General features: G+C 47.9%; 5 protein-coding genes across 16 annotated transcripts; 3 read left to right on the top strand and 2 right to left on the bottom strand.

Annotated features, from left to right (window-relative positions):
• Nucleotides 1–4,405: 4,405 nt before the first annotated feature.
• LOC118277195 (gamma-aminobutyric acid receptor subunit beta-like) lies at nucleotides 4,406–11,859 on the bottom strand. 11 transcript variants are annotated; one of them, XM_050696167.1, is made up of 9 exons: nucleotides 11,701–11,859; nucleotides 11,511–11,614; nucleotides 9,617–9,684; nucleotides 7,487–7,713; nucleotides 7,320–7,402; nucleotides 6,392–6,529; nucleotides 5,722–6,006; nucleotides 5,281–5,648; nucleotides 4,406–5,172 (listed from the first exon to the last, which is right to left on the bottom strand). In XM_050696167.1, exons 1-9 carry the CDS (start codon nucleotides 11,784–11,786, stop codon nucleotides 5,008–5,010), a joined length of 1,524 nt encoding a protein of 507 aa, XP_050552124.1. In that variant the 5' UTR covers nucleotides 11,787–11,859; the 3' UTR covers nucleotides 4,406–5,007. The 11 variants fall into 11 exon arrangements, with proteins under 11 accessions (XP_050552124.1, XP_050552122.1, XP_050552120.1 ...); XM_050696165.1 differs by lacking the exon at nucleotides 6,392–6,529 and adding an exon at nucleotides 6,123–6,260; XM_050696163.1 differs by lacking the exon at nucleotides 9,617–9,684 and adding an exon at nucleotides 9,333–9,475.
• Nucleotides 11,860–13,970: 2,111 nt separating this feature from the next.
• On the top strand, nucleotides 13,971–18,159 carry LOC118277738 (influenza virus NS1A-binding protein homolog B). Of its 2 annotated transcripts, none has more exons than XM_050696161.1 (6): nucleotides 13,971–14,211; nucleotides 14,338–14,397; nucleotides 15,295–15,812; nucleotides 15,884–16,042; nucleotides 16,180–17,026; nucleotides 17,281–18,159. In XM_050696161.1, the coding sequence occupies exons 2-6, from the start codon at nucleotides 14,364–14,366 to the stop codon at nucleotides 17,817–17,819; spliced, it is 2,097 nt and encodes a 698-aa protein (XP_050552118.1). In that variant the 5' UTR covers nucleotides 13,971–14,211; nucleotides 14,338–14,363; the 3' UTR covers nucleotides 17,820–18,159. The 2 variants fall into 2 exon arrangements, with proteins under 2 accessions (XP_050552118.1, XP_035452543.2); XM_035596650.2 differs by having other exon boundaries at nucleotides 13,980–14,211; nucleotides 14,332–14,397.
• Nucleotides 18,160–23,614: 5,455 nt separating this feature from the next.
• LOC118277356 (chondroitin sulfate synthase 2) lies at nucleotides 23,615–29,951 on the bottom strand. The gene is given in 8 exon segments (XM_050696160.1): nucleotides 23,615–24,095; nucleotides 24,890–25,198; nucleotides 25,347–25,571; nucleotides 25,574–25,705; nucleotides 26,696–26,801; nucleotides 26,888–27,329; nucleotides 28,977–29,342; nucleotides 29,412–29,951. Coding segments are annotated over 8 exon segments (2,277 nt in total). The 5' UTR covers nucleotides 29,671–29,951; the 3' UTR covers nucleotides 23,615–23,657.
• Nucleotides 29,952–30,877: 926 nt separating this feature from the next.
• On the top strand, nucleotides 30,878–35,296 carry LOC126911092 (uncharacterized). Its single transcript, XM_050696158.1, has 2 exons — nucleotides 30,878–32,669; nucleotides 34,810–35,296. The coding sequence occupies exons 1-2, from the start codon at nucleotides 32,579–32,581 to the stop codon at nucleotides 35,067–35,069; spliced, it is 351 nt and encodes a 116-aa protein (XP_050552115.1). The 5' UTR covers nucleotides 30,878–32,578; the 3' UTR covers nucleotides 35,070–35,296.
• Nucleotides 35,297–35,518: 222 nt separating this feature from the next.
• Nucleotides 35,519–41,679, top strand: LOC118277739 (uncharacterized). Its single transcript, XM_050696183.1, has 9 exons — nucleotides 35,519–35,617; nucleotides 35,686–35,815; nucleotides 36,114–36,331; nucleotides 36,412–36,857; nucleotides 38,503–38,688; nucleotides 39,007–39,197; nucleotides 39,278–39,406; nucleotides 40,550–40,678; nucleotides 40,754–41,679. The coding sequence occupies exons 1-9, from the start codon at nucleotides 35,519–35,521 to the stop codon at nucleotides 40,891–40,893; spliced, it is 1,668 nt and encodes a 555-aa protein (XP_050552140.1). The 3' UTR covers nucleotides 40,894–41,679.
• Nucleotides 41,680–64,955: the final 23,276 nt, after the last annotated feature.

The raw sequence follows: 64,955 nt of genomic DNA, 5'->3' as shown, positions 1-64,955 counted from the left end.
GATCCCCAACCTAACCTAACCTAACCTAACCTAACCTAACCTAACCTAACCTAACCTAACCTAACCTAACCTAACCTAACCTAACCTAACCTAACCTAACCTAACCTAACCTAACCTAACCTAACCTAACCTAACCTAACCTAACCTAACCTAACCTAACCTAACCTAACCTAACCTAACCTAACCTAACCTAACCTAACCTAACCTAACCTAACCTAACCTAACCTAACCTAACCTAACCTAACCTAACCTAACCTAACCTAACCTAACCTAACCTAACCTAACCTAACCTAACCTAACCTAACCTAACCTAACCTAACCTAACCTAACCTAACCTAACCTAACCTAACCTAACCTAACCTAACCTAACCTAACCTAACCTAACCTAACCTAACCTAACCTAACCTAACCTAACCTAACCTAACCTAACCTAACCTAACCTAACCTAACCTAACCTTACCGGTTAACTGTGGACGAGGCTCTCATGAACCACTTCGGGTCTATAGTGATGGCGGCCAAGTTGTCCGGAGCAAGCGAACTTGTCCTCATTGGAGACATTAACCAGCTTCCGTTTTTGGACAGGGAGAACCTATTTCAGCTACGGTATACTCGTCCGGATCCAGTGGCTGGCATCACCCAGGAACTGCTCTGCACTCATCGCAACCCTATGGATGTAGCATACACCTTGAGCGACATATACAGCGGAATCTACGCCTCCAAATCATCGCTGTCGCAGGTCCACTCCCTGAGCGTGAGAGGCTACACGGGGGCGCAAATCCAGGCTACTGCCAAAAACACCCTGTTTTTGGTTCATACGCAGGAGGAGAAAACTTCTCTTGTGAACAAGGGATATGGGTCTGGAGAGGGATCGCGCCTCATGACTATACATGAGGCCCAGGGTTTGACCTGCGACAGTGTGATTATCATTAACACCAAGTCGAGGAGGCTCCAGGTTCACAATAGCGTATCACACGCTGTGGTGGCGGTGTCAAGACACACGAACAGCTGTGTGTATTATTCTGATGATGCCGAAGACGCCATAGGCCGTTTCGCAAAGAAAGCGATGGATGCGCCGACGAAAACGGTCGTCGATTACAACTTAAAAACGGCCATGCAACATCGGGACGCCAGCGTCATAGAACCTCTGCTGAAGCTGGCTGAGTCCCTGGCAAAAAGACAAACAACTTGACATCCTTTCTCCTCCTCTTTAGTATAAAATCAAATTGTAACTGCGCCGCAGAGTTTGTCGATCACACTCATTCGAGGATGTGAACGACACTCTCTGCCACGCAGACATTGTCCTCTAGAATTAAGAAGTGGTATTTTTAGTGGTAGTATAAGCATGAAATAAAATTTTAAAAAATAAAAAAAAAAAAAAAAAAAAAAAAAAAAAAAAAAAAATTGGACTCACGTAGATTAATAAGTTTAATTTTAAGAAAAAGAGCCGAACACAATAGTTTTGTAACCAACGCAATTATAATTCTAATAAATGCATGAAAAAGGGCGCGGACGACATGTCTGCGGATTGTTTGTTATTTAAAAAAAAAAAAAAAAAAAACCTAACCTAACCTAACCTAACCTAACCTAACCTAACCTAACCTAACCTAACCTAACCTAACATAACCTGAAATGACCTAACCTAATCCGAAATGACCTAACCTAACCTAACCTGAAATGACCTAACCTAGCCTGAAATGACCTAACCTAGCCTGAAATGACCTAACCTAGCCTGAAATGACCTAACCTAGCCTGAAATGACCTAACCTAGCCTGAAATGACCTAACCTAGCCTGAAATGACCTAACCTAGCCTGAAATGACCTGACCTGAAATGATCTAACCTATCCTGAAATTACCTCACCTGAAATTATCTAACCTATCCTGAAATTACCTGACCTGAAATGACTTGACCTAACCTGACCTGACGTAACCTGACCACCTGGCAGAACACGAACAACGTTGTTTTGAGAACTAATAAATACTCAATATCGCCGTGAACCTTTGTAGCCTAGTTTAATACTTATATTAAAAAAAAATTTTGCAATTCCTGGTCCCTGATATAGCTTAGGCAATTACGTGGCTTCGGGAGCGTAATAAGGAGACGTTTGATGCTATGAATACCTTTAATTAACTCTCCTTAAACGACTAACTTACTCTACTTATAGGCGCAAGGTGTCACACACACTACAACAGCTAAGGAGAATATTATATTCAATTTTATGTAATAATCAGCATTCGGATTAATCCGTCACTTGGATATAATTTAAAATATTAGAAACGTGTTTTTTCCATAACGATATTTCAGATCAATGTATCGGCGAAAGTATTTAATTCTCCAAGTTTCCAACATGACACGTTCACCAGCACCGCCCAACTCAACCATATTGCAGGGAATCGAGCGATCCAATGCCCGTGCCACAACCAATGAGACCTTTGAGTGAGCATGACAACTCCAAGTTGACACAAATGCATTCTACTAGTCTAATACAGTTTCTAGCTAATTAATTGATTCTCCTTAAACGACTAACTTACTCTGCTTAAGGGCGCGAGGTGTCACACTCACTACAACAGCTAAGGAGTATATTATATTCAATTATATGTAATAATCAGCATTCGGATTAATCCGTCACTTGGATATAATTTAAAATATAGAGACGTGTTTTTTCCATAACGATATTTCAGATCCAAAAGCGAAAGTATTTAATTCTCCAAGTTTCCAAAACAATCGACCACACCACTGCAGCAGACGGACATCTACACTAATATTATAAAGAGGATAAACTTTGTTTGTTTGTTTGGTTGTAACGAATAGGCTCAAAAAGTACTGGACCGATTTTAAAAATTCTTTCACCATTCGAAAGCTACATTTATCCACGAGTAACATAGGCTATATTTCATTTTGAAAAAAAAACAGGGTTCCGTAAGATATTTGGATTTTTCGGACACAAACTGAGTAGCCGCATGTTCATTCATCTAAGTAAAAAAAAGTTTAAAATCCAAAGTTCCCTCGACTGTCCTTCAGCTAATCAGCTCCATCATCAGATCGGCTCCAGGAGTCCAGGCCCTCGTCAAGTTGTAGAGCTTTACATACTTACACTCTGCGTGACGCACATTGAGGTGTTTAGATCTATGAGTACAGGTGAAACTTTGTATTTAGACACTGTATGGTTAACTAAAGAACATAGGCTACTTTTTATTTCAAAATAGACGGGAGAGTGGGTAAAAATAGGGGATGAATAATGAATGAATCATATGGAAATTCGTCATTTTTAAAGTTGTACCAGTAAAACTTTGTATTTAGATACTTAATGGGGAACAAAAGAACAGAGGCTACTTTTTATAGCGACTAAAAAGGGTAGAAGGCGTTTTGATTTTGACCACCAACCACGCGGACGAAGTCGCGAGCGAAGCTAGTCCAGAATAATTTGATACTGCCTTGTTATTGTTTCTTTTCGCCATGTTTTTGTTTATATTTCTGAATAAAACTCTGCTCGTTACCTATAATAAACTAATAGTTTCAGGATGTGTATTCTATTTCAATGTAATTATAACTAGTAGGTACAACTCACTTAACAAATGTCATATAATTTCTAGTGCCACATAATAAAGTCTCAGTTGTTTCATTAGGTAGGGCGACAGTTCAGTAGCTGACACACATTTATATTTTCACTCGTAGAAAACGTTAATGAGTAGCCGCATGTTCACAGCGGGCATCGTTCCCCACATCAACAGCTCCTGTGATGCGTAATATTACACTACACATAACATAACATTTTAAGTGTGGGAGAGCCATGCTTCGGCACTATTGGGCCGGCTCGACCGGCGATACCAAGGCACTCACAGAAAACCGACGTGAAACAACGCTTGCGTTGTGTTTCGTTGTGTGAGTGAAGTTACCGGAGGCCCAAATCCCCCGCCCATGGACACTCCCAATCTTCCCCATCACCGATTCCCAAACAACAACCCTAAATTCCTAACTCCCAAAAAGCCGGCAACGCACTTGTAACGCCTCTGGTGTTTCAAGTGTCCATGGGCTGCGGCGATTGCTTACCATCAGATAATACGTCTGCTCGATTTCCGGCTTGTTTCATACAAAATACTTTGTTGTATGTATGTAGATTATATTCAAAGGTGTTCGGTCCTGAGGTACGTTTACACTGCGACCAGCGACCTATTGCTCCGACTCCGACACTACACGGTCCGCTTTGTGTGCGCGTGTACATGGACCGACACACTCGCGTGGCACCAGCCGCCATCATATAGTCCTCGGTATAAGTGTATACAGGAGACATTAATGTCTGACACTTGTGTCAGATTTGTGTCCACGTGCAAATGTATGCGCCATTACAGTTGCACAGATAGCAAGCTGACATAGTAAGGTAAGTGGGAGAAATGAAACGAGGGTCATTAGTATATATTAGTCTTTATTACAAGACGAACGAATTGCATGTGAATGCAAAATAGTCTCGTGTGCCTTACCGTGCTTACCTAGTTAGTATTATCTGTACCTTTACAATACTTAACAGTTGCGATCTAGACCATAAACTCTATGACGAATTAACTTAACATTACCATGCTCTGAATACGACGACGCGGCCGGCGCCGGCGCCCCGCGCGCTGCGTCCGTCGCGTGGAGCTCGATACAGTCGGTCGGGCTCACACAGCGGACCGCTCCTGGCTCCGTGCGACCACTCACTTGGCAGTAAACCCAAGTTTGGTGAGTCGGAGCCAGTCGGGCGTCGTGGTGTTGAAGGTTGAAGGAGAAGCATTTAACGACTAGCCAGTGCAGTGTACTGCTGTGCGGGAGGAGGACGTGGGGCGAGGGGGACGTGGGGCGAGGGGGTAGGGGGGCGCGGGCACCGGCACAGTGTTAGGGTGTTATTATTTACAAACTGTACAAGTCGTTCGAGTTCCTAAGTGTATGTGAAGTACGAGGTTCAGACCGTCGGTTGAGTGTAGGAGTGACACTAGCGTTCTATAATACATGAGGTATGTACAGTGGCGAGGCTTCACTTGTTCTCCTCCAGCAGCACCAGGTCGTCGGCCACCACGTCGGACACGTGCAGGTACACGATCCAGTACATCAGGTTGAAGCACACGAAGCACACCGGGAACACGATGCGCGAGTACTTGTCGATGTCGGAAGGCGTCATGCCCAAGAACTTGCCGTAGTCCTGCAACACGCAGACCGCACGCTCACTCAACTCGCACCGACACAACGCTAGCAACACAAGTAGATCACGTTTGGAACCGAAGAGTTCCTTCATAAACAGAGGCCTCACCTTGGTGGGGTGCAGCGTGTGCAGCGAGGGCGCCGGGTTGTCCTCGAGCGAGCTCTCGAGCGTGGCGCCCTTGGAGTGCGCCTTGGGGTCGCGCGCCTTGTAGCGCACCTCCTGCAGGTGCCGGCAGCGGTCCACGGAGTGCAGCGAGCCGTGGTGGCGCGGCGGGGGCGGGGGCGCGCCGCCCAGCGAGTGGCGCGGGGGCGGGGGCGCGCCGCGGCTGAGGCTGCCCGCCTTGCTGAGCGAGTGCGCGTCCCACGGCGGCGCGCACTCCGCCGGCATCTTCTTCTCCGACATTATCTTCTGTATGGCAACGAACCGCTGCTTCCTCATCTGTATCCGCTTGGACATGTACCCCACCGTGGCGTACTCTGAAACGTTACCGCCGCGGTTAGCAATCAATTATTGTTACCAAGTTCATATTGATCTAGTAGCGAGTCTCACCCAGCAGACTGGTGAACACCATCACGAAACAAGTGCCCAGGTACACGTCGATGGACTTGACGTAGGAGATCTTGGGCAGCGCCGCGTTAGTGGAAGACATGAGCGTGGTCATGGTGAGCACGGTGGTGACGCCGAGCTGCACGCGCGCCGGCGTCGCGTTGCGGTTCAGCCAGAACGAGACCCACGATATGATAACTATCAGGCCGGACGGGATGTAGATCTGGATCAGGTAGTAGCCCATCGACCGCACGAACTGGATCTCGCACGCCAGCCGCGAGTAGTTTCCTGAGATAGTCCACGGTAGAGTATAGAACTAGATCAGCGCGACACACAGCGACTGAAAACCCTTTGGATAGGCACGGAGACGTCAATGGGTGTAAAGTTAAGAAAATGGTTCGCACCTGTCGTTAGAGATATTTCCATGGCGCGTTGGCGGTGGCCCAACACCTTGAACTGCGGGAGCGACACCTCGTTAGACACGCCCACCGAGTTGGGCCCCTCGTTCCATTTGTACCGGATATCCCGCATGGTGTAGCCGACTGCGGCGCAATAGGATAGTAAGGCGCGGGCAGGTCGAGTCGGTCGCGTGTCGCATCGCGGACGGGCCGGAGTCGTGTCGCGTGGCGGGCGCGGGCGCGGCGGGGCGTGGCGACTACTACTGAGCGGTTACCTGTACTGAGCGTGATGACGGTGGCGCGCTGCCGGTGGCCGAGCACTCGGAACTGCGGCAGCTGCACTTCGCTGCTCATGCCGACACTCGACGCGCCGTCTTTCCAAACGTACAGAATGTCGGTCATCGTGTATCCGACTCCGGGGACATGCCAAACACAAAACGCTATCACTCGCGCCACGAAGCGTCGCGCCGAGGCGACCGAGCGACAGTCGACCCGACGGGATGATAGAAAAATACCGTCGTAACTACCGTGCGGACTACGGAGATGGCGGATGGAGGGATGCGTGGTGCATGCGGGGGTAGCGGGGTAGCGGGGGCAGCGGGGGTAGCGAGGGCAGCGGGGAGCGGCGGCAAGCGCATGCAGTGCGGCATGGGGCGCGTGCGGTGAGCGCCGTGCCCCGTCGCGCCGGTGTCGGGCCGGTGTCGGGCCGGTGTCGGGCCGGTGCGGCCGGTGCGGGCCGTGCGGCCGGTGCGGCCCGCGAGGGCAGTAGGGCCCGCGGGCGTGCGAGCAGCGCGACACGACTAAGCCGGTGCGTCGTGCGGCACGCGGCCGGTCGAGGGTTGCTCCGTGATCACAACACACACACGAACATCGGTGTTATCGTATTAGTACGTTACTATTTTTCTATCATCTGTGAGACGGTAGCTTCTGACGGGTGTTTAAATCTGTCAAATTTCATAATTCGTACATTTTAGTATTTAATGTTATTCCGATTAGTCTGGTCGCCGTCGTCTCACCCTACACGAAGAGATTACAGACAAAGTGGTTAATACAATGCAGAACACAAGTAAGTAGTTGCGCAGTACACTCGCTGGCGGTCGGTAGTCAACAACTGCCAACGTGCAGCGGACGGCAGTAGTAACAAACGGTTCAGACACAGTGAAGTAAGTCGGCGCTGAACGCTGAACTAGCGAGCACACTTACAGCTCTCGATCTCGATGTGGCACAGCTGCCGGTCCATGGGGAAGTACTGCAGGTTCATGGGGCACGACGCGGTGATGGTGAGCCTGCAACACACGCAAGCGGGGAGTGTAGTGCCTGGAGTCTAGTGTCTAGTGTGGGACAGGGGGCGCCACCTCACACCGACTCACCTGATGCTGCGCGTGATGGAGCCCGAGTGATGAATCCGGATAAACTCGTTGCTGGTGGTGGCGGTGTGGAAGTACGACTGCTTCTCGTTCACGAAGAACGTGTCGGGCACCCAGATGTTGCGGATGAACTCGGAGCCGACCGAAAGCGTCTCGACCCCGGCCCGCTTTTTATACGCGAGCCGGGGGTCCGTCCAAAATTGTCTGAAGTAAAAATCCAACGTGAAGTCCTGAGGGAGAGAGGGCACGTTGTAGTGGCGCCGGCGGAGCGAGCAAACAAACATACAGAGACAGTCGGTGCAACATCAAGTACTTGTACAAACTAGACTAGTATACCACTGCACAACATCGAGGACACAGAACAGAGCGACAAGCTTCAGTACACTAAGAGTGAAAGGTGCACGCGGAGTGTTCTACGACTCTGGTGGAGTGTGGCGGCGCCTACAGTCCGCTGCAGTGGGCGCGGACGGACCCACGCAGCACACAGCTTACTTGCTCGTCCCCCATTAGGCTGGACACGGCACTTAATCAGCCAAATTCACTGTGTCATATACATTGATCATGATAAACCAGGTGTGACCCGTTTTCCACGACGCTCACGATTAGATGATCAAGTAACATTGAAATGTATTTATTATGAAAAGTAATGTTGGAGCACAACGGATAAATGTTTAAAATGATACCGTTCACTTCCCTCTGACTTGAGTCACAGTACTTTGTAACAATGAAACATTATGATAATAGAGTGCCAATGTAATGTACAACATGTAATGTGTAGCGGTGAACTAGTTCACTTCGGAACCGATAGGTCACGAAACTCACGAAGAGCTATTAAAGTAGGCGTCACGCAGAGCGGCGCTCGGCAGCCCGCGGCGCAGGCAGCCCCGGCGGGCGAGGCTAGCTAGTGGTGTGTGTGTAGGGAGTACCTAGTGCGTAGGTACGGGCCCTGTGTGTGTGTGAGTGTACGAGGTGCAGCTGCAGTGCTAGCGTGCGCGCGTCGTCTCGAGGACGCGTGGGGCGCCGCGCTCGCTGCGGCCGCGCCGCTGTCCTTGGCGGTTGGAGTAGCACGTGTCGCTTACGTTACACAAACGATACACCACAGTTACATACTTAGCAAAGACAGAGATAGAGAGGGAAACTAGTACAAGTTGAGAGTAAGTTCTATGTTTCATCGGTGCTAACGTAATACGGTAGACAACTAGTAGGGGCGCGCGCTGACGGCTGCCACTTCGGCGACTGCTCGAACAAACTCAGTGTTAGTGTTACGTCGGAGCGCATCCATCGCAGACATGCTTCCAGCGGCGAGCGCGGCCAGAGCTCGCAGTGACAAGGCCGGAGTGAAATGGAATAATAAACCGAGCGTCGCGGTGCACGCTAGATATTGATCGCAGAATGGCAAAAATAAACTATTCCGTGAGTAGGCAGCGCGCCTCGCATCAGTCACGGGGCGCCGCGACGACGTGTACCACGCCGAGCCACCAGCCCGGGCCCGCGGCTGCACCCGCGGCAGGCAACCAGGTGCCGCTCTATTGCAGCAATGCACCTTACACTAATGACAGCTCGGTTTCTTTGTTAGAAAGGTACACAATTTTGGTTTTTCCCCGGTTTATTACAGAGTTTCAACTGCCAACTATTGGCGAGTACACCAGTCCATAAAGAGTAATTAATATTAGAAGTTGAGTGCAGCGCTGGCCGCTGGCCGCTGGGAGCCGAGCAGTGGCGCGTGGAAGGGGCAGCCGGGCGCGGCGCGCGGTGCGTCCGTATCAGTTCGGTCACAACAGTAATGCCACAGTCAGACGAGCGTTACCAGTCATCGACAAGATCACTAGGAAACAATACGAAAGCGAACAGATCCATGAAACGCGACATGCTCGCAGCCTCGCGTCTGGGGCTGCTCGGCGCGTGCGAGTACTGGGGCGAGTACCATGAGCACTTCCGACACGGAGCTGATAGAGAGCACATACATGGTGACGCCCACCTCCACCGGCGGACCTGCAAGCAAGCCCACATGTAGTACTAGTTCAGTCCGGGGCGCGGCGGCTCGCGCGTGCGGTGCGGCGTGCGCACGTGCTGACGCATGCCCGCGTGTCCTCGTGACCTCTTACTACTTAAATAGTACTGCTAGCTAGGTACCATTTGCACTTCCGACAGAGAGCTGATGGACAGCACGTACATGGTAACCCCCACTTCCACTGGTGGTCCTGGAAACGACATCACATACATAACACGACTACAACAAGCGATGGTATCCGGCGGCCGGCGCGGGCGCTACTGGCGGCCAGCTCCCTACCCAGGACCCGGCGACCTGGCTCCCACGCTACCTGGCCGCGCGATCGACACACAGTCGGAGCCTCTCCCGTCAATTTACATTCTTGTCATATTAAAGCCGCTTTTTTGGCTCGACAGATTATGTAGTACTAGTACCTAGGTAAACACTGAGCTGTATTGCAGTAAATGCAGACTTATTAGATATACCTGTGTGTTCTGAATAAACTAGGAGTGACATTGCTACGGAAAGTTGCAGTCATTTGTAATCATGAAACTAGCAACATATTTCATGTAGTCCAATGGCTTGAACAAGGACAAAAAGTTTAAGAAACACAAAGAAAGCGGGACGTCAGGCGGAGATGCGCCGCGTGTGGACACACAGAGCCGGATGAACCCTATCACGGGCCTGTAGGCAGTACAATATTCGGGCCCCTTTTCTTTACCTACTTTTACTGACTACATGTATGAAATAATGTGACTCTCGTCAAGTTTTTATAAAAAGAACTAATCAACAGTCTAGTCTACTTCTATTCAGAGTTAAAACACACACAAAGCACATTAGTCTTCTTTCAATTCGCTGTCGTTGCACGCTACTGCCTGACAGCATCCAACGAGATTATGTTACTTCTGATATTACACACTAAATGGTTCTATATGTATAAAGTGATACATGCGTTGGGAACAAAGTTAATAAAGTATTTATCATTATCGTTCGATCCTTAAAACTTTTATTGCGGACAGCAGTGCAGTGGGCCCCTGTCGATACTGGGCCCCTAGGCAGTTGCCAACTCTGCCTTAAGGTTAATCCGGCTCTGTGAACACATCACAGCTGGTGTTCCGGTGGCGCTGGGTAACATGTTAGTATGTACAGTGTACAGGTTGCACAGCACTGCCGGCGAGGAGCCAGCACCTGCAGCAGAGGCTGCAGCGCTGTGGCACGAGACTCGTGCATGTGCACCGGTCCCCAAGTAACTGACGTCCAGCCAGTAGAAATGTAAGTCTAGGCACTATGACCTTAACACTATGCACATATTATGTACTATGCGTTATTTATATTGACGCGCTCTGGTCAGCTAATGTGCGGTCGCTTAAATGTGGCTATTCTAAGATGATTCAGCGAGCCTACTAACTAACTACCACCAGACATTCATAATTCAATGTAGTGAGGAAGAGGCCACACGCCGTGATCAATTCATTTCAAGCTACGGAACCTGAACTGAGCACGAACAATACAAATATTCATTATTTACTGCTGAATACTCGACACACGCTCGCGAAAGCCACCAACTAGGAGCTCCTACTAGTCTACCAGGTTCCTTGGATCGCTAGTTATTCGAGTGTTGCCAGTTAATTCTTGAAATTTGGTTTACGCAAAATTTAGACCAGCAAGTCGTAGGTAAGTGAGAGAATGTTTAAATACTGCAGATATTGTACCCAGCCAGCACCAGCGCGCGTCCGGGGTGCGATACTACCTCGGCAGCGTGTGATTGGCACTGAACTCATTCCATTTACATAATAAACTAGTGGATAGAGGTACCTGTGAAGTAATAAATTATGGACACACTTTATGCATTCGACCCCACATCTAGGTGTCAATATAGGTAGGATGGTTAGAGCAATGCAATGTTAGTATTGGTACACTACAGTCTTTATTGGCGTCAGGACAGGGGCGATCAGTCGAAGAGGACATTTGGACAACGCGCTTCTTATTCCCTAAGAATGTAAAGGTACTTTCGTATCTAAGCAGGTAACTACTAACCTCCATAGTTTGGCCGAACCCTCTTATCGTAACTTATGCTGAAGGAGTCCAGAATGGAGGATATATTGACGTCCCCGAACATGCTCCCGCCGCCGCCGCCGCCGCTGCCACAGAAGGAAACCACACATTGTGACACATGCAGACAGACAGGCAGCAGACAGCAGGCAGCAGCCAGCAGCGCTATACTCACGCGACTCGGTCGGCGTGCGGCAACAGAGCGGCGGCCAGCGCGAGCAGCAGCGGCGCGCGGCGGGCGCGCGGCCGGAGCGCGCTCATAGCGCGTGGAGTGCGGGCGGGGTCGCGCGGCGCACTGGCCCGCCACGGCGCGCGCCCCCGCCCGCCCGCCGCGCCCCCGCCCGCCCAGTATCGACCGCGGCCCTGCGACCCCGACCGGGAGCTCACTGCCGGCTGCACCGTCACGCCGATGCGACGCGGCGCCCTGCCACGCACCAGCTTACACCTACTCCCGTCAACTTAATATTTCACACCGCCTAGCGCTTATCGAACACTTCTTTACATGTACCTACCATAATATGAGTGACTATCGAATATAATATACGTACCTAAAATATTTTTTTTATTAGAGACGTACCAATGTTGGAATGAGTAATGTATGGTCAACATTATCGGATGCCTAATTATTAGGTACGCTATAAAGAAAATTAATAGTTTTCTTTAATGGCCTAATCTAGTTATTTTAGAGATTGAGGCGTAAAAGTGTCGCCTTGTAACCTATTTGTAGAGATAAATATCATTAATTTATCGGTTAAAGGCACCCAAAATGCTGAAAAACTGTTAAATGCCGGTCAATAATTTATTTCATCATCCCCGTTCCCGTGTAGGTAGGTAGATAGGAGTGATGTGTGAATATTCACATTCGCATTTGCGATTATTCGCACATTTTCTGACATTCGCATTCACAATATTTAATGCGAATATTGCGAATATTAACGCCATAAAAATAAATAAAATTTTACACTACAGAAAGGTAAATTCGAGTTGACTACCTTGGTCGCAAGTGCGAATGCCGTACAAGGGGTCTCGGGTTTGATTCCCGGGTCGGGTAAAGTATTACTATGTTTTTTTCAGTTTTTCGAAAATTTCTCAGTACCTAGTAGCACGGAGTCTGGAATTGTGTTCAGTATATGGCAATAGGCTCACCCCCTATTACATGGGACTTATAACACAAATGGTGAAAAGTGGGTGTGCATTACGTGTCGTAATGAGCATCTCTGCCTACCCCTTCGGGGATAAAAGGCGTGACGTTGCGTTTATTAAATTTGTTAAAGTGAATAATCAACTTTTCATTACAACTTACTATCCCGTGGTCGTCGCCACTCGCTCGCTCGTAAAATATACACATAATTAGAAAAATGTGGTATTTGAGATAATCCAAAAAATTTAATATAGGTAAAATGTAATTTGATTCAAATTACTTTCCGTGACTTATATAATATAGGATGTATGGGGACTTTTGACACTAATGGTGAACTAAGGTTCTATTAAAATTTTACTCTTTCCTTATGTGATTATTATTAATTGACTACTGTTTTTCTTCGACCTGACTAGTCAATATCGTTTTCATTCGTGAATGTCTAAAATACGACTCACTCTAGTGAGTACCATAGTACTTGCTTACCTATTTCATATTCTGTGATATTATTACAGAACTAGCTTTTGAGAGCGGTTTCGATGAAATGTGTAGATTGAGTAAAAACATACACAACTTATACGTGAAGTGTCACAAGTTTTGTAAGTACCAAAGTATCATCTGTGTGGCTGGACCGACTCCATAATGGTGTTAGCATGGTTCAAAGCAGGCTGAACTCGCTGGGCAACATTAGTTAGCAACAGTGTGTGGCTATCACCAATGGGGTCATGTCTCATCAGAGACAAACACTAAGGACAGCGCTTCGCGTGGTCCGCAGCCCAACAAATTGAGAGAGCATACATTGTGATGGACGCGCCGTTTCAGTGATCGTCGAGGTCATTGTCAAGATTTATTGGTGCTGCTAACCAAATGAGAGAAACTTTTAATAGTCTCTAATCTTCTCTTCCTGGAGAAGTTGAATAGGCGAGTAATTTTTTTTAGAAAGTACCACTTGACATTTTACCCCTCCCCACGCGCTTAACTTTGGTAGGAACCCTCGGTGCTTGGTACCAAGACTCATTAAAAAAAAGTAGTAGGAAATACAACACTTACATACGAATAATGGCGCCATCCTTCAACGAACGGACGGACTTTAATAATTAATGTAGTCTATGGATTCTTGCTAGTACAGTTTCCCTCGTCCTCCATGTTAAATTATTATTAATTATTATAAATAAATGTTGTAGAAACAAATCTACAGAGTCGATTATAATAGTAATATATTAAAGGACAACATCTTATAGCATAGTGCGAATCGTGCGGCAATGAAAACAAATGGCAATTTATTGTTCTCTATGGTTAGACGAAGAGACACAAAAAAACTATTGAACAATGCGCAACTGTCAAGTGTGACGTTTAGATGTCAAACAATTACAAAATAAAAACAGTGTGCGGGCGGTGGCAGGAGAGTGTGTCGTTTCGTTCGTATTAATTGCGTGGCATCGCGACTAGTACAGCGTCCCCGTGCCGGCACGGCATGTCACAGCTCTGAGGACGGCGCCCGGCCACAACACAGCGAGCGTGCAGCGAGCCAGCCCCGCGACGCATCAGGTGGGTTTGTTTACGTCGCGCCATGTGACCCGTGCTAACTGCGCCGCGGCCTTCGCTCGGGGCCACGTGCTCGCAGTAATCCGGTTAGCAGCAGCACTAACGCTCGCTCCCTCGCCGCAGGTGCAGGTGTGCCCCCCAGCCGCGGCCGCGACATGAAGCCGCACGACGACTACAGGAACGGCGACGGTAAGTACTGCTCGCTCCGCGCTGTACGCCGCGTCGCGATCGTTTACATCTCATGCAGCTTGACCTTGAGCGCCGAGGCGCTACATTTTATTGACTTCACTAATCCGATATCGCGTTCGAAACATCAGCACACTATTGACGGGACCAAGCTACTGATGACGCCTTGTAATGCCACATCAGTTATAATATATGTAGCAGTTGCCAGCTTCGCTCTGCTCAGTGGGCATGGTATGCACCGCGGTGCTCAGTACCTGTGGCACACAATGAGATTCTATTCAACAGCCATGTTCATTGATCTGGTGTTGGTGGTAGGGCACAGCATCAGTTATCATTTCAGCTAGATAGCTGTGTAATAGGTAGCTAGTAGGTAAAAAATAAATCATTGTTGTAAAGTAACGGATGCCTAAGTGTAGGTGACATTAATATTGGGAGATTGTGGGCTCTGTCGTCTAGTGTGAGTCGGTTTGTACCCGGCAGCAATTGATTCAATTGACAATGACACATCGGTTTATTGTAAGTAGTTGTAATCAATGTGATTACGTTCTCACAGTCACTACGCAGTCTACCGGCTAGAAGTAGCACAGTCATCATGATCACTTGCTGACATTTTTTTTTCTGTAATATAGTATTTATAATAATTGCTCGTCTTACATATTTAAAACAGTTTATTAACATTCTGCAGTCCTGATAAACTCGACAGATAGTAGCCTTGTGTGGTTTGATATCGAGATTATTATCAGAAGATTTCTTTTTAATTGTGATATTATTTGCTCTTCAAACATTTGTAGTCAAAGCATTTTCTTATCTCAATAACACTAAGCCGAGGTAGATTCGATACGACGCCGGTCGTCCGTCAATAACTAGCCGTGGCCAGTAGTACAAGCGAGATGTGCGCAGGCGGGTCGGACAGCTCGGACTCGTCGGGCGACGCGCTGGAGGACGCGCTGTCGCTGCGGGACGACGCCGCGCCCGCGCGCGTGCTGCGGGCGCTCAACGCGCTGCGCAAGTCGCGCCAGCACTACGACGCCGTGCTGCTGGCCGGCGGCGCCGAGCTGCCCGTGCACCGCGCCGTGCTGGCCGCCGCCTCGCCCTACCTGCTGCAGGCGCTGGCGGCGCTGCCCGCGCTGCCCGCGCCCGCCGCCGCGCCGCCCGCCTGCCGCGTGGACGACGTGGACGCGGACGCGCTGGCCGCGCTCGTGGACTACGCCTACACGGGCCGCCTGCGCGTGCGGGACGCGGCGGCCGCGCGGCGCCTGTACCGCGCCGCCTGGCGCCTGCGCCTGGAGCCCGTGCGCGCGCACCTGGCGGCCGCGCTGCTGCGCCGCCTCACGCCGCACGACTGCCTCGAGCTGCGCGCGCTGCCCGACCTGGGCGAGGACCACCTGGCCACGCTGGACGCCTACATCGCGCAGAACGTGAGTGTCTGCCTCGCCCGCCGGACCCCGCCTGCCTCGACATGAGTACGACTCCTCGTTTACTGTTTCAGTTCGATGAAGTGTGCAAGAGTGGCGCGCTGGCGACGTTGCCGCTGATACGCATTGAGTTGTTGCGGGAGACGAGTGCGGAGGGCGGCGAGGAGACTGCCTTCGCAGTGGCCGACGCCGCGCTCGTGTGGCTGCGAGATAGACAGGCAGTCGACGCAGATGTAAGCATCAGTGTTTACTACACAATTATAATTCCCTTCCTACAGTGTTGGATGAAAATGAGTTTTTATGCTTAAACTGTTGCTATGATTTTATCTTTAAATAGTGATCATACTCATACTTCTGATACTGTGTACAGCTGGACGAGCTGTGCTCGCGCACACATTTACTGTATGTGGACGGCGACGGAGCCCTGCGGGACTGTGGCGAGCTGCCCGCCGCGCGGGGCGACGCGCCCGAGCTGCAGGAGTACCGGCGCGAGGCCGCCGAGCGGGGGCGCCAGGCGCGGCGCGCGGCCGACGCCGCCTCGCCCGGCGCCAGTACTGCGCCCGCGCCACCGCTGCAGCTGCAGCTGGGCGCCCGCACGGCGCGCGCCGCGGCCGCCGTGCTGGCCGCCACGCGCGTGGCGGGCGCGCGCACCACCCGCGCGCTGCTGGCGCTGCGCGGGCGGCTGGCGGCGGCGCGCGTGGCGTGGCGCGACGTGCCGGGCGGCGGCGGCGTGGCGCGCGGCGGCGTGCTGGGCGGCGCGCGCGAGGAGGGCGGCGGGCGGCGCGCGCGGCTGGCGGCGGGGCGCGCGGCGCACGGCGCGGCCGTGCTGGGCCAGCGCCTGCTGGTGCTGGGCGGGTACGACCGCGCGCGCGTGCTGCGGGCCGCCGAGGCGTACGACCCGGCGCAGAACGAGTGGAGCGCGCTGCCGGACATGCGCGGGCCGCGCGCGCGGTTCCCGGCGGCCGTGCTGGGCGACACGCTGTACGCGCTGGGCGGGTCGGACGGGCACGCGGAGCTGGACTCGGTGCTGGCGCTGGCGGGCGGGCGCTGGGCGGGGCGCGCGCGGCTGCCGGCGGCGGTGTCGCACGCGGGCGCGGCGGCGGCGGGCGGCGCGCTGTACGTGGTGGGCGGCTGGGCCGCGGGGGCCAACCTCAAGCGGGTGCTGCGGTACGACCCCGACGCCGACGCTTGGGACGAGGCGCCGCCGCTCAATGCAGGTCAGTCGACTGGCGGTGTAATGCGATTAAATGTGCCATACAATAATACATTGAATACCAATTGATTATTCATAGATAAATTTATTTTATTTTATTATTTTTGCTCAAATCATATCGTCTGTGTCTTCCATATGTTGTAAGGAGTAAACCTACAGTTATATTATATTATCTTGTGTATTTTAAGTTTTGAATAGTCCGCGACATACGGGAGTATACGAGAGGCGACAGCTTGCACCATGTACGTGTCGTTGCAGGACGGTCGCAGTGCGCCAGCGTGTGCTGGGACGGGGCGCTGTGGGCGCTGGGCGGCTGCGACGCCTGGCACTGCCTCGCCAGCACCGAGCGCCTCAAGCTGGGCGCCGGCGCCTGGGAGTGGGGGCCCGCGCTGCCCACCGCGCGCCGCGCCGTGGGCGCCGCCGCGTGGCGGGGCCGCCTCGTGGTGGCGGGCGGGTCGGACGGGGCCGCCTCGCTGCGCCGCACGGACTGGCTGGGGCCCGACGCCGCGGACGCCTGGCGCTCGGGGCCCGCGCTGCGCCGGCCCCGGGCCGCGCTGGGCCTGGCCGTGCTGGAGGACGCGCTGTACGTGGTGGGGGGCTTCGACGGCAAGGAGTTCCTGTCGTGTGTGGAGTGTCTGTACGCGCCCGACGGGGAGTGGACCACGCTGCTGGCGCCGCCCGCGCCGCGCGCGCCGCTGTCGCCCGCGTCCGACGGCGCCGCGCCGGACGCGACACCGCCGCCGGAGCCCGCGACGCCAGACGAGGCGGCGCCGAAGGCCGCGGCGGGCGCGGAGTGACGGGGGCGCGGCCCCGGGCCGGGCGGGAGTCGGGGCGCGGCTCGATGCCTTTACTTCGCATTTCACTATTAGTATACAAAGTCGGTGTGCAGTCTGTATATATCGGCCCTCACGAACGTAGTCCAAATTATATTATTATAATGTCGCCGGAGAGCCACACGGTGGGATCGTGGTTTCGTTGTTCGCGTGCTTTCCCGATGTATTATTGTTACATTCCTATTGTGTAAGATATGTGTACGTAGGTCGTGGTGTGTACTGTTAGTGTAAGGTCCCGGTGTCGATGGCCGGGCGAGGCGCCGGCCGTCGTCTGCCGAGTATGTTAATAAATCGTATCTCCTCACTCACGAGTTTCTCTTTCACTGCCCCTCCATGTTTACTTGAATATATGTATATACAATGTGATAGGGGTGGGACTTCTAACCCGTTAAGGCTGAGTACTACATCTAATTTTATCGACAAAAAAATTATATGGGGATTGAACCCCCAATATGTGTATATGTAATGTATATATCAATTATGTAATTGATAACATGTCCACTCTACAAAACATATACCAAAAATTTACACTATATGAGTTTTTGTTTTTTAAACGCCTAACTACGTAAGAAAGCGCTAGGACGCGCGGCAGTCATCTTGCATTATACCGTGTACAGTGTACATCGGTCTAAGCACGACGCTAGCGATTACTACTGTTTACTACAAAGCAGAAAGGTTTCAGTGAACTTGTCTGACTTCACAAATTTACGCTCGCACCAAGTTCACCGATGTTCGCAATGAGACGCAAGATTTTTTTTTAGATTAACGTACATCGTGTCTTATTACTATGTACGTAACTTGTGATTACGTACACCGTGTACGTAACTTGTGATTGTTGTGACCAATCACAGCTCGCGGTGGTTTCTTCCCTTTCCTTCCGTAATTGTGGTGCTCGTTAACGAGTAACACAAGGAGAAGTTCTTAAGAACTTATGAACTAAACTTAATGAAGCTTACCTTCTATAAGCAATTAAGCAGGTCTACCTGATAGCCTCAAATAATACTATTCTAGATTCATATGTACTGAAGCATATTTTTGTAAGAAATTTCTATGGAGGAGCTTTGCCTTCCATCATCACCGTTTTGAAATGATGATCATCAGATATAAATAGTTGAATAGTTTTATAAAATTGTCACAACAAACATAGAGAGCTTATAATTTGAGGGATACCCTCGATTTCCCTGGGATCTCATCATGAGACTCTCACCAGATGGCAACAGTACCAACGTAAAAGTATACCCTACCGAACAAAAGAAGAATCACGCAAATCGGACCAGAACTGTTTCAGTAATCGATGTTCAAATCCTAGAACTATCGTGAAAATGACGTCGTTCAAGTACTTGCAATGGTAATGAAAACTACTGAACCAATAAAATTTGTAATGGGACCTAAGTTGAGCCAATCCGCAGTGAACAAAAAAAGTATCACGCAAATCGGTCCATACACTTCGACGTAATCGGTGTACATACATAGAAAAAATAAAACATATCGGCCGAATTGAGAACCTCCTCCTTTATGGGAAGTCGGTCAAGTTGGCGCCACTTTAAAATGTTGAATGAATGTTTCTTATATGGTTAGTAATAAATCACAAATAAGACGAAAATGCAATTTCATTAAACTTTACTAAATATTTTTTTTATCATACATTCCGTTGTTTTAATATTTTAATAGCTATTATTTTTTATAATAAACAGTCAATTGACTTCATCCATTTTCAATATTTTCGGCCATATTGTTTTAATTTAATCCGAGTGCGACCGCGCGTGCGCGTTGCTTATGTTTTCTTTTAATTTACTTATAAATTGTTAGTCCGAATAAGTTTTACATAAAGTTGCGGAAATTTTGTGTAAATGTATATATTATAGTGGAGTATTTTTTTTAAACTTCAGCTTTTGTTATTTTTTTATTGTTGTTCGACTGTGAAGGTTGTGTTGACGATGTGTCCTTGTTGAAAGTTACAAACAGGAAGTTTTCGCAATTAGATTGCCCTTTAGTGATTAGACTCAGATTGTGTCCAAAGGCGGGTGTACTCGAGTTACGAGAATTATTAAGCCAAGGAAAGGGTATGTAATGTAAATATTATGAATATTTTATCTAGCTGTGTGGTTGGGGAACTTGCGACATACAAATAATTCTTAAATTCTTGTTATAATTGTTTATTGTTTGATAATTCATAAAATATATCAACTTAGACTTCGAGATTACTGATTTTTATAATTTGTTATTATTAATTATACCGCTACAAGGGTCCGTTCACACCGACCGGCTCAGAGAGCATCGGCGCGAATTTTTTTCTTTTCACACAGACCGAATCGTTGGAGTTGGTCGCAACTATTTCGCATAGAGCGGTTGGAAGCGGATGCGCTCGGAGCCGATCGGCTGCGCAAGCAAAAAATCACGCGATCGTTAGCTCCTTTATTTCAGACCAAGCGCTGTCAAACAAAAATGAAGTTTAAAACAAATACGTTAAACTCTGTTTTCAACGTGATATAAGTTTGCTCTCGTCTCCGAGCCGGTCTGTGTGAACGGACCCTTACTCGGCTCGGTCACATCACAGCCTGTATTTGTATAGTTACCTACGTTCATAAAATCATAATAACATAAATTAGATGAAACAACATAATTAGTCCTGAACAGATCTCAGAGGGATCCAGTGGCGTAGTATGCCTTGGCGGGGCCCCGTATAAAAAATGTTTTGGGGGTCCATTTTTCTTTGGGGGGAGCGAATTCATGTTTGGAGGCCCTTATTATTTTATAGACGTTAACTTTCCTAAAGTTGCTGCCAACTTTTGAACACATGCTTTACGCGAAAAAGAAAGGTACATACTGTTATTGGACTTTTGTGATATAAAATATTGGGAAGGTTTTATTTTTTGCTCAAGCACGTTGGGGCCCCTGGAGGGATCATAGACTATACAATATATAGAGGGATTTTGAAATACAAAAACCACTATTAACTACTTGCACTCACTATTTCTTCACTTTCCCGCTAGGGGCGTTGGTTGTACTCAACTGTCGTCAGATTGACGCGGAACCTAACTTAATTGAGGTAACGAAACCGTAGCGCGATCTATTTCGATTCTGACTCTATAGAGTAGAATAATTATAATTTTATTACAAATGTTGACCGCGCTATGATTCTGTTACTGCTCCGTACAGTCCAGTTTGTGTTTAATTAGTTTTAAACTAACAGTTGTACAATTTGATTAAAGAATACTGCCAATAGAAAACTGTTGAAGGCAAATCCTTCGCTAACGTCGGTCACCGGTGACCACCACGGGCACCACTTAATTCAACAGTTACAACGGTAGATATCCTATTAAAGTAACTGACATTACACATACCTAAGTAAAACATAGTTACCTAAGCACGAATTAACAGCATTCATAAGTTCTCCAGGCAGTACTTCAGGCATTCCTTGCCTCTAGCGAGTTGTATCCCATGCAATCTATCAACATTTTGTCGGATAGAGGTAAGGATAGTATCTGTGCAGTCGCCTGTACAAGTTCCTAAGAAAAGTTTTTTGAACTTACTCCAAGACTAGTAAGTACCTACTTTCGATTCGGCCGGTTTCCAACTTGCTACGAACCAGAGCATTAAATATAACCTTGCATGCACCGTGCGGAAATCACAACTATTACGCAAAACGGGACGGGACGCTGGCTCAACCGCTTTAGAGAAAGCGAACTTGTTTGCTTCTCTATTTGCGGAGTCTTCACGTCTTGATACTGGTGGCGCGGTATACCTCCTTCTCTTTAACGTATGCGTCGAAAATGTCCAAAATTCGCATCCGACAGAAGGAGGTGTATAAGACGTTGTCGTAATTCGACGTGAACAAGGCCAGTGGACCCGACGGAATCCCAGCTGTAGTTTTAAATTGTATGAGTCGTCTCCAGTCCTGACACGTCTGTTTCGCCTTTCCTTGGAGACTGGTTCGCCGGTTGCATGGAAGCTGTTTGCAGCCTGTGCCCAAAAAAGCATCGTGCCGACCCTAATAATTACCGACCTATCTCGGTCACGTCCATACTCTGCAAGAATATGGAACGTGTACTTAACAACAGGCTCCTGGCATACCTTGAAGGTAACGACCTCCTTTGATCGGCAATATGGGTTTCGCCGCAACCGATCTAATGGGGACCTTCTTGCGTATGCCCTCACATCTGGAGCGAGGCCATCGAGAAGCACGGGGAGGCATTAGCGGTCTCGCTCGATATATCAAAGGCCTTTGATAGGGTAAACGAACCTTATCGGCAAGCTTCCTGCATATGGACTTCCCACTGATCTGTGCAAATCGGATTGCAGACTTCCTGAGGGATCGGTCGCTTCGAGTAGTCATCGATGGCTGCTCGTCTGACCAATTTGGCATCAACGCCGGAGTTCCTCAGGGGTCAGTACTTTCAGCAACGCTGATTTTGCTGCACATCAACGACCTGCTTAAGCCCGGTATCTTTGGGTATGCAGATGACAGCTCAGTTGTTGAAAGGTATGTGTCCGATGCGCGGAACTAGCGGAACGCAGATCCGCAGTCTCTAAGAGAATCCATGGTCGAACGGTTGAACTCGTCCTTGAAGGCGGTCTCCGATTGGGGAGACGCCAACTTGGTCAAGTTCAACGCTACCAAAACCCAGGCGTGTCTATTCTCCGCCAAACGGAGTCAATTTCCGCTGGCTCCTACTTACCGAAATGTATCTGTTCCAGCCGGATCATCTAGAGCTCCCGGCGTAACTCCCGCGAACGCTAAACTTCGGCTCATATATAGAGTCGAAGGTGCATCTGGCTGGTACGGAAATTGGGTATCCTCTCGAAGGTGAGACGGTACTTCACACCAGAACAACTGCTGAGCCTGTACCAAGCGCAGGTTCGGTCATTATGCTACTGTTCTCACCTTTGGGACTGCTCGGCTAAATGCCAGGGAGCGCTCGAAGGCGTCCCAGAAGCTCATCAACGATGATGCGCTTGTGGAGGCCGGTTTCAAAGCCATGAACACAGGCGCAAGGTCGCAAGCCTTTCCGTTTTTTACCGGATACATTTCGGAGAGGTGCGGGGGAATTGCACAACTTGACCTCCTAGTCCTTTCCATCATCGAACCACAAGACTTCGGCGGGCGTCTGCCCATTCATGGTGGATATCCCACCCACACGCACGACCGCTTCGTTCAAGCTTCCTTGTGCGAACTGCTAGGGAGTGGAACTCCTCCGGAGCTGTGTTTCCTGATGGGTATAACCTGGGTGTCTTCAAAGCCCGAGTGCGGTTGCTAATGGGCAGACGTGCTCCATCCCACATCATCACTTACCATCAGGTGAACCTAGCGGCCAAACGTCGTCCCATTTAACCGAAACCTAAACTTTGCAAGTATTGCTTCGTTCCCGTGGCTATATGGTCACGGAAAATGAGTTTTTCGTCGAATGTGACTCCCAGGTGTTTCATGATTGTCGACTTCGTAATGCTGCTGTTATTCCTCAAAGAGGGGACTTACCGCTGCGATAACAGCGAGCCCAGCATCTTACTGCCTAAGCTCCACTTGTATACTGCATCAATATCTTGCTGCAGTGCCATGCTATCACATTCAGAGTTTATTGCTAATGTGACAAAAAGCCAATTATAGGTTTTCAAAAATAGCAGTCAGAGGGTCGGCTACAGAGCGACTTGGAGATACACAAACACCATGTTGAAGCAAAGATTTCAGCTTTATATCAGTGTAGGTGTAGTATACTGTGTAGTCGGTAGGGGGCGGTAGTTGGAGAAATAAAACTACGGAATAGACAATACAGATTACAACATGTATTTAAATATTGCGAGCGGTCACTGGTCGAGCTCGGCCTGAGTCTCCAGCAACAGTTGGGCGAGCGAGTGTCGCGCCCCCACGTCCAGGGTGGCGTAGTGTTGGGCGCGCAGAGCGCGGGCGCACGCAGTGGGCGCGCCCTCCTCGCGCAGCGCGCACGGCGGGGGGCGCGGCGCCAGCACTAGCGCCGGCTCGGGGGCGCGCAGTACGCGCAGCGGGGCGCGCGCCAGCACGGCGGCCGGGGGCGCGTCGTGCGCCCCCCGCCAGGCGGCAGCGGCTGCGTCGTAGTCGCTGCGGTAGAAGGACAGCGCGAGCGTGGCGCGCAGGTTGAAGCGGCCCGTGTGCACGTGCGGCTTGCCGCCGGCCGGCGCCACGAACCGCGGGTGCGAGTACAGCGAGTGGCGCGCGAACCCCGCCGGCAGGTACCACTGCTCGCCCGGGATCGTGTTCATGCGGACCTGCAACCCGCATTATGGACACATACTTATCTTCTCGACAATTTCGTGTGGCGGGATGGTAGTGTAATACTGACTCGGTTGAGGCATGCCGTGCGGCGGGATGGTAGTGTAATACTGACTCGGTTGAGACATGCCGTGTGGCGGGATGGTAGTGTAATACTGACTCGGTTGAGGCATGCCGTGTGGCGGGATGGTAGTGTAATACTGACTCGGTTGAGGCATGCCGTGTGGCGGGATGGTAGTGTAATACTGACTCGGTTGAGGCATGCCGTGTGGCGGGATGGTAGTGTAATACTGACTCGGTTGAGGCATGCCGTGCGGCGGGATGGTAGTGTAATACTGACTCGGTTGAGACATGCCGTGCGGCGGGATGGTAGTGTAATACTGACTCGGTTGAGGCATGCCGTGTGGCGGGATGGTAGTGTAATACTGACTCGGTTGAGACATGCCGTGCGGCGGGATGGTAGTGTAATACTGACTCGGTTGAGGCATGCCGTGTGGCGGGATGGTAGTGTAATACTGACTCGGTTGAGGCATGCCGTGTGGCGGGATGGTAGTGTAATACTGACTCGGTTGAGGCATGCCGTGTGGCGGGATGGTAGTGTAATACTGACTCGGTTGAGGCATGCCGTGCGGCGGGATGGTAGTGTAATACTGACTCGGTTGAGGCATGCCGTGTGGCGGGATGGTAGTGTAATACTGACTCGGTTGAGTCATGCCGTGTGGCGGGATGGTAGTGTAATACTGACTCGGTTGAGTCATGCCGTGTGGCGGGATGGTAGTGTAATACTGACTCGGTTGAGGCATGCCGTGCGGCGGGATGGTAGTGTAATACTGACTCGGTTGAGGAAGTCCTGGTTGAACTCAGCGTGCGGCGGCAGCAGTAGCAGCAGCGCGTCACGCGAGGTGTGGGGGGCGGCGACTGCTAGAGCCACGCCCCCCGCCGCCAGCAGCGCGTCGTATTCGGGCAGCGCAGCGAGGGGGGCGGGGCCAGGCGCGTCCAGCACAGTGAGCGTGGCGCCCGAGTGTCGCTGGCGCAGTGCCTCTACCTCGCTGCGAATGGGCTCCAGTGCTGTGGTCTCGTTGGCGTTGCCCACTATCACCTGCAATTATATAATTATGTGGAGCGTCCGTGGATAATTTCGGGAATTATGTAGTTAATGTTTGACTGATCTTCTGTCGTGTGTTACAACTCAGATTTGTAATAATTCAGGTGATTTAAGTGTCGTATGATATAGTAAGAGTAGGTACCAGTATGAGCGCGGTGTTCTTGTCCTGCGTGAGGCACACGGCCTCGTATCGCGCGAGAAAGGCGCGCAGGTCGGCGGGGGGCGTGGTGGGGGGCGCGGCCACCAGCAGTGTGAGGCGCGCCGACTCCGTGACGTAGCGCACCGGCAGCAGGCGCGCCGCGCCCAGCGGCCGGGCCACCTCCAGCATGCGCAGGCGCGGGCCCGCGCCCGCCCCCCCGCGCCGGCCCCGGCTGGCGCCCGCAGCAGCAGGCGGTAGCGCAGCGCCCGCGCCGGCTCCCACAGCCACGCCCCCTCCAGCAGGGCGGGCTCGGCCCCACCCCAGCGCCGCGCCGCCCAGCCCCGCGCCGCGCGCAGCACTAGCTGTAAATCGAGTAACGAGGAATTTTATAATATCTAATTAAAAAACCCCCGACACAAAAACTTAATTTCCCTTCAAAAAGTAAAAAATAATAAAAGAAACCTAATCTTAAAGTACCTAAGAATATACTAATAATTCTAAAAAAAAAATACGTCGCGTTGGGGGACCGCTCCTAATTATTTCTTACTTCTCTACGATTTTTTCATAAGTATCACATGCTTGGTGTTAACATTAAAGTAAATTGATGTTTAAGTACTTAACTATAACGCAGAAAATAGAAATATAGCGGCGCGAGCGGCGGTGTGCAGTCCGTATTCATGCGGTCCCCCAACGCGACGTATTTTTTTTTAGAATTATTAGTATATTCTTAGGTACTTTAAGATTAGGTTTCTTTTATTATTTTTTACTTTTTGAAGGGAAATTAAGTTTTTGTGTCAGGGGTTTTTTAAATTTTTAATTTAATTTTTTATTTCATACTTTTTATAGGTAGGTTAGGTGAAGTTAGGCTTAGTATATTACATATAATTACTATAATTTCAATTCTTGTTAAGGTAAAGATTACATTCAAGGTCAAGCTCGTTCGCTTTGATTTTTTTTTTACTTATTAATTACTAGTTTAGAGTTAGATACAAGTCTATAAGTAGGCTAAAGATTACATTGGTGCAGGTTTTATATTTTATAAAATATTTAATTTTATTTTTATTTTAATTTTTAATTTGTTTTTTTATTTTTCTTAATACGAAAAAATGATATCTTTCAATATTTTCTTTCAGTGCGGTTTCATTTGAGACCCCATCCCAGTATATTTGCAGACCTTCGGTTAATCTCCCGCTTACGTTACTTTCACCGCCCATAACTTTAAAACGGCTCAACCGATTTTCATAATCATTTATCAGCTGCCGTTTGTCTGTCGGGTATCTGGTTAGCACGCGAGTCACGTGGCACACACAGGTTGGCCTAGCGGTGCAGTAGTATACTAGTGTAGTACTCACGTCGAGTGCCTGGCGGTGTGCGCCGGAGATGAGTGCGACCTCGTGCTGGTCGTCGGGGTAGAACGCGTGCGTCGCGTTGAACGACACCCACCGCAAGTGGTCGAACCTGCACACGTACATACATTCAAACATATAAACAGCATCGACACCTGACATGTATGTATGGCCATCATATCGAGCGTGGCGCGGCACCTGGAGTCGGGCGGCGGCGGCGCCAGGCCGGGGTCGGCGCGCAGGCCGGCGGGCCACGTGGCGTTGCGGTAGTGCGGCGGGTGGCGCGCCGCGCCCCGCCACAGCGCGGCCCGCAGGCGGCGCGTGGCGGCGCGGTCGCGCTGCAGGTGCAGGCGCGCCGTGTACGCGTGCAGCGCGTACAGCGCGGCGGCGCGCGCCACGGGCTGCACGGTCACGGCGTCGGCCAGCGCCTCCGTCAGCGGCGGCGGGCGGTCGGCGCTGGGCGCGCGCACGCTGGAGTACAAGGCGCCCTGCGCGCTGCTGGCGCAGGCGCGGCGCGCGGCGTGCAGCACGCAGCGGCCGATGTTCTCGTGGTGGTGCGCGGAGTACGAGTTGCGCACGCACCAGTCCAGCTCCCCGTGCACGGCGCGCAGCACCGAGTTGGACAGCAGGATGCCCGCCTCTGCACACACACGCACTACATCGCACGCGCGACACACACAACACACGCACACACATATACAACCAATAGCTACATGGTCGAGTGTAGCGCTGCTTTTACAATTAACTTAACATACATTGATATGATAAACTCAATAACTACATCAAACTACATAATAACAAAAACCCCACTACATGTATGTTTCCCCATATCACAAGCAATATGTAATTACTGTGACAATATACACATGTCTTTACTACTGAACAAGAAAGACATTGGCCATACACATCCTTATACTTATGTATAGATTATTTTTATACTTAATTTTCATCAAGCAGAGCACTTATGTACATATTATACACTAATGCAGAGAAGCCGCTGGCGGAATCTAGTAATTATATAATTCATTACAAAATTAAATATTGACAATGACTATCTAAGCTTCACATAATATGATCAGAACCAAGACATTTGAGTTTACTTAAGTATACTTAAGTATTACTTTGTTGTACCTTCTACTTTGCTTGTATTCCTCTCCCAAAATAAGTATTTATGTATGCTAACTGGTCTGTTACTGCCACAACTAACAGGTGTGACCGAACTGTAAAATCTTCTATTATAATAACTACTTTTGCACAATTTCACCTGCTATGATGAGCTCATATTGAGCATAGCATGATGTTTTATAGCCTATAAGCTTTCTAGATAAATGGACAACCCAATACAAAAAGAATTTATCAAATCAGACCATTAGTTCTGAATATTAGCATGTTCAAACAAACTCTTCAGCTTTATATATTAAGTGTAGATTTGTCTCGGGATTTAGGCAGTTGTCCCACCGGCAACTAGAAACTAGAAACGAGTTAAGCGAGACGTGGCGAGCGAGTGTGTAGTTCTGATATTTGTGTAGCTCGGCTATAAGCGAGTGTGCGAGTGAGGCGGGCGATTACTCGCACTACGATACGCACTGTAGAGAAATGACCACTGGTTGCTCGCTCGGCGTGAGTTTTAATCGCTTGGCGAGTGTCGCCGAGCGAGTGTTATCTTTCATAGCTCTTGTCGCTCAGCAACAAACTAGTGAAGCGAGCACTCGCCGGCAGTGTGAACAGTCGGCGATCAACTATTTGTATATGCATCTCTTTTGTTTACACGGAAAGTATATCTATTGTACGTTTCTTGAGCGAGCCGTTAGTCGTTTAGTCGTTCACTCGCCGTTGCCTCATGTACCTACATATCAAGCAAAATGCATAAAGAAATACTGCAAATAAAACTAACTATGCATGTGGCTTCACTCAACAATATAGCTATTAACGTCTAATATAATATTATCTAATTTGTAAAACTAATAAATAAAACACTATAAATGCTACAAACAAAAAAATATATAATAAAATAGTCATCAGCTGCGTCAGTATTAAAACACCACTACAAAGAGATTTAACTCTAAAAACAATTCTCACAGATCACTTACCCGTGTAGTAATTTCAATTTGTCCAACAAGACTTAGGCTTGAAAAGGAAAAACATTGGAATAAGTAGACAACTCTCATTAAATAGTTTTGTGTTACACTATTACACGGGGCATACAGCAGACGTGCTGATACATCTTTACATCACTCTGCAGTGGACTGAGATACATAAACAATACATAGACTAGTCAACAACTTACCAAGTGAGCAGTAGTGGCTGTCATCCTCTGCGACGGTGCCCATGTAGATATCTTCACTCACACTCAGCTGAGATACCAGCTCAGTCAGGCGCCGGGCATTCACGTAAGCTGTATCAGACACTAGGAAGAAGAAGTCATACTCTTCTAAATAGTTGTCGGCTAAATACTTGAGGGCATGAAATGGTTTCAGCATTTCCCTCGTGTCAGTGAAGCCGACCACATTTGCCATTCCCGGTACTGAGCTAACAGCACTGGCTGTAATGAAGAACTTCAGTGCGGGCTGCAGGCGCGCCGTCGTACGGTTCAGGGCGGCTATCTGACTCTTGAGAGCCTCTTCAGAGCTCAGCACTCCGGTGAGCAGAGACCCTGTAAGCGAGAGCAGAGTTATCAGCGCGCGGTCAGCCAGCGGCGGCGGGCGACGGGCGAGCGACGTACCGCGCATGCCGAGCTCGGTGCTGTAGTAGCGCGGGCGCTGCACGGCGCGGCCGGCGGCGCGGCCCGCGGGGCCCAGCGGCCGCTCCTCGCGTTGCGGCTCGTAGTCGTCGGCCGCGGCGGCGCCCAGCTCGGCCGCGCAGGCCACGGCCGACGGCTCGTCCAGCGGCACCAGCGCCAGCGACAGCCACAGCCCCAGCGCCAGCCCCACCAGGAAGTACGAGTTGTGCTTCACTTGCGACACCACGTAGCGCGACAACATTTTGTCGACTCGTCCACGTCCACGGTCACCGACCTCGCGCTACGCACTGGACTGTCTGCCGCACCGCGCCCGTCCTCGGCCAGTCGTGCCTAGTCACGGTCGCTTCGTTAATTAATAAATCGTGTAGACATTTATCAGCAATTAGTACATTTAATCTCGAGGTCACATTTGTAGCAATTTATGTTTTAGTGTAACCAACTATCGCAAAATCACAATCAGTGAGATGAGATCAGTCATCAGATATTTACATCTGTCAAAACTGTCACTGTCAATTCCAGTTTGTCACAATTGTCAGTTACGTTGTAGTTTGTTTCTGAATGTGTTCATTGATTTTTACTCTATGGTTCTTACCTAAAATAAAGTAACAGAAGCTGTGCACATTTTACTAATAAATCAATGTCCTTGCATTCGCAAGGCAAATTAATTATAGTATAATACACTAGTCATAATTTTCATAATAAAGGTACTGGTCAGGTTCTTTTTTTGAACCTGAACAGCATTCGAGGAAGGTGGGTATTTAACATATTCAGTGCCACCAACTCGCCCGGAGAGTCCATGTAAATTTTATTCCAGTGCCATCGACTCGCCCAGCGAGTTAAATGTTTTTGCTCTTTCTTTCCAAAATGCATGGTGTATTTTCTGCTTAAAATAATACTGAAGACATAAACATACCCTAATCTAAAGAATTGCATAGAGGGTGCGACTCTACGGTTCTGGAATTAAATTTACGTGAACTCTCTGGGCGTGTTGATGGCACTGAATGTGTTAACTGCCCCCTTTTTTTTTTTTTTTTTTTTTTAATGGGGGAAAATCATCCAATTATTTCTCCCGCCTTGGGTGAGGCGGGAGGGACTGTCAGACTCTTACTGACTAAAAACCACCCCGTTCCTTCTCCTGCTTTGAGCCGGAGCCCCGGTAACCTTTTACGTTGTCCGCAGTTAACTGCCCCCTGGCTTTGTGTCTTTATATCCATAGGTAAGTACATATGGCGCCATCTATAATTTACTGATATGAACGTTAAATGTGTTTTCTTCTGCACTAAACTCGCCTACTCGGTACCTCTATAGAAATAAATATTAAATGCATTAAACAATAATTGTGACCCTGAAGCTAGGTATATCTACGCCATTTGCTTTTTTATATAAAAATAGCGGACCCAACAGACGTTGTCCTGTCTACACGTCTTTCATTTGAAAATTTTACTCCAGAATGCATGAACATGGCAATCGGCCACGGTTTTACATTAGTTGGGAAGGTCTCGGGCTCCGTGAGGTTTATAACAAAGAAAATTCAGGAAAAATTTAACATTGGTGGCGAAACGATGTTCGCCGGGTTTGCTAGTTTAGTGTAAGTAGGACTGTCTGTGCTGGTGGTGTCAAAGCTAAACGTTTCCTCAAGCCCGGAAGCTGGGGACCAGACTGCGTGAAGATCTACCGCTGTCTACGCTGCTTACCTACACCACGCGTACTGCCTAATTCAACTTCCCCAGCGCGTGCTCAGCATCGAAATGAGAGTGGTCGTAGGTCGCACATGCGCGGCACGTATTGCTCGCGAGCTGCGTGCATCTTTATGTTAGATGTATGGAGTATGTCTCATAGTAAAATTACCATCGCGCAACTAACGTTTACCTGTTTCCTTATCTCAAGTAGACGCCGGGAGAGGAGGTACTCCGACTTTTGTTAACTAAAACCTGACCTCTGGAAACAGTGTTCCTGTAGACGACGACACCTCCATAAAGTTTTGCTTGGCTTGTACTCTACAGTACTTACCTGCAATTTTGTTTTACTATCTTTCTCCTACTGTGTAGGTACACGGTACAGCGTCACCTTAGTTCGAAGAAGTTGATATGTATAAAATATTTATACTGAAACATGTCGGTGAAGGCTAGTGCTGAAAATCATCGCCAGGTCACATTAAGCTGAGTACTTTATACTTCGAACGATATTTCTTTCTTGTATAATTCTGGGAGTGTAGAGCTGATTTTCCTTAACACAGGTCGCTGTGTAAGCTAGCTAGGAAGTCAATGTTTTTATTGTTACCGTCATTGTCGTAATAAATATTTTTTTTTATTATCTATTTAATAATGTAATCGTTGTGATGAGTAATCGTAAACATTAAACTACGCAAAACTCCGACACAGGACCACAATTTGTGGATCTGAACAACATCTGCTGGTTTAACATGACATGTGCCTGCATCGCGACTCCACACGTTGTATCGTTGCTGCCTGTTGTCTAGTTACTCGTACAAGTGTTGTATTCCCGCTAGTAAGTAGGTAGGTACTTACGGTAGTGTAGTTGGTGCAGCCTGCAAGGTCGCCACTGGGTTTGAGGAACCGAATGCAGAACACGATGAATAACAATGTCAATTTTTGTATTAATATTAATTATATGTCTACGTAAAATATAAATATTGATCATTCATATTAATTGGTTTCTTTTGTTTGCAACTGACGCTCGGTGAAACAATGCAGTATCCACGTAGGAGCTGGCCGGAGTGCGCTGGGAATGGATAGGAAACAAACCGCTGGGAAGGTCATACGCATAATATTATCAACAACTTGGGGTCGTGATGCTGTAGCGATGGTTCGAATGCTCGCCAGATGGTGGCGGTGTATGGTACATCGTGTAGACACCACCACCTGGTGGTGTTGGAAGAAGAACAAAGCGCTCGCGCGGCTGCACGGCGTGATCGCGTCATCTCATGGTTTATTAGACAGGGTAGCGCCGCGGAGTGCGCACAGTCCGCTCGGCCGAGGCAGCACGCGGGTCGCGCCGCTCACTGGACCATTTCCACATACAAGAACATTAGTAATGTCCAAGTAGACTTGTTCGTCAGTCTGTCTATCAGTTTACCTATCTAGAGTTGTGTCCTGTGAGTGCTAGGAGCTGACGGTTGTGTGTGGAGCATGACACTGAAGGCGGTGGAACAGGCGACGTCGGGCGCGGCGGCGAGTCGTGTGCGCGGCTACTTGCGCCAGGCGCTCATGGTGGTGCTGAGTAAGTGCATCCAGTGTGGCCTCACACTAACTTCCTCACCGTTTTCTGTGACAGGTGGCAGCAGTGGCGTGCTCATGTACACTTTTTTTGTATCGACACCAATATCGTATTATCTGTGAATCGCTTTATATAAGTAGTGCAGGCGTCGTGAGTTGTCGATCACGATAATCGTACAGTCGTCTCAGTAGTAACTCGTAGGTGTCGGAGATGTGGTCGTCGCCTGTTTGACGTCCTCACTGAGGACCGTAGCCTCGTTGGCCTGCCACTTATTTGACTGCGAAGAAAGCGACTGTTAAGTTCGAATATCAAGCGGAAGTTAACAGTGCTTGTCCACCACGCAGGCACTTACATAGGTGTATATCAGTGGTATTTAGTAATTAGGCTGTAACATACGTTGCGACTGGCTATACTCGTAGTTGTAGGTACCCACCCAGCGGGGGCGCCGCTGGTCGCGTCCTACTAAACTATGTACACAGTGAGTGAAGAAGTGCTGCGTCACTGGGCTCTGTGTGCCGATGTAGTGCGCAATGTATGCGGTGTTGCCTCACGCGCGGCTGGCGGGCCGCGCCAGCGTCGCTAGCCGCCATCAGACCACCACAGATGGGGCCCAGTAGGGCTGATGCCTGATCCGAAGCTGCGGACTTCCTAGCGGGTTACCAGGGCTCCGGCTCGAAAAGCAGGAGTAGCAACGGGGTCGTTTTTAGTCAGTAAGAGTCTGACACTCCCTCTCGCCTCGCCCAAGGCGGGAAAAGTCATAGGAAGATTTCCCCCCCTCAAAACAAAAAAAAGTGTCGCCAGCCAGCGGGACCCTACACTTATTTATAAAAAAATATTTGAAGTGTGGAAGAGCCATGCTTCGGCACGAATGGGCCGGCTCGACCGAAGTGATACCACGGCCTCACAGAAAACCGACGTGAAACAACGCTTGTGTTGTGTTTCGTTGTGTGAGTGAAGTTACCGGAGACCCAATTCCCCCCTTTCCCAATCTCCCCAATCCCCGATTCCCGAACAACAACCCTTAAATTTCTAACCTCCCAAAAGGCCGGCAACGCACTTGTAACGCCTCTGGTGTTTCAAGTGTCCATGTGCGACGGCGATTGCTTACCATCAGGTGATACGTCCGCTCGTTTACCGGCGTGTTTCATAACAAAAAAAACTGTATTATCACAAAAGCAGCGAAAGTGGTAATGATACCCTTCCTCGCCTTGTATTTATTTACCTACTTGTATACTTTTAATGGATATTGTGTTCTCAACTACGTTGAGTTGTGCACGCGGTCTGTACAAGGTGTATCTAGACACACGGCAGTGTGTCCGCCAAGTTCGAGCAAAAAAACCGACACACCGGCCGTGGGTTATATTACACGAACCATTTCGGGCCAAGTTCGACCCACCTATAACTCAAAATCTATTTTATCTACGCATATGAAATTTCTAGTATCTGTCGAGATCTACTTACTTATCTAAAATACAAAATTTCATTAATGTACCTATTGTAGGTCTAGAGATATTGACAAGAAAATCGCTATTTTTACTATACACTCACTGACTGACTGACTGACTGACTCACTCACTCATCAAAAACCTAGACCACTTCCAATGGTCGTATTGACTTGAAATTTGGCATGGAGGTAGGTCTTTAGGTCAATGTAAAGGAAAAAATCTGAAAATGGCCAAGTGTGAGTCGGTTTTAAAAATAATGAAGGTGTAAATTCATACCCCTAAGGAAAAAACAAAAAAATATCTATATCTTCCAATGGTCGTACCGACCTAAAATTCGTTACGAAGGTTTGTATTTAGTCAAAGTAAAGTAAAATAAGAAAAAAAGAAAATAAACCTTACAAAAATAAATGAAATCCCACCCAAAACATAAATGTAAAAGGCTGCCAAGTTCGATAATATTGGAATGCTTCGCCTATAAAAGAAGTGAGATCTAAATAAGTACCAAGTTCCATACACAGACCTCAGTTAAAAATGATATAACTTGGCAAGTTTTAATAGAAAATTATATACTTGACTCATTGCCTATTAGTAGGTTTATCAACAAAGTGTGAAAACTGTGCACAACTTGTCGGTATCATTTAGGTTTTGGGTGGGATAAGCATTATCGAGCACCGCCGGGCGGTGGGTGTGTGTTCCAGTCAACGTGCCGGCCGTGTCGTTCGGGCTGGCGGTGGGCTGGGTGTCGCTGGCGAGCGGCGCGGCTGGCGGGGACGGCGTGGACGACGCGCAGGCGGTGGTGGCGGCGGGCACCACGTACCTGGCGTCACTGGCGGGGGTGCCGCTGTGTGCCCGAGTGCTCGCCGCCGGCAGGAAGCCAGCCGTCATTGCCACTTCCGCTGCTTTTGTGGTAATTCATGACACATTCCTTCAAGTTTTGCAATATGGGTATTCTCCTTAATACTCATAGCGGTCCATTGTAATTGTAATACTCTACATGTGTATAGTTGTTCCTTACTGAATGCTCGCACATTGTCTACCGTAGGCTTGCTGGTGTCTGAAGCTGTGTGGCGGCGGGTGGTGGGTGGTGGCGGCGCGCGCCTGCGCCGGCGTGGGCGGCGCGGGGGCCTGGTGCCTGGCGCCGCTGCTGGCGCGCGAGGTTTGTGCACTGCCAGCGGGGGGCGTGGCGGGGCGTGTAGTAACGTGTAGTGACGTGGTGCGCGGTGTGTGTAGATGTGCGAGGCGGCGGCGCGCGGCGCGGCGGTGGCGGCGCTGGTGGTGGCGCACAACCTCGGCCAGCTGCTCATGTACGCGGCGGCCGACGCGCGCCTGGCGCACAGGTACAGCACCCGCACTATGTAGTGGTGCTTCCACCGCCAGACGATGTAGAAGGTAAAGTGTTGCAGTGTCATGGAGTGGAGCTGCCTGGCGCTGTCCGCGGTGCACTGCGCCGTGTTCCTGCTGGTGCCGGAGTCGCCCGCGTACCTGGCGGCCGCCGGCAGGGAGGACGTGAGTACTCGTGTAGTGGCCGGCAGTGGCTAACGACGTGACATGGCGTGACGTGACGTGGCGTGCAGGAGGCGCGCGCGGCGCTGGCGTGGCTGCGCGGGCTGCGGCCGGACGCGGCGGCGCTGCAGCACGAGCTGCGCGCGCTGCCGGCGCCTGACCAGCCCCTCGCCTCGCTGTACAGCCTCACCAAACGTTTCTGTGAGTACCTCTTGTTCTGGCTTTAGAAAGCAGATACTTCGGTTGCAGGGACTAAAGGGTGACAAAAGACTTACTCCATGATCGTTGAAGTCGTTTGTTAGGTTGTCATAGTTTAGTTACGTGAGATATCTCCCAATGTTTAATTCTTTGTTGTCTTATATCCACAAGTGGAACCTACGAGCTACTAGGGTGGATTTGGACAGCATTCATTTGTAACACCACACGACAACATTTCGTTAGCAACGAGGTGTGTCCGAGTGAGGGTTCCAGTAGAACGAAAGTAATGTGTGGTGGTCAGTGAGCGAGCGGGGGCGGCGGCGCACGTTCTGGCTGGTGCTGGCGGCGGTGGTGGGGCAGGAGGCGTGCGGCGTGCTGGCGCTGCTGCAGTACGCCGAGCGAGTGTTCCTGCTGGCCGACCCGCGCGCCAGCCCCGCGCGCCTCGCGCTGCTGCTGGGCGCCGCGCAGCTGCTGGCCTCTGTGCTGGCGCTGTACCTCGTGGAGAAACTTGGCAGAAAGGTTCGCCCTATTGGATTTATTCGTAACGTTTACACTCAGTCGCCGGAGATGGCGACATCAGGAGTGATGATGGTCCGCAGAAACTGATGGTGTGGTGCGGGGTGGCGACGAGCGCGTGCCTGTGTGGGGGCGCGGCCGCGCTGTGGGGGGGCGCGACGGGCTGGTGGGCGGGAGGCGCGCTGGCCGGCGCCGTGTTCGCGGACTCGGCGGGGCTGCAGCCCGCGGCGTACGCCATGTTGGCGGACGCGTTCGAGTACGAGTTCCGCGGCTGCGCGGTGCTGCTGGTGAGCGTGGCGGCGTGTGCGGCCAACGTGGCGGACGTGGTGGTGTTCCCGCTGGTGGCGCGCGGCGCGGGGCTGGCGGCGGCGCTGGCGCTGGCGGCGGCGCTGACGCTGGCGCTGGCCGGGTTCGCGGCGCTGGCGCTGCCCGAGACCCGCGCGCGCTCCCCGCGGGAGATATACGCCGCGGTGTGCCCGCCGCGCGCTGCTCTCCAGTCGGTGGCGAGCAGTGCGTGTACTAAACTGTGACGAACGAGTGCTGTGTGTGTCCATTGTGTGAACAACAGCGCCGTGTGTGCCAGCCCCCAGTGGTCGGGCTGGGCCCGGTAGTGCCGGTAGTGCGTGTAGCTGTAGCGCGGTGCGTGCGAGTGTCCTGCTGTCCACTTGTGAGCGTGTTCGCTAATTATGTATATACATCTAAAATATTATGTCACTGATATTTTTCAAATTGAACACGAATGCGAAACCAGTCTTTTAACTAGGTGGCAAATTGTACAGAAAATGACTCAATATTCCTGGTGTTGATGGCGGACAGATGGAGTACATTAACATGCTCCAATAGAGATACTTACAAGGTGCCGGGGCCAGCTATTGTATTGTCGATATCGATCGAAATCTTATGTATCTTGTATATTTTGGTGGGCGATATGTGCAGTTCATTATATACTGCGATGCAGTGTAATGTTACTTTACTCGCAAATAAATCAATATCAAGTAAAGAAGTTTGTATTTTTTTCTCTAAAACATGATCTATAGCAAAACTAAACCTTAACAAAATCAATAGCTACTGTATTATAATTCGCAATCCGTCACTATTTTCATTTACAATCAGTTGCGTGTGAGTACGCGTTAGCGCCGTGTGCTGCGTTCGACCAATAAAATAGATCGTCAACATTTTATTTTGTTAATACGGTAGTTTCCTACTAGTCAAATTCAATACTGTTATCCAAATGTCAAAAACGATATTTTCTATGAATTTTTTTGGAGATCGCAACTTATGACGTCATATTTTTTGCGTCAAATAGCATACTAACTTCTCTAAAATTAGCTAGAAAAATTAAATAAATAAGTGTATCGTCAAAATAATTAAAGAAAGTAACATTATTTTGGGATATTTCATTATATTGAAATATCAAAATAATTTATTTTTGACCTAGAAACTACCCGATTAGTTCCACTCGGTGATTTACTCATCGACACCACCGTGATGAAGTGAAGTAGTAACAAAGTGTGCGAATGGAAACAGTTCCATTGATGGCGTGCAGTGTACGGGCTGCAAGTAACACTTTGGATTTTCTTGTGCGAGTCTTATCTGAGACGACATGGAGCAAAATGGGCCGAAGAGTGCTGTGGACTGTGCAATGAGCGCGTGTACCTCTTCCACCACAACATTCCGCTTCGTTGGATTCAGTGCTGAGTGAGCGTCGCGGAATAAGGCAGCAGCTGTGAAGCCAATCCTAGTCAACAATAAACCTAGGATGAACTGATTGAACTTAAGGAGAGTCGTGAGTTCCCCACTCGTAGACCTGACGACTTTGATGTAAGGCTTGTGGGGCTGGAATGGAACGCAGCTGAGTATGAAAACATGCAAGACACTGTCTCGTCATTGGAAGCAGAATTAGTTTTAACTAAAATCGATCTACACATCTGTATTTTATGACACGACAAGGCTGAACAACACGGAGATTATCGTATCGTTGTATAAAATTGAATTATAATTGTCCTAAAACCCAAATTAACTACATCTCAAGGGTGTCAAATCAACTACATGTATGGGTATTACATAATTGTATGGAAAAAAATGTAATCGTGAACTTCTCATACATGACACGTACCTGTATGAGAAAGAAGTTCAGCGCGTGGTATGTCCGCGGGCTGGCAGTGACTCGGCAGCTGCCGGTGGTACGGCGGCGGCCGATCGATGGCGGCGTGTTGTGACCGCGTCGCCATGGCAACCGGCGCCACGGCTGCACGCTCCTGCCCGTACTGCTGCACGGCCACTCACTGCAGCTCTACGTGCGGTGCCCGGCCTGCACGGTACACGGAGCGCGTCGCTATACTCTACTGGAGATCCCAAAGGTAACATTCCACATAGTGCTTAGCAATTCCTACTGATGTCTGGGATATAACCTCGTGTTGTTATGGCCGTGACAACTAAAGTTGCGTAGTTGCAGCTCAGTACATTATACAAGGAGCATGCTTGTGCAGTGACAAGCACTCGGTGATCAAGCTGTAGTATAATAACATTTAATCTCGCAGAATACGGAACGACAGTTTGTGGTAATGCGTGTAGTGAGGTCGGTGTGTATGGTATACCCTATCAATAGATAATTGTAGGGCGCTTTCACGACGTGTTTCATAAACATACTTTAACCAGATATAAGGGGTGGGTTCCAGTATGGGTCTGCTGGACAAGCTGTCGGTGTGGCTGGGCCGCGGGCGCACGGACGTGACGGTGCTGGTGCTGGGGCTGGACAACAGCGGCAAGACCACGCTGCTGGCCGCGCTGCGCCCGCCCGACCCGCGCCCCCACGACCCGCGCCCCCACGCCGCGCCCACCGTCGGACACTCCGTCGACCACTTCACCAGTACGTAGCCCGCCGGCGGTGTACAGTGTACAGTGTACAGTGTGGGGTGTACAGTGTACAGTGTGGAGCGGTGTGTGCAGGTGGCGGCGTGTCGTTCAGCGCGTGGGACGTGTCGGGCGCGGCGCGGCACCGCGCGCTGTGGGAGCGCCACTACCGCGCCGCGCACGCTATCATCTTCGTCGTGGACTCCGCCGACCATCTGCGCCTCGGTCAGTACTACACGCCGCACCGGCCGGGGCTGTAGCGCCTCGGTCAGTACTACACGCCGCACCGGCCGGGGCTGTAGCGCCTCGGTCAGTACTACACGCCGCACCGGCCGGGGCTGTAGCGCCTCGGTCAGTACTACACGCCGCACCGGCCGGGGCTGTAGCGCCTCGGTCAGTACTACACGCCGCACCGGCCGGGGCTGTAGCGCCTCGGTCAGTACTACACGCCGCACCGGCCGGGGCTGTAGCGCCTCGGTCAGTACTACACGCCTCGGTCAGTACTACACGCCTCGGTCAGTACTACACGCCTCGGTCAGTACTACACGCCTCGGTCAGTACTACACGCCTCGGTCAGTACTACACGCCGCACCGGCCGGGGCTGTAGCGCCTCGGTCAGTACTACACGCCTCGGTCAGTACTACACGCCGCACCGGCCGGGGCTGTAGCGCCTCGGTCAGTACTACACGCCGCACCGGCCGGGGCTGTAGCGCCTCGGTCAGTACTACACGCCGCACCGGCCGGGGCCGTAGCGCCTCGGTCAGTACTACACGCCGCACCGGCCGGGGCCGTAGCGCCTCGGTCAGTACTACACGCCGCACCGGCCGGGGCTGTAGCGCCTCGGTCAGTACTACACGCCGCACCGGCCGGGGCTGTAGCGCCTCGGTCAGTACTACACGCCGCACCGGCCGGGGCTGTAGCGCCTCGGTCAGTACTACACGCCGCACCGGCCGGGGCTGTATGGTCACTGATGGTGCCACGCTACTTACGACACATCTTTTGTCATTCAATACTTTTTTAAATGTATAAAAAACCGCGTATGTAATCCATCTGGCCAAGCAAATTGCAAGTAATATATTATTATTGACACGTCGCGGACGGTACCACTGTTAGCCAACAATGAAATTGACCGAGGTGAACCGGTTACACTGCGCTGCAATATGTATTTTTGTACTTAACTAATTATGTATTGGCTTCGGCTCCTCGTATGCCTTCCAAAGGTCCGGGACCCTGTGGTCCCGTGCAAGGAAAAGAACATACATATAAGAATTTCAAATGATAAATTGGAAATAGTTCCCGCGAGGTGAGAATAGAGTGGACGTGTCTCGCGGTAAGGCGTGTACAAATACATAGTCTGGTGGTCCGCAGTGGTGGCCCGCGAGGAGCTGGAGCTGCTGGTGTCGCACCCCGACATGTGCGGCCGCCGCCTGCCGCTGCTGGTGCTGGCCAACAAGAGCGACGCGCCGCACGCGCTCGCGCCCATGCAGGTCGCCGCCGGTACGTACCGCATGATACTGCCCGCACGATGTAAGGCTCGCTGCACGCCCCGACTGACTGCGCGGTATGTTCCAGCGCTGGGCCTGGAGCGCATCACGGACAAGCCGTGGCACATCTGCGCGTCGTGCGCGCTGTCGGGCGCCGGGCTGGCGGACGGCGTGGCGTGGCTGGCGCGACAGGTGCGGGACGCGCACCTGCCCGTCACGCACTCCTAGCGCCCGGCACTCCCACACCCGCGGCTGTATACTGCTCTACACCCACTACTTGCCAGTGGACATTCAGTCTTAGCTATATAACTACTTGAGATTGGTAAGATGAGGTTACTCTACTATTAGCAACAAAGTGCTGTGGAAAGGTGAGCTATGAACGAAACATGTTATTGTTATTACCTACAAATACTTATTATTAAAACATTACTACTAGTGGTTGAATGTTTAAATGAGAGGACGGGGTGTCCTGAATACAGCCGCAATTAGTTCGCGTGAAGGATAACATCGGCTGGCAGCAGCGCGGGGTGACTGTCTGCCGGGACGAGGACTGTCGCAGGTTGGCGTGGCGTCGCCGACACACTTACATACTAGTACCAGTGGTACATACACATTGCATTGTGAGTAGCTATGTGTGTATGTATGTATACATCGACCGAATTGTTTGGATAAATGTGTAATCTGTGTATTATGTCACACCCCATGCTGGCCTGCTACAATGTATAGTGTGTCGTATATCTATCGTGTGTCGATCAGTATGGATGTGTCAGCAGTGACCGCCGCCGCGTGGAGTGGTGCAGGCTGTCCGGGGGACATTGTTAAGCTTTGTGAATGTTACTTGTTGTATAAATGTTGGGCACGTTGTGCTGCGGTACGTGGTGCGGCCAAAGAAGTGGACAATATTATCTCGTTACTACTTTACATTAACGCACTCCTACAAAGTTTACTCACGACCTGTTCGTACTCAACCGGTAACGTGTAATATAATGTATTATAATAAAATATCTGTTCCTATGACTACTCTATTATTTCCCACTCCCAACATTAGTTACTGTATAGTTCAGCTCTGCCAGTCTTCAGTTCTGCGATGTTGAATATTCGTGCAGTCTTGAACTAGAGCGTGAAATTGTAGACCAGAATAGAATTGTACTATAGTAGTACATAGCGGTAGTATCCTCTAGGTCCTACGTACTCAATGTGGTACATAATTGTGAAATGTTGTCTTCGACTTAGTCTGGTAGGAAAGGGGAAGGAAGGATGCATTGTGTGGGAAGGTTGGTGGCGTGGTACTGGGGCCTCACAAACAGTCGGGCGATGCCTGCAGTATATATTAGCGCCCGACACGACCAGCGCCGGCAGCGACTCAATTACTCCAACAAAGCGACGAGTCCCGCCGCCGCCACCGCCGCCGCTCCGCGCTCCGGTTTGGACATTAGTTGTCTCCGGTCAGATGCACATTCATTATCTTGTTGTAAACATTATCCCATCAAAAACATCCCGTAAAAAACCCAAGTCTCGCAGCTCAGTCTTTCTACCGTCAAAAGTTGTGAGATCCATGTAATACCAAGTCGGTTAATCTATTTAGTGTCTACTTGAAGGACCTTCTGTCTTAAGTTATTACATAAGTTATTATCATGCCAATATTAAAAATATTTAACGTTTTAAACAAATAGATCGACTTGGACATCGCTTGATTTGATTATTAGTATGTATCACACTACACAGCACGACGGGCCAGCGACCAACAGGAACGAGAGTTTCAATCGCGTGAGGCGCGAGAGACTAAAGAATCTAATATAATATTGTAATATTCATTTTGTTTTCATGCGATGTCCAAGTCGATCTATTTGTTTAAAACGTTAAATATTTTTAATATTGGCATGATAATAACTTATGTAATAACTTAAGACAGAAGGTCCTTCAAGTAGACACTAAATAGATTAACCGACTTGGTATTACATGGATCTCACAACTTTTGACGGTAGAAAGACTGAGCTGCGAGACTTGGGTTTTTTACAGGATGTTTTTGATGGGATCTCACTTCTTTTTGTAGAGCCTTTCTTTTTGATACCATCTACTTTTAACGAATTTTGTTAAAGGTCTTATGATATTTTCTTATTTTTATATGTAGTCTTCCTCTTTTTCTTTTCCGGTACTACTTCTTGAGCTTCAGCCACAGTTTTTCTCAAAGCCCACTCCCTGTCTCTATGGGCTAAGTTATTATCATACCAATGTATTCTCTTCTTCTTCATAAAGCCGAAGCTTAATACTAAACTGCATAAATAACTTTGTAATCCCATATATTTATATGGGATTACAAAGTTATTGATGCAGTTAGTGTATTTGGAAAACTGGACCGAAATTACAAAATATTTAAGTTTTCTCATGATTAAGACACTAAACTCTATATGTATTCCAAATATGAAGCTTCTAAGTCTGCTAGAAGTGCCTTGGACTTTTGATGATCGGTGAGTCAGTGAGTGACAAAATTTAGAAACTTTAACAAGTTGTCATTCTTAAACTACTGGTTCAAATTGACTGAAATTTTAAATATTCCGTGTTTATACAATGCCGGATTAGTTACTGAAGATTCAGGTTTCTTGCTTTATCCACAACCGAATTATAGGGGGTCGAAAAAGGCCCGAATTGCTTCGAGAAAAGGATGGTACGGCCGTGCCGCTTTTTTTGCTCGACTTGGCGGGGGCACTGCCGTGCCCCCAGATGCTTTGAATATGAAACAAAGAGTATCGAATACTTAGATATTTGTATAGCACTGGTAACGTTAAACAGTATGTAAGGTTAACTTCAGCTGCGACGAGGAGTGTGACATGTTCCTGTAGTGTATAGCCAGGTCCCCTTATTGTACCTACGTCTGTGTACACAAAACATGATCAGTAATTAGAATGTGGTCCCCACAACTAACGACATCGTGGCAGTAACACGAGAGGTGACTCGCGGCACGAGTCGGGAACAGTCGTTAGCGCGGAGAGAAATGAAAAAACTTAGTTTTATTATTAAGTTACCGAGCGGCGAGCTGCCGAGCCGTGCAGCCCGGGACTGGCCACACCGCGGCGAGCTCGCCACCCATCAACATCAACAATATACATATTTTATTTATAATAAATATAAATTCTGTATGCGATCCATTTGTTACCTAGTTCCCGCCTCTCAGTTGTATACATATTTATATACATTGGTAGTCTATAAGTTATAAGTTAACCTTTGTATATCCCGCGTCCTACTGGTTACACCAAATTACTTTACACATTAGTTGGACACAGTTTATGGAAAGGTACAAAGAGTGTAACGCAGTGCACGTTAATATATTCGTACATAGTGTGGTATGTTTATTGTGTGTTATATTTGCAGCGATGTCGGCATTAAACTGTTGGAAAACTCAGCGATAGTAATATCAATAGTCAGCAGAAGTAAATACCTAGTTAGGTTTACCAGCTACATAATTATATAATCTGTGATTTAACTCAGTACACTCACTTTAAGTCTAAACTTTAGGATATCATAAAACAAATTGAAACCTTATACTTAAATGCAGCAGAATTAGAAAAGCGGAAACAATTGGCGCGGTGGCTGGGCAACTGGTTGCCGTGAAACGTATAGCAGGTTCGATTCCCGCAGTCTTTGAGTGATCGACAAATTATAGTTTCGGAAATTTTAGTATGTGAAATTGTATGTTTGTAAATGTACCCCCGACACTGGAGAAAATCCTAGTGTGGGACAACGTTATATTTGTTTTAAGTTATCTATGTATTGAGTAAAGAGAGTAAAAAATTGTAAAAGTGTAGAAATATGATGTTGAAGTTTATATGAAGTGGTAAACAGGAGCCGGCGAGTGCCGGCCGCCGCCTGCTGCCGGCGCCAGTCGGGTGGCGGCCGCGCGCCCAACCACACGCGCCCCGGGCACACCACCACACACCCGCCGCACGAGCCGCGCGACACTCGCCTACTTGCGATCGAGTTTGTTGTTGTCAACAATGCTGTCGATGTCACACACACATTACATGTGGAACCACACCACGCGCGCACTTTGTGCAACTTTGTAAAGTTTTGTCGCGAGGAAATAAAGTTAGTGCATAAAGTTGCGAGCAGTGAGCGCCGCTCCGTGCTTGGCGAGCTGACTGTCAGTGGTGAGGTACAAGAGGTGTAGAGGTGGTCTTCGAACACAGACAGTCACAAGTACTGGTTACTCTTGGCGTGAAACTATGTGAGTACTTACCTCCTGTGTCCTGTGAGTGATGTAACTCGCCGACTGTGTGTAGTGCAGTGTGGGACGGTGGTGCAGTGGCGGGGTAGTGGTGGTCACCAGCAGCTCGCGGTGAGTACACAACGAGTACAACACTAAGTTCTTATTGTTAGATATCTCCAGGTTACAAACAAACTACAAAAGTATTGTAATATTGTGTTGGTGTACAGAGAGTAAGCAGCGAGTTACGTTGCACCGGGCGACGTTGCGCGGCACCATATTGTATGGTGGTGTGGCCAGTGCAGGCGCAGCTGCCGCCAATACTCGACGTCAAGACGAACATAGTGCAGTGTGTACTATGTGACTAGCCATCCTTACAATATTAATTTATTAAAATACTTGATTGGTTAGTAAACAACACAAACTTGTCACAGACACGCAAACATGACGCCCGATTCTTGTTGCCTTCTGTTTGTCCAACAGTGTATGTAGAACTGTTGATGTACTCTGTAGTTGGCTGTGGTATACCCCAGTATGGGAAGTAGACACACACACACACACGCAATGTAATGGACAACAATGTTTAGGACACTGTTACGTAAGCAAACATTGTCAAAGATGAGACGTCGCCGCGTCGCTGGCGACACGTCCGTGGTGACAATACTTGCACACATCTACAAACAGTTACGTAAAGTTCTAGGAAGTTTTGTCCAAATTAAATGAATCTCAGTATTGTTTACATTCAACTAATTTATCAGTGTGTGTGTGTGTGTGTGTCGGATTTATTACAAACAGTATGTACACATCGTTAGTGAGGAGCAGGACCTCGGTTCAGGTGGTGGGAGGATTCATTAAACTGACGCTCGACGTACGCACACACTGTATACTGTATACAGTAGCAAGTTACACGCACTGCTCTCACAGATTAGTTTGCCTACACTAGTCACACAGTGCTCGGTTTTGTACTTTGATGCGGTTACGGTCTGTATTTAGAGAAGGACACAATATTGCTAAGTAAAACTAAAACAAAACAATCGGAAAATAAATAACAAAGTTATAAATCAGACAAGGTGACGTCATCTGCTGAACATTGAGTGGTAGAAGCGACGAGGCGGCGCGGTGCTACGAGCTACGAGTCTCGTAGTCACGTAGCGGCGCTACGACGCCGCCGCCTACGCGCCGCTACGAATCCCGGCATGCATCATAAATAGTGTCCCTTATCAATACGCTATTGATATAAATCGCTGAACGCTATCTACATAGATATAAGTTTATTGATGTTTACTGTCCCTATGTTATCTGATTGTTCGTGTGTTTTGAACATAAAGCAATACGTACGTATGTACATGTCCGTCTCACATACACATGATTTAATACTACAGGCTATAGCCGTTGAAGCTGAAACTTACAGATTTATTAAAATTACAATACGACGAATTATTGCCTGAATCAATAAGCCCTTCGTATTGCTTATGTTTCATTTTATATAAACTAGTTGTAGGAGTAGTGTAGTTCTAACATTCGTTAGTCAGAGTAAATCTACACCAGTATTGGTATGGAGATCGCAGTAACTCGCAACTATGGGACTTGCCGGTAATCGGGCAGACGTATTACCTGCATGGACACTTGAAACACCAGAGGCTTTACAAGTGCGTTACCGGCTTTTTGGGAGTTAGGAATTTAAAGGTTGTTGTTCGGGAGTATGGATGGGGAAGATTGAGAAGGGGGGAATTGGGCCTCCGGTAACCTCACTCACACAACGAAACACAACGCAAGCGTTGTTTCACGTCGGTTTTCTGTGAGGCCGTGGTATTACTCCGGTCGAGCCGGCCCATTCGTGCCGAAGCATGGCTCTCCCACACTTGAACTCACACTTGAACTCGCAGGCAGCAGGCAACAGGTAGCGCCACCTACCGACATGTGACACTACTGCCGGCTCTGCTCACACCACTCGTGCAGATACAGTTTGTATTGTAATTGTGCAACGTATTACATTTCTGCTCGACCCTTGCCTAAAGTGTAAGGACTAGCGGTCCACGCAGTGGTGGTACCACTGCTATACAATACTACTGGTGGGTGCTACATACATGGTGTACTATAAACCATTAACATAAACTGTAAACCGTGTTGTACTTATTTTCCACGCGAGCCTTTTTATAAAAATTCCTTACATTTGGAAGTATTCCTCATTTTTGTGTAATTCAAAGCTCGCGCGTCGTACAATAGAAATTCATGCGATATTCGCCTGCAAACGTCCACCCCCCTCCCCCTCCCCCCCTGCCCCCGCACTCCTCCATTCATTCCTTCATCCCCGTCGCCACACTGGTCGTGATGTCACCGCGGCGTCGCAAATGAACGTCACATGTTTGTGGCTCCTGCGGAGTGCAGTGCTACTGGGAAGCAGGAGGCGGGAGGATACATGATTCCTTGAACTTGTATATAATTGGGCAATCTTTGCGTGTATTACGCCTGCAACTACTGAATGTGCTTCTGGATAAACATTTCTTGCAGTTATGGGATGGTGTAGTAGTTGCTTAAGTTATGACATACTTGTTAGGATAAAATATAGTAAAATAATTATGTTAGTTATGTGTCCAACATAGTGGCGAGTTCACTCAGCACTACAGAGTGTCGAGGGGCGGGCACTCGATGCCCGCGTCGCGAATTATTATTGGCACGTGTTGCAACACGAGTGCAGGCAGCCGCGGCCGCAGGCACGTCGCGGCGTGTCGAGTGCGGCGCCAGGTGTTGCGTGCAGGCACTTGTGTCTGGCGCTCGAGTGACCAGACACTCAACAGGCACTCGCTAACGTGAGTGTTCAGATTACGCAGTAATTCGAGCAGTGCGCATTCAAATACTTACATTACATTTTGCCGAGAACATTTCTTGGGGATCGAATAAGAGATTCCTTTGGGACCAATATTCAAGTAAACTAAACTAAAAGATCAAACTATGTAACAAAGTGTCGGTGCACAAACCGCGCATGCTCAGTACACACAGTGCACGGTGTGGGCGCGCGGTGTAGCGCTCATACAGTATGCACGCTCTGTCAACATTCTTCGAACGAACCTCGGGCTGGGCATAAAGGGCGCTTTCGGAAGAAGTGTGTCGCCTCGACCGCGGCATTCTTTATTCACCAAAAATATAAACAGATGTACATTGTACACAATTTGTATATGTCATAAGCACCTGTATTATTAAGTAGCCGTTTAAAATACAAAACATACTTTTATGTTTGGAAGACGTTGTAAGAGTAAAGATCTGACAGAACATTCAGTGCCACAGCGAGGCCGGTGAGATGAATAAATTGATTGTATTAATGACGTAGTGACGTCACGTTCCTGTCGGCCCCACAATGCCGGCGCCGCTGTCCGCGTCGATGTAAATATGTCCGCAATGTGCGGCGCGAGTTAACGACTGCACAATGAGCTTCAAATATTAATGCTCAATAAACGGGCGCTCAACAAGTACATCCGAGTGTGACGTCACACGCTACTACTCCATTCACATCTACTACTGGAGCCGCTTTATGATCAGTATAGAGCTGTGCTTCCACCACTTGTGACAAGTGCTCGTGGTTGCTACAAGTGATGCGTCGAATGATCGAATGTGTGAGCGACCGAATCAGGTACACCATGTTATGTAAAGTGGAACATGTGAACTCGGAGTAGGTACGGTATTGATACTGCCACATTGGCACTAGCGTCGTTTTTGTTTACAATATTACGTAATATTATTTATATTCCTTATATTTATTATCTGAAGTTCAACGCCGCTGAGTTATAGCGCTTTAAATAAATTAGTAAGAAACTGCTGCCGGCCACGCGATCCTCGACACCGACCTCAGTGTGTCCGCCCCACTACTGAGCTACCATTGCTCGCTGCTCGCTAATAGCCAGCAACTCATTACCATAAATAATACAAATGTATGCCGTTTGAGATTGTTTTCCTTGATACTGGTACAGACATCAAAAGAACAAATTATAAAATAATTGTTAATTTAGTTTGTCGGCCTCGTGTTCCGGCGGCGCGCGGCAGGGGGCGCCGCGGTCAGTTGGAGTTCCAGCAGTACCAGCGCCTGCGTCATTAAATACTTGCGCTCGCGGGACAGCTGGGTGAGTACCTGCAGCAGTAGTTGCGATTATTTGTTTTTATATTTCAATTCTGAACAAAGTTGAATGGTAACTGTTGTATTGACTGATCAACTATGTAGTGGATAGATGAGTATACAAGCAACGGTCAGTTGCGGAGTACAGCATGTCGTGTGGGCGAGGAGGTCCTCGCGTGCGAGTAAATGATCTGTAACACACGGAACCACGCGGTAACTGCCGACATCTCTCAGTTGCTGACATCGGAGGCACGCGCCGGCCTGACTTCTACTATTACAAACATGTAATTCGTTAGCAAATGATACAATACTTTGCTTGCCTTAGTATTGTTTCGCCCTCGGTGAGGCCTACAATAATGTGCGCGCCCATTTCCGGGACAACTGAGACAGTTGCTAAAGTAATATTGTAATAGCACCAGATAGTCTCCTCTCTCGCGTCGTTAGAGAACCTCGCGGCGGCGATGTGTTGGCGGCACATAAATAAGAACAAAGTTAACGGAGCGAGCGACTGCTGCTAATTGCCGCCTCTACTGACCGCCCCCCCCCCGCCGGCTCCCAGTCACTGTTTACAAACTACTCTACTGCTACCCTAGTTATTCAGTAACATAATATTGTTATACCATACCCAGCAACTTCTAGAGTAGTATAATTATGTAAATGTCATGCTTTACCAAACACATAATATTACTTGTATTGTTTTTGTTTTCCAAAGTCCACATGCACACATTCACACTGATTATTAATCATAACTGAATGTTTTGATGTCTCGGTTACGTAAATAAATACTTTAATATAATGTTCGTAGCCGCGTAGCCCGTAGCGCTACGGCGTAGTCCATCGTAGTTGATAAAGCTGGAGAACCAAGAGTGTACAATATTACAGTATAAACAGTCAACATGCTACGAGGTTATAATTATCGGGTCAAGTTTACAAGCATACATTTTGTATCGACGTCATAATTCTAATGTTTGGCTGTAGGCACACGATTACTGATTTTTTGTACGTTGTAAGGATTCGCAGGCGGCACGGTGTCTGTGACATCATAACTGCCGATATTGTGCGTTACTCAGGCGGGATTAGAACCTAGTGCCTGTAGTAGCAGCGTGTTGTCTTGGAGCTTACCATATAAATGAACGTAATGCGCTCGCTCCCGGGTCGGGCACGGAACTGTACTGCTCCGTAGAATACTAAGGACACAGGAGCTCGCGAGGACAGATATCGATCGGCAAGTCCTAGATTCAGTCCTGTAGCTGTGCAAGATGATAACCAAATATATGACGTCTTGCTCAACGCACTCTTGACACTCAAAGACAAGTCACGAAGCAAAGCGCTCCACATTATCCCAGCAATCACACTGGTCGGTACAGTTATTTAATACGCAGGTCAGAAAATAAAAAAATCATTCAGTACAGAGACAGCAGCTATTGTTATACTAAATTATATAATTTTTAACCAAGCCGCGTCTTTTTTAACCATTGGACAGTTCAGCAGCTATCCAATGGTTACTGTCTCCGTACTGAATCAATCTTTATTTTCTTATTTGCATACCTATTTATTTAGTTGTGTATAGTCCCATGTGTTCAGTTTCTAAAATATATTTGATATTTCAGCACGACTATCATGTAAAATAAAATGAACGAAAGAAAAATAACCCAAATATGCGACGAAGTGAACCATAAAACTAAGTCTCTGATAGATTCCACCGAACATTACATACGTACGAGTATAAAACCGAGGAAATAAGTGTGCTCAGGCCGGCCTAGGCCAGATTTATGGAGCACTTTCCGTGAATATGCCCAAACCATATCTTATGAACAGCTGAACGTAGGAACGGAGCCACTCATAAAACTGTCGTTTAACATACACTGATACTGGCGGGACTACGCTACACCACGTGCACTGTGTGTCGAGTGTGGCTTTATTTATTCATGAAAATATATCTTCTGATTCTGATTGGAACAAAATTAAACTTAATGCTCATTTTTTATATTTTGAATGCGTATTGCGTTGCAAGTATATATCCACATCCGCCGCGCGTACTGTCACATACATACATGTATTATATATAGCTTGGCTACAATAGACACTATAGTACGCGCGCACACGGTTCGAGTGCGTATTCAATTTCACAGCGGGAGCACATCAATCGTCACTCGATGTGATTATACTGCACGTGTGTGTGCGTGTGTGTGTGTGTGTACTGTGAACTGCTGGCTGGAGGCGATAGCGCCGGCGACAGAGTGCTCGTTTGTTCAGACTGAATAAAAACCTAATGCTCTATTTATTCAGTAGCTGCTAGTACATACAGCGTGAGGATATAAGCAACGTACATACACCGCCCGAGCCGGCAATATGGCGCGGTAATGCGATCGCATCTCAAACACTAACGCCCGCAACACCGACGAGCTCACGGCCCAGCGCCACGACACCCGCACTACAGCTCCGTACGAATTAATCTCAACCACTCGTACTGCAGGAGGTGGCTGGACGGATGCTGCACAGATATTATAAAGTTGGTCCGCTGCTGACTACTGCCTCTGTGTGTGTGTGTTGAATACAAATCCAAATTGGAGTGACAGAGTGCAGCGCGCGCGGCGGCCGGCGCCAGCGGTACAAACGGTTCCATCAAAGCAAATACCGTTCGTAATTGTTTCATTCGGTGCGAGCGACCGGAGGATTATATTGAGCTCTAGTTTCGTTTAGTGGACGCTGCGAGTCTGGGACTAATCACATAAGCTGCTTAACGCAAATTAATGTCTAATACTTGACTGCACGGTTGGTGCGGTGGCTGGGCAACTGGCTGCCGCGCAACGGGTAGCGGGTTCGATTCCCGCACGGAGCAACTCTTTGTGTGATCCACAAATTGTTGTTTCGGGTCTGGGTGTCATGTGTATGTGAACTTGTATGTTTGTAAACGCTCCCACGACACAGGAGAAAATTCTAGTGTGGGGCAACGTTTAAAAAAAAAAAAAAATACAAATGCTACGGTTGTATGTACTGTGCATTTTATTAAATGTTCGCGGTGTGACGTCTCGAGCACGAGTGTGCCGGTCTCGGGGCTCCGCTTGCGTGGTCAAAGCGCGACACTCGGCGTGACCGCGGAGCGTGGAGCGTGGCGCTGCCTTCAAAGGCCGGCCTCGCCAGGCACTGGAGACGTGTGTGGCTAATTACTGCTGTGACATCACATTATACTAACATTCGCTTTGAGGAACATTCAGGTATCGTCTTTTACCAAATTGGAAATCTTATTTTTATTTAATTATGGCATCACTTTACACTTTTTTTAAGTAAGCGGTGGTATCTGATGATACACAGTGTGACACATCTCGCGCAGTTTCCGAGCGGCGGCCGCCGGCGCCTGCTAATGGAGTGTGTGCTGTGGGGGCGCCTCATACGTCATCCCAACTGTTTGTCGGCACACACCAGTAAACAGAGCAAGAAGATTGCTATTTGCACCAAACACTGCTGGAAATAATCTCAACTAGAACATAACGCCTCGACTCTACAGGAGTAACAAAGGACACCGAATTACCTTCCACGAAGTTGTCTCGCTGTAATTAACGTTTACACTGAAAATACAAGTATTTTTTGTTATCTTCGAAAATTACCCTCGGTAATGTGATCGTTTGGTTTTTCACCGAATTACAGGCTGCGAAAATGAAAGTCGTGATTTCATTCTAACGATGGTATAGAACCAGATATTTGGAGGTACCTCTGTACAGAGGGAGCAATGTAGATCGTCCAATACATTAATGTCGTTGGGGACAGTCGCCGTCCTCAGATAAGCCGATGAGTAAATCTTTTGTTAATGAAACACCTCTCGCTAATTATTGTACGTAATAAATGAGCGGCAGATAATAAATAACGAGCGCTCCCCCTCGCACCCCGCGCCCCGCGCCCCGCCACCACAGGCGCCTGGTTTTTTAATTCGACAAAATATTACGCGTGTTTTATTTATTTATTTAAAAAGCTTTATGCACAAGTACATGGGTGGACATGATGCCGTTGGCATTTTCTACCTGTCTGACCCTTGGGTGGTGCAGAGAAAATAACAGGCAACAATGGCATGGAGCATGATAGATCACTATTTGCGTCTCAAACGGTGTGCTGGAGCAATCTGTCTGTAGTGTGGTCCGCCGCAGTCGTTGTGGGATTGTGAGCTAGCCTCGGAGCCACATAATTATAGCCATTACTTACTGAGTTGTATGTCTGTACTCTGTGCTAACAATAGTACTGATGTATGTTCGTCGGATTTACTTAGATATCATCATCGTGTAACATTACGTCGTGTCTAAGCGCTAAGTAACCCAGTGTTTGTGATGTCTTCTTTGACACACTACTACAAGTGCTCCTACTATTACAGTTTGTGGCCACTCGGTGTGTGTGGAGTTGTTGAGAACTTGTAGCTTGAATCCTCTCAGCGTTACACAAACTATGCGAACGTTGTACACCTAAGACCGTATGATGATATCATGTAGTATGTATATTATAATATGCCAGCCACGCTCTTGTCTTTTGGTGTTGTACATGAGTATGTAGATGAAAAATTAAACTATATAATATAATACGTGGCCCTGTGGTTTATCGCTAACGAGCAGTTCCGCGGTGAGGTCGCCTGTACTCGCGCCGAGCACTGATGTCAGTCGATCAGTTCCGCATACTGAGATATGCGTGTGTCTATCTATGTGTGTGTTATCTCGTAAAGTATATTAAGTTACGTTACACTAAGTGCGATAAGACGCGAGTAACATAAGACTTCCACAGTGGTTCTGAGGTGCAGAGAAATCCAGAGAAAAAGTATATAAAAAATTTTTTTTTAATAAAATACCAAGTTGCCTTTCTGAAAATAAATAGAAAACAGAAATTAGAGGTCGTTTTCTTTCTATGTATCTTTTGCTAAGCCGCAGGGATATCTTTGTATTGACCGATACCCTGGTGCGACTCCATATCCCATGCAATAGGCACAACAAATGTGCCATCATGAAGTCAGTGCCACACACCACTACGGTGTAATGTTATTGACGCGCGTCCTGCGCGCTGCTCGCTGCTGGCTGCCACTTCTTTGTGCGGAGTGTACAGGGAAACTCAATTTACTGCTCAACGTGATGTCTGCCGGGAGGACGTGCACGCTGAGCACGCGGGCAGAAGGCAGAGTAGGGGGGAAGGGGAGGGAGGGAGAGATTTACATAAAGTTAAAGAGATGATGTTGTAATCAGCCACTCTACGACTCTGTTTTTCCTAGAATGGGAGAGTGAAGAAGGTACACTCGGGCCGGTTTGATGATGGAACTGGTACACTTGAGACCTTCCTTGCGAGCTGCTTGTTTTAACCTACGGAGTGTACTTGTTGCAATTAATTAGCAGGTCATCACTGCATGTGTACGTAATGTCCATTTATTCACTCGACCACTCTTCAGCAATATGTACAGAATGCGAGTAGACATATTTATGATCAGACAATGAGATTTTTGAGTCCGGTCAGCAAGTACATACATTACATTCACATTGGTATATACAGTGGTGTGGACCTTCTGCACACGCCTGCACAGTGGCCGCACAAAGCTACACTCTACCAAAAGAAGACACTGCGCACTGTGTATTTGAATAATACGATTTGTGTTTAGCATAACTTAAAGCTAACAATTTTCTTCAAAGACTGTCTCGCTAATTAAACCTTCTCTAAATTTGATTGAAGTGATAGGACGCGCCACTCGGAGACGTCTCGAGGCAGACATTTGTAACATCAATACAGACGACAGCTGAACAATGAACATTCTACTACCGCGGCGAGCTGAGAGCAATCTCACACGCAGGAGAGGAACGAGGACTTGCTAGTCGATACCATACAATATGTAAATATTTGTGTACCGACATAGTTCCCAAGTCTCACACACCGCCCCTCCACTACCACACACCAGTTTGCTCTACCTCTTGGCGTTGCTCTAGAATTTCATTACTCCTTATTATGGCGTCTTATCACGTACAGTGGCGACGATTAGTGGCGCTCGACTGTGAACTCTATTGTAATGGCTTACGGCACACGTCTGTGGAGCACGACGGTTTCATTTACATGTTAATGGTGTCGAGCGATTTATATTAATAGTATATTGATAAGGGGACTATTATGATGGATGTTGAGGCGGCGCACGGCGCGTCGTAGCGGCGCTACGTGGCTACGCGGCTACGTGGCTACGAGCTTCGTAGCCGCGTAGCCGTAGCCGAGTCCCTCCTTACGTTGTCCAGTAAAGCTGGGATGATATCATCCTTTTGTTTGCTCGTTTATTTTCCATCTGGCTATAAAGATTGTTTACTCTGTTGTGTTAGCTTTAACGAGTATACGGTATTAGTAGTTTACGAACATTTCAGTGTAATCTGCGGGTGCTAGCGTGATACAAACAGGTATATTATTATAAATGCGAGTAAGTTTGTCAGCAGCGCGTAGTGCGGCCAGCGCGGAGCTGGCAGTTTAATTAAAGCTACGACTTGAGTCGCGTCACCGTGACTGCGAGGCGAATGTAGTTAGGTTGACTTAGTGCTTATAATTGTACACTAGCACTAGCTACGGGTGTCGGATTACATAGAAATTGGTTGTGGTGGGTTGAGGAGGTGCTTAGGTCGATAAATTATTTGTGGAGAACATTGATATAAAGGAAGAAGTTAAATTGTGTAAGAAAAGCTAGTGAGGACTATGGCGGTGATTGTTAGTTAGATATGTACGACATAGCTAGAGATATATGTACATGTTTACTACGTACAGTAAGACAGTGACCGTGCCTAGTTACTTGCGTTGGCTGCCCGCGGGGAAATCACCGCGTCCCCCGGCAGGCAGGAGGCACGCACTCATTCACACCAATATATGTTTGTTGTTCATTCGTTCACAATATTAAGGAAAACTAATATCGCTCTGATACGATCCTACAATCGAGGAAACGTACACAAAATGAAATATGTAATTCATGATATTGACGTTCTGTATTGTATGTATGTGTATATGTATGTATGTATGTATGTATGTATGTATGTATGTATGTTTATATTCTATATATGTATGTATGTATTGTGACAAAACTCTCTACGTGGTTTATGTGTGTACAGAGACAGTTTGTATGCTAACTAGATCCACGCGTGATACCACAGAGGTAACGCTCCAGACGTATATATGTTAAGCAGCATCATGCAGCAAGTACTGTACGTACTCTATACAAGTACCAAGAGTTAGTCGCACACTAAGACATATTTGAAACTGTTCCCTGTTGCCGTTTACACGATAATATCAACAAACGACCGTGCTAACAGTAGCAGTTGACCAATATTCCGATATTAATAAATCGTTAGCCTCTATTGTTGTCGTGAAGTTCCCGTCGTGAGTTATGTCGCCTCCCTGGTGCAAGTAGTTCTGGAGCATTCGCTACTGGCTGGTAGGTGGTCGGTGGTCGATATCGAGTCAACAGTAGTACCCAAACTGCAGATAATTGATAAATTCGAGTGAGTCACGATGCTGTAGACCTCGAGCACATCCGTGCAGACTCTTGATAAGATAACATGAAGCAAATGAGTATACTTCATATAATGAAAGTTTTCACACAGGTCATACTTCTCTCCCCACTTCCAAATACTAAGTAGATGCCTAGACTCTTGTATAAAATATCCTCGGCATCTTTAATGTTATTATATCATCTTAGAGCAGCGCCTTTCGTCTCCAAGAGTGCAAGACGAGCACACGTTGAATGTATCATCGCACAACTAATTACAAGTTTGCGTTTGAATTAAGAGTTTATTTGAAAAGTTTCCTGGCGCTATCGTGTGGCGTCCTGGCGAAGATCTAACACAATTTTAGTGTAGATGTGAAAATCTTATTTAAAATGTTGATACATACACATAAAGCAGAGTGAGTTACGTCATCTGATGTACTTGTAGTGAGTCTGTAGTGTGACTCGTGTGAGCTCCTGCCACACGCTGCCCGCCTGGTACCCGCCGCGCCGTCACCGCGCGCTGCGTTACTTAGTGTCGGGTAAGTGACAGCGAGATTATGTACCAGTCACATGTCTGTCTGTGTCGGTTTGTTCATGTACACAACGGAGCAGGTGCAGTCCATGCTGTGGCGTAATTAATTAGAGCAAAATATGTCGGAACAACCACTTTAAAGGATTGTATACTTTCTTAAATGAACAGAAATGAAATCAATGTTGCTTATGTAGAAATCTAAATGACCTCATTACCGGAATGTTCCCGGGCGCGTCCCCCGGGCCGTACAAGTCGCCGGAGAATAAATAATGAAGCAAATCAAATGAACGTCGTCGCACTGATCTGTGACATCGTTTTATTACAGTTAATATATCTAGTGGTATGAAGATCTACGAATTAATCAGCTAATGTAGTTACTTTAGGAATATATGGCAGATGTACGTGATACATTGCGCGCGCGGTTTATGCGAGAGGCTGGACACGAGGAACTCATCGCGTAATGGATTGGAACGTAAATCATAAGTGAACGTTACTGCCGGCCCGTGTTACGCATCGCGTCACTTACCCCGGGTTTATTGCAACAACATTTCCTTCTTACTCTAATGATACGGAGTTTAGGGTAGTAGTGACCTTTACTCTTCAAACCACTCACTTGAGAACTAAGCAACATATGTATGTGCACAATGTAGAGGTCCGATGTCTGTGAGCATTAGTTCTCGCTGCATTATCCGGTAAGTCTCCTCACAAAGCGCGCAGGGCTCGGCGGCGGCTAATTAAAACGTGCCTCGTCTTTTTCTAATTAGCGAACTTTGTGAGCCGCGGCCCGCGCCGTGTGTACCGACACGTTGGATATGTACGGACATTGCGACTGGACGTGACTCCAGCCAGACTCGGTAACTACCTGCAGAATTTAATCCCAAGCCACCCACCGTACACATACTTATAAGAACACGAAATATTATTTTCGTTCTATAGGAAGTTATATAGGACCAAGGGGGAGGCCTTTGTTCAGCAGTGGACGTCTCTCGGCTGATGATGATGATGATGATGATAGGAAGTTATTTATTGTTTGGCGCAAATAAATTAATTAGTAAGTAACACTGAACTCATGAATAGTGTAACTACTAGTGAATCCAGATAGAAAAATAAAGAATTTTCACGAAAAATAATACAACTTGCAATAAATACGACACAACAAATGAAACGTTATGATTTAGTGGAACTATGTCCTAGTTATATTGTTGAAAGTGAATCCAAGTTTACCTTCACTGTGTGAGCAGGACCGGTCACTTGTAACGGAGCTGTGTCTTATTACCTGTAGTAATGGGATGATTTCTTTTATATAATTCTTTCACTGATACTCGTATTATGTTACCATTCGGTGGCGGAGTCACAGCGCGTGCACTGAGTTACCATACGATGGAGTAAGGTAACAGAAGAATATCTTGCACAAACGAAGTCATAATCAAGTGCCACTACTTGTGAAATATATTGTAGTCTCGTTTCAAAAACTATGCACGGAGTACGTGCTCCGAACAAACTAAATAATGACTTCATTAAAATTTGATGGAACAAAACGTTATTATGTTATGCATTGTTTAGTACAATTTCTGAATTTCTGAATAGGACATAATGTTATTCTGAATTATGAATATATTTACACAACAAGTCGCTGTTTACATATAATATAATATATCGGCTGTTTACATAGATAAGTGGTCCCACACCACGGCGCGACAATATCTCTATAATATCGCTTTACGTTCGAACGCTGGCTCAGTTCGCGCATTGATTACATTCGTCACACATGTTACGCAATGGATAACGAAGACGTGCGACTGTACGGGGGATCACGTATCATTCGAACCTTCTGAATTATGTTGGATTTACATAATACTGAGTTGTGATACTATGGGGTATACAGTGTACAATGTACCGCGGCTGGCTGATAGTTTGTTTTATTCATTGAAGGTTTTGTAATCTAATTTATTATTTGTCAGTCTGTGTTTTTTAAACCTTTGCTTATATTGTTGTATCTCTTCATTGATTGTTACCAGTTTACTATTATCTCAATGTTAGCTCAAGGACAAATGTAGTATAGACTTGATTTCCCCTTCAAGAGCCCAGCATCAATACAACCTCGTTTATTTGTGAGAGTCTGCGAAGTGACTCTCTGCTCGCAGTATTTGCACGGAACGTGATTGACCATTGTACTTAGTATGACCTATCTCAGCGAGTAGGTGTATATAGGCATGCTATGTATGTACATATGTATGGTGGCGGCAATCTCCTCACATCAGGACTCGTATGAGACAAACAACAGCCAGTGCTTCGTTCCAACGACGCGCTGATTAAATGTCTTGAATTGAACTCGTCCTTGAAGGCGGTCTCCGATTGGGGTGACGCCAACTTGGTCAAGTTCAACGCTACCAAAACCCAGGCGTGTCTATTCTCTGCCAAACGGAGTCAATTTCCGCTGGCTCCTACTTTCCGAAATGTATCCGTTCCAATATCGGATCATCTAGAGCTTCTTGGCGTAACTCTATCGCCAACGCTAAACTTCGGCTCTTATATAGAGTCGAAGGCGCATCTGTCTGGTAGGAAGTTGGGTATCCTCTCGAAGGTGAGACGGTACTTCACACCGAAACAACTGCTGAGCCTGTACCAAGCGCAGGTTCGGTCATGTATGGAGTACTGTTCTCACCTTTGGGACGGCTCGGCTAAATGCCAGCTAGATGCGCTCGAACACATTGAAAGGCGTGCCAAGAAGCTCATCAACGATGATGCGCTTGTGGAGGCCCGGCTTCAAAGCCTTGAACACAGGCGCAAGGTCGCAAGCCTTTCCGTTTTTTACCGGATACATTTCGGAGAGTGTGCGGGGGAATTGCACAACTTGATTCCCCCTAGTCCTTTTCATCATCGAACCACAAGACAATCGGCGAGGCGTCACCGCTTCATGGTAGATATCCCACCAACTTGCACGAAGCGCTTCGCTTCAAGCTTCCTTGTGCGAACTGCTAGGGAGTGGAACTCCTTGCCGGAGTCTGTGTTTCCTGATGGGTATAACCTGGGTGTCTTCAAGGCCCGAGTGAATAGGTTGCTTATGGGCAGACGTGCTCCACCGTAGGCCGCATCATCACTTACCATCAGGTGAGATAGCGGTCAAACGTCGACCCATTAAATGTAAAAAAAAAAAAAAAAAAAAAAATGTCTGTTGTCTCACTAACTTTCTTCAATATTCGGCGCTGTGCCGAAAAACATACTATGTTTTCATTTTATTCTTGTATGTTAAATAAAATGTGTCTGTATTTCAATTTTACTATGTATACATACCAATACAAATTAGTGATACGATATTTATACAGACACATTGATAGACCAGACCAACAGACATGCACGGTTGTAGATTAGCTCCGAGTTACTGCACCTGTCCTCTCTGTACTATACATACACTATGTACGCTAACGTTGCATGTACGATATGTGTTGACAAACACACCGCGGTGTACTAGGCGCGCAGTACAAGCGGCGGCTCGCGGCTTGTAACGAGGCAACAGGTAGCAGGCTCGCCTCCAGCCGCTCTCCGCGCGCTCCGACACACAGTACATACCCACTGGGCACGTTATTTTGTCACATACTATTCATTCATTCAGGTACATACTAGTTTCTATCAGTGGTTTCGTTCGCCTAATGTTTATATTTTGTCCCCGCGCTGGGTGTATGTGTTTGTGTAATGGGCGCATTTACAAACATACAATTTCACATTCACGTCACATCCAGACGAGGAACAAACAATTTGTGAATTACACAAAGATTTGTCCATCCTCACAAAGTTGCGCATGTATAATATCAATAGCGGCTTGTGGGTCAGCACCAGTGGTGTTCATGTAAGTGTGCTGGCTCACATCGACTGGCCACTACAACTACTCGTGCACAAGCACAGCGCAGCGATAGTGTCGGCTCAGTGAGCACAGCGCGGTGATCACACCACTGGGCACAATGCAATACTTGTACTGTAGTTATACACAATATGGCCATCAACCCGCCGCCCACTACATTATACCGACACTGACAGGCAATTAGTCTCCCTGACACAAAAGACCGCCGAGTGCCACAATTTGGCGCTCATTACTGCGTGATTACATCTGTATTGAGTCGATATATTTATTACAGCGGCACTACATTGTCCCCAGGTAGTACACAGCAGTACATTACGGTTCTCGGTAGTAATTACGTGTGACAGGAAAGTTATTGATATTGAGATATCGAGAGATCTGGAACACTCGATACCGCGGCGGCGTGTGGCGCGGCTGTACTGCCACAGTACTGCTGCGGCCGTAATCATGATCGACGTTAGTCGCGGCGGTAATGGACACTGTGACCAACCATTTGGGTCACATTCAGTATTGTCCATTGTCCATACAAGTATTGAGTTGTGTCTGTTTTTGGATTAAGGCAACGGTAATGAAATCCTGTAGATTTTATTTCTGATTTTGAAAACATTGGCAATGATATTATTCACACCAAGGTCACCGAGTATAAAGGCCGCGTTACACGGAGCACAGTGCCAAACGCCAGGCATTGTGTACACAGACTCTCAATATTTACCATTAGCTGCTTATTATCTGCACAATACACACAATAACAACAGCTGCCCGTTCCTAAGGAGACGGAGCAAGGGGGGGGGGGGAAGGTTCAGAGGGAGGGGGCGGGGGCAGTGAGAGCCTGATACAAGGAAAGTAATTGAACGTTTTATCAGAGGCGTCGGCGCGAGCGAGCGACTGGTGGCTGTCCTGCTGCGCCGATAAACGAAACAAGGAAATTGATATACTACCTTATTATTTTTAACCACAGCTTTCTAGCAGATTTTTTAATAACGTTCACTGTATTTTGAACTAATATTGCTTAGTAATCGCCACGCATTGTCTATAACTCTATAGTACCTAATGCAGCTTTGCTGTTAGATACTAATGTCATCGTGTACTTTGTGTGCCACGCACATTGTGGCAAATAAATTGGTCATACATGTAGATAGATTACAGTAAGTGGACCCTGGACCTGCTGGCACCTGCCACAAGATGTGTCGTGCAGCTGTAGCGCGACCTGTTGCGCGCGGAGCTCGACACACCGAGCCACAGGCCCGGACACCTGCACCTGTCTCAACAACTTGTAAACCTGTTGTGCATTATTACGTGAACATATTGGTACTAGCATGGCCATTGTATATTAGTGAAATGAGAGATCAGACTCCATGGTATGCGCTATCGCTTATTATCAGGTGATAAATTTGCTCGTTTGCCTTCCTATTACGATTCCGATACTGATGATGCTGAAATATAAACGATTACCAACAATCACGACACGCAGCACAGACTATCTACGAGCAAACTGATAATTGGCCCCGCACTGGTGAATAGATAAATTCATTAGAATATGTGCCGCGCCGGCCGGCGGGTGCTGCCACCCGGAGCGACCCTGCTTAACATATGTATTGCGGGCAGCGGCCGCCGGCTCCTACACACATATGTCGCTGTATCTCTATATCTACACCCTTGTATAGTAGCTGCTGTTGGGATAATGTGACATCTGTTTATTCAATAGACCTGTTACTCTCACACGGGATTTATTCCACGAAAAAATGAGACACTACACATTGTGTTGCCCATTTTGTTTCTTAGCGTACATCATCATTAGCTTGTAGGAAACTGTGCAACTGCTAAATCTTTACTCACAACAGACACAAATCTAGACTTCCTGTTATTACTAAGACTTTTCAAATTATAGGTAAATTCGAATCAAATTTTTATTCGGTAGTCGTAGCGAGCACTCGATCGACGAGGCAGTCATGCAAGAGTTGATAACAAGTAAGTTTGGATAGTAAACTATGTGAACTGTACATGTATGGTATACATTTTGTAAGAGATCCTGATAAATAAGTGAATCAGTAGCCAGTGAGCAGCAGAGGGCGCGCGCGTCGCGGTAACTTTGTGACTCACTGAGTCGCGGCAACTTTATCAAAGAACTCATCACAAATGGCTAACGAGACACTTTCAACTTTGTCTTTGATCCGACTTTTGAGTAATATTTATTAGTACACGCGCCGCGCGCCCAGCTATATAGCACACGGCAGCAGTTTGGTGTTTATTTTGTTAGTTTATATTGAGTCTAGAGAAATAGTTCCGACTTACTGTGTGTTCAGGTTTAGTACTAGCTCAGTAAATTAATTAAATAAGCTGACTGATACACTACTTTTCATAATCAAGTTCACAAAATTGAATGAAATCATATTATAACTTTATACAACAGTATAACAGGAAGGATAACACCAACAACCAGATTATAAGATCCATAAACAAACCGGAGGGCGATCGTGTCCGGTAGTGGTGCCGGAGGTAACACGACACCGCGCCGGGCCGGGCCGCGCCGGGTCCCCGCGGGCACCGGCTGACAGCTGACGACACAATCACTGCGACCCGACCGCGCTGATGTGACTCACTGGGACTTGTTCCTCTCTTTATTGTGTGGGATAGTATTTCACACACAATATTAGGTTGTTATAATTGAGTTATTTTATACCAGTTCCACTGGTTTACTGATCTCCAGGGAGTAACTGAATGGGATTATTTTTAGTTAGTAATGGTGTCTATGCGGCAGTGGAGCCTCCTTATTGTAGAGGCCACACAGAATGTCACCCCGGACGCCACTACAAACTCCGCCGGCCAACAGATTGTACGTAAACAAATATTGCGTTTTGTAATGTCGTACAACAACCGCTCCATAAATAAAGCGGAATATTTCGTTTCGAAGTTTGGTTGTGGGCGGACTCAGATACAAGAAAACTTGTGTACTCACAAATGAGAGGAAATATCTCGGATCCATACATAATGTATGGAGTACTCGATGTGGTGGGCGCTATGGGGGGGACTCTAATACTTTCATAGGGAATAATAAATAGTAAGCCGTGTAACGAGGCGCTCTGACAACGGTTGTCTGCGGATCCTTTACTGACGCATTATTGGGAATATTCCGCCACCAGCGTCACTTTATTCAGTGACATATTGTATTATACAAAAGATAACACACAGTATGTTGGTATGGTATAACACAATAGAGCAAACAAAACACTCTCGCCTTTGTTATTTAGATGCAAATCAGTAAGTAATTAAACAAAAAGCTGTTAGTAGCGAGTGCTCCTTTCTTTTGTTAATGCGTTGTGCCGCCGCCGCGTCGGTCGCGTCGGTCGCATCAGTTGCCCGGCCAATACAAGCTGCGAGCGATACGACCGATGCGATCGTTTCCCACACAATCTGCTGCGATTTGTTTAGAGAGTCATCTGCCAGAGTCTGACTCACTTCTCGTATGTACTGCGTAGAGAATGTTATACTGAGGGAGGGAGTTGGAATCAATGTAAGTACTAGTAGATTTGAAGGTGACTAGACTATCAAATTAAACATTAACGTATCAAGTGTTCAAATAAAATGTGTAAATTGTATTTATACGTAAAGTTACACACGTTCCTAATTGCCAGTACTGATTTAATTATACATCACGTAATAACAAGTATGTAAGTCCTCAACATCAAATAGTTGTGTGAGACCCTCGGACGTCCGTGAATGAGGCCCTCACCGCGAGGAGGGTGCTTGGAAAAATGACCGGCCGCGGCATCAAAGCCGCGCCAACAAGTTGGGAGTTTGCTCGAGTTGTTGATCAATTACTCGCTGGATGAGATCTTTGATGTGAACACGTCGGGAGTTAGTTCCGAGAGAGGCCTTGCACAACTCATACAGACAGCGTCCTTGGGAACATGTGTGTGTGTGTGTGTTACACACAGTTAGTTATTCAATAATTAATTGTACAGGCTTGAAGCATCTCTCGTGTAGTACAAAATTGATGGTGCGGCATTATTCTACGAAGCCATTAAAATTACAAATTAAATATTAATTTTCCTCTTCCGTGTACTGCGTCAAACGATATTACAATCACTATACATATACAACGTGTAACAAAATACCCATATA

This window comes from Spodoptera frugiperda, chromosome 10 (genome assembly GCF_023101765.2).
Source record: "Spodoptera frugiperda isolate SF20-4 chromosome 10, AGI-APGP_CSIRO_Sfru_2.0, whole genome shotgun sequence".
NCBI classification, from domain to species: Eukaryota; Metazoa; Arthropoda; class Insecta; order Lepidoptera; family Noctuidae; genus Spodoptera; species Spodoptera frugiperda.
The sequence above is the reverse complement of the archived record's forward strand: the minus strand, read 5'-3'. Positions and strand labels throughout refer to the sequence as shown.

Excerpts from the sequence above, each read along its gene's own strand:
- LOC118277195 (XM_050696163.1), bottom strand. The coding sequence starts at position 11,786 with ATGAGCGCGCTCCGGCCGCGCGCCCGCCGCGCGCCGCTGCTGCTCGCG. Across the intron at positions 6,007-6,391 it reads CGTCATCACGCTCAGTACAG|GAAACTACTCGCGGCTGGCG; the intron begins GTAACCGCTCAG and ends GGACTATCTCAG. Across the intron at positions 5,649-5,721 it reads GGTGTTCACCAGTCTGCTGG|AGTACGCCACGGTGGGGTAC; the intron begins GTGAGACTCGCT and ends GTAACGTTTCAG.
- LOC118277738 (XM_050696161.1), top strand. The coding sequence starts at position 14,364 with ATGAAGCCGCACGACGACTACAGGAACGGCGACG. Across the intron at positions 15,813-15,883 it reads ACGCCTACATCGCGCAGAAC|TTCGATGAAGTGTGCAAGAG; the intron begins GTGAGTGTCTGC and ends TTACTGTTTCAG. Across the intron at positions 16,043-16,179 it reads GACAGGCAGTCGACGCAGAT|CTGGACGAGCTGTGCTCGCG; the intron begins GTAAGCATCAGT and ends TACTGTGTACAG.
- LOC126911092 (XM_050696158.1), top strand. The coding sequence starts at position 32,579 with ATGACACTGAAGGCGGTGGAACAGGCGACGTCGGGCGCGGCGGCGAGT. Across the intron at positions 32,670-34,809 it reads GGCGCTCATGGTGGTGCTGA|TCAACGTGCCGGCCGTGTCG; the intron begins GTAAGTGCATCC and ends TGTGTGTTCCAG.
- LOC118277739 (XM_050696183.1), top strand. The coding sequence starts at position 35,519 with ATGGAGTGGAGCTGCCTGGCGCTGTCCGCGGTGCACTGCGCCGTGTTC. Across the intron at positions 35,816-36,113 it reads CAGCCTCACCAAACGTTTCT|TGAGCGAGCGGGGGCGGCGG; the intron begins GTGAGTACCTCT and ends TGTGGTGGTCAG. Across the intron at positions 39,407-40,549 it reads CGCCGACCATCTGCGCCTCG|TGGTGGCCCGCGAGGAGCTG; the intron begins GTCAGTACTACA and ends GGTGGTCCGCAG.